The sequence below is a fragment of the Homalodisca vitripennis genome, chromosome 2 (genome assembly GCF_021130785.1).
Source record: "Homalodisca vitripennis isolate AUS2020 chromosome 2, UT_GWSS_2.1, whole genome shotgun sequence".
Classification (NCBI taxonomy): Eukaryota; Metazoa; Arthropoda; class Insecta; order Hemiptera; family Cicadellidae; genus Homalodisca; species Homalodisca vitripennis.
Window position 1 is genome coordinate 82,925,574 of NC_060208.1, and position 72,089 is coordinate 82,997,662.

Below are 72,089 nucleotides of genomic sequence, written 5' to 3' on the forward strand. Positions count from 1 at the left end.
AATAGAATCTTAAAACAAAATTCTTTAATTTTGTTTTGTTGACTGCGAAATCAGGATATTTCTTTCTTCGACCATTGAGCCTGCATGCACACTAATTATTCATGTCTCCAGGATATTTATACCAAGAGAGACAAACAAAAATTTACACGATTTAAAAAGACTTAAATGGGTTCCATATGCTACTATTTTTGTCTATTCTATATTAAATGTGACAAAATATACATGATACCATCTCTACAAGAGATGCACACAAAATTCAACATTCATTGAGTCACAAATTCTAGTTTTGAAAGTCGTAACAGTTTTAAGAGATTTAAACGTGCCTCTATGAGTTCAGTATAAGGATTATCTGGTGACAGCTACGGGACAATATCATGTTAGTAATCTTCAATCAACAGCAGATACAGCATTTCCGGTACCAAACACTTTTAATCCCCCATCACACATCCGTTCAAAGTACACCCACGTTTCAAGTTCAGATGGAATTAAAACTAATAAGACCATCCTCACTCATATTTAACAGTATCACTAATTCATAGGTCTACCAGTTTAAACTCATTAAACCTAAGTTGTAAAGTATTGCAGAATTTATAAAATATAAAATAAAATTTCATGTAAATATTAATAAAAAAATAAAATTGGACAATCAGTAATATTTTAAAAATTAATATTTTTAGTATCAAACCACACCTCATTGTTGTTAAGGTCGTGTCGTTATTTTATATCACAATGTATGAATCATATATGTTAGGATTTATAGTAAAATTAGAAGTATAATTTACTATTCTCGTCGAATTTATACTTTTCGATGTTTCTAATTTTACGTAATAACTGAAGTTGAAAGACATATCCCCCCCCCTTTTACATGAGGAAAGTTTTTTCTAATTTGTAAGAAAAACCGAAATCATTTAATTGGGAAAGATAATTAATTTTATAACTAAAAAATATAGTTCCTCATAGAAATTTGAATGATTTATCTTTGTTAAGGGTTCAAATAAATAAAGATATGTTTTTCTTTCAACAAAATGTCTTAACTAAATGTTTTTTAAGATAATTTTCTGAAACAATGTAAAAGATGCATTTACACACTGTATTGTCTTGTATTGAAGGTATAAAAGTCTGTCTTCTGTATTGCAAAGCGAGCTTATCATGGTTAGTTGTTACTTTTCAAAATAAAAATAATATAATATTTTTTGTGACTCTTGTGTCACATGCGTGATATTTTATTTATTTTTGTAATGTTAATATAAGAGATTTCTTTTAATTTAATGTTTTTATTGACGAAAATATAATTAGAAAAATAGTGGCTGCTATTGATATAACAAATAAACCAAGGAGACTGGGATGATTCTCGATTTACAAAGACGAACATTTGCGATGAAAAGATAGAAGTTGCAGAACGTTTGAGAGTTATAGGATGAACTGAAATAGCTATATCTCGCAATACAATTTCAATCAAGCTGCATCCTAAATGTACAGCCTATAACTCGCCCCTGAGATGTCCAGCTAAAATACATACAGACAGATAAACAATCGTCAGAAAACATATTTCATCTTCCGGTAGACAGAAGTGAAAACTGTGTCAAACAGGTTTTGGTGACGGACAGCCAAATCCTGCAAAATTTTGAAGCCCTACTGATGGATATTACTAGCCATCAACAGGATTATGTCCTAATGGGTGATTTCAACATCAATGCAATGGACACTAATCATCCTTCCACCAAACGATTTGTCGACTTGTTAAGGTCATTTGACCTAGAATTGTTAGTCAAAACGCCAACGCGTGTGACACATTCAACGCAGTCGACAATTGACAACATCATCTCCAATCTACCAAGTGTCCGTGGTCGATACAGCTATCTCGGTCCACTACGGCCAAGAGGCTATAATTAGTGGAGTAAAAATCGAGAGGGAGCTCAAAATCACAAAAACAATAAGAGACTTAAGGCCAGTAAACATCGCTCTTCTCAACACTTCCCTTTCTAAAGAAAATTGGAAATACCAAGAATCAATTCATTCAGTAGAAGAGAATTTTTAAAGGTTTAGTGATACACTCAACTTTCATCTCGACATGTACTGTCCTCTTAAAACCATACAAGTTTGTCCCAAAAGAGTAAACAACAAATGGATAACTAAAGGAATTTTAGTTTCTAGAGAAAAACTAAAGATTTTCTCAGAAATTCAGAAAACTTCATACAATGAAGAATTTAAGCGGTTTTTTTTCGAAATTAAAAACTAACTTACAGAAAAGTTATCCAAGCTGCAAAGGCTGGAATTGATGTTCCCAAATCAATTATATCTTCCAAAAATATTTCTAAAACTGCATGGGATATCATCAACAATAAAAAACAAATCCTACAACAAACAAATTAAATTAAAAAGTGGTGATAGACTTGTGGAGGACGCGGTATAGGTCGCAAATAGGTTTAACAGATTCTTCGGATCTGTTGCTTGTGAGAAAGGCTTTTGCCCATCGCCCCTACAAGGAATCCCAAGACGAAGGCAGTATCCAGTAGTCTCTCTGGCACTGGCACCTGTCGTTGAGAAAGATATTGAAAAATAATTCAGCAGCTCCCAGCCAAAAAAATTATTTAAATTGAATGTCGACGTGGGTCATCAAAAAATTTTCAAAGCATATTGTGTGACCATTTACCCAATTAGTCAATTTCTCTTTTGAACAAGGAGTTCCCTCACTCCTCAAAACCGGGAGAGTAACCCCTATTTTCAAGAAAGACGATACCCAATCCCCACAAAATTACCGTCCTGTCTCAATTTTGTCAGTTATGAGCAAAATATTCGATAAGCTTTTCTTGACACAAATGCTTCAATTTTTGAATAAGCACAACCAGCTATCTGAAGACCAGTTTGGCTTCAGGAATAGCTAACTCTCATGTAGTGACATGGACTGTCAAGAAACTCGATATTTCTTGTGTTGAAAACATTTATTAGAATATTGTCGCCAGTCAGACAAAAAGTGTTGATTTTTGATGTAAAATCACAGGAGATACAACTCAAGAACTGTGCAGTGCTTCATTAAATTTGTCATACTAAAAGATTCCTTGCATGAATCGGCGCTTAGCTCCTTAATGATGTGCAGGTTAACTTAACAGTATAACAGATTTAATGAAGTGACCCGGACATTCAATTTACAACGCTTTTAAGTTTTAACTCTTACAATATTCGCGGTTTTATAAGGTTTATTTTTACGGCTAAATTCAGCAGATACACCTACCACATGCGTACCCAACTAACATTGTTAGAGTTTATAAAATGTGTCCACTATTAAGTGGTCACACTTTATAATTAACAAGAAGTGTTCCACAATAGGTCTTATAACGTGCTGAGAATTTGTAAGGCTATCTTATGTTTTCATGTTTACTGCATTTTAAATAATTACACACGAAATTTAGTCTAGATTATTCCACCCTCTTGATTATTCAGACTGGTTGACAGCAGTGGAATGAAACTATTTCCGTTATCATTCTGACCAATCTGATCAATATGGCCTCTCCCAGTCTGTCAGGTTAACGAAAATCTAATGCTATCTAATTTGTTGAAGATTTTCCTTGTTTATTGTTTCTAAATTTACCCTTACTGTCCTTTAGTAAGCTACTACTTTTATTTGATCGTGTAATATGATTGCAAGTTTGTATTTGTAACTATTCGGTTACTATCCAATTTCTAGTCAAGGTTAAGACGGTCACTTAATTAATATAAGTTCTAAAAGTAAATGCAAATCAAAGAGCAGAATCTATACACGGTAAATTAATACATGGTTTCACACACAGTGCAATGCCGCTTACAGAAGACACCCTGACTTCCGGCTGTGTACCTGTTCAGCGAGGTGGGAAATTGTTTTAGTTTAGATTTGTTACAGGGTGATTTTGTTTCTTTCCGTTTTGTGAATCTGCAGTGAACATAACAATAAAATTTCTGACTAATATTTTCAGAAAATTTATCTAAATACATTGTTATATGTATTCATATATTGTTGTAAACACTACTAGTTATACGTGCTATAAAGTAATTATCTCAAATTACCTGTAATGAATATTTCATGAGGTTTTCCTACAGGCTTGTCATTAAAAGCAGTAGTAATCCTTGGATGACTTTAAGAACGCTGATAGTATTGTGACTTTACATTTATTATCTTGTTCTGTAATAAAATTACTCAACATTTACTAAATCAAAGGAAGATTTCTTTACTCTTCATGAAAAGATCATGAAGGCACTGTTTGATGTATTATATCTGTCTGTGGAACCTATAATGGTTACAGAAAAATATATATGTCCCTTAAGTCTGGGCAAATCAAAAGGATGTGAAGAAGTTACACATTATTAATTGAACTTATGGTCAGAAAGGGCTAGTCAATATGCCTCTGAATGTTGACTGTCGGAGTAGGTTGGGCTCCATTATTTTTAAAGGCTTGAACGTAGGGCAATTCTCTCAAGGCGAAGATATCCCTCATTATAGGGTCTCGACAGAAGGTTGGCCAACGAAAAGGTTTTTCTAGAACTAAGTGCAATGAGGGGTTTCTTTTTCTTTAGGTCATACAGTACCATACAAAACAAAAACACCCCCATACAAATATTAAAAAACACACTTAAGACGGAAAAAGTGTGTAGTACTCAAATATGTGATCCTATTCCAAGACCATGTAACACCTACCAACGGTCTCACATAAGACTATGGCTTTTTATTGGGAGACATATAGTATCAAATGGGAGCAATTTGGGACGAACAAAACGTAATTAATTTAGTCCTCTCTCTCTGTCTCTCCCCCTTCTCTCTCTCTCTCTCTCTCTCTCTCTCTCTCTCTCTCTCTCTCTCTCTCTCTCTCTCTCTCTCTCTCTCTCGCTGAACTATTTTGAAACGATTTTCAATTTATTACAAGTAACCAAGGCGCTAGAGGCACTCGCACTGGCTCGTCCATGTTGAGAGCTCTCCATTACAGAACTGCAATTTATTATATAATTTTTTAATTATATATAATAATATTTTACACATAATTTATTTTTACTTCCTGACGATTGTGGAATTCATTACCAATAACCGTTAAGTCACTGGAAAGTCGGGCGGGTTTCGTGTCAGCCGTGAGGGGAGAGTTCTAGGAGTGTATGTCCGTGGCCGCCGAGCCCGAGAGCAACTGACGTTTATCTGTGCGCGCGCGCTCGTGGTGCATGTATGATGTATGTGTGGGAAATTGTTAGGAGTGAATGTCAATTAGTATGTTTTTTTTCTTAATGGAAAATGTTGTATGGTATTTAATTTAGTTTCTCAAATAAAATATGTGAATAACCAAAATATAGGATTTATATAGTAGTTTTGGTTATAGTTTAACATTTTTGTTGCAATATCTTCAAAGTAAGAAAAGAATTCGCTTTGTAAATAGAATAAAATTTAAGTGTAAGAAAGGACAGTGAGGTCATAACTTCGCCTTTTTACTAATAAATTAGTTAATCAATCAACCAATCTCTCTCTCTTCCTCTCTTTCAGTCATTATGAACCTCATTATAACGATATTTAAAAATAGTACGTTTTTACATTTAAACTATCCATATCCTTAACCGTTTTTAAGTGATCAATAGTTATTACAAAATAGAAGACCGAAGGAAAGCAAGTTTTAGGAAATAAAATATATCCGCTATTACTAGTTTGCTCAATTTCTTGAAGTTACATGGCTCATGCAAACATTTACAATACTGGTCTAACCTTAAATAATAAATATTAGATCAAATTTGCTGTGGAATAAACGTAAAAATAACTGTTATCGATGTTTTGTAATTTATTTTTATTGTAAAAATATTAAAATATGGGATATTATTAAGTGCTGAAACTTGTTGAATTTTGGTCCGCTATTTTAAAAAGGTTAAATATTGATTGAAGAAAATTGCACGTAATGTTTTGTCTTACAAGAGTATTCAGTTTATGGAACATAGAGTTACATTACAAGAAAATTAACAATAATATTGTACATCAATAATACTGGATGTTTTAATTTTGACGTGACAACGTCTTAAATTAGGTTGCGGCTCGGAGTCACTCATGAAAAAGTGTAACGCCCGGTAACGTTACGATGCCCGTCCAGTGGGTCCGCCGGGATAAAGCAGATAACTGTGGGTCCGCCGCACGGGATAAAGCAGATAACTATGTTTATTCGTGAAAATGTGGAGTGCTTAGATTCGTCATTTACAACAACTACAACAATAAAGGTAAATAATTGTACACTGATATTTCATTATCGTAAACTATGATTGATTGATTAATTGTTAGATTGACACAAAAGTTGAGAAACTGAGTTTATAGGTTATGTCATACTATTGACAAATGTTGATAGTGTTAAGTAAATTATTAGTTTAAATCACTCTGCAATCAATCGTAATTCAGTCGATTGAGAAGAAACAGCGCGTATTGCTAGTCAAACATTTAAAATAACAAATTATAACCTCTAACCTGTCATAACAGTGCGACCAAACAAACGAACTAAACCGACCAATCACCACGCGCGGAGTTAGAATTTAACTGTGTTTAGCAAGAATTTCAAATTCCAATTTTAGTAAATGTTTTATTCAACTTTACCATTTACAATAACAAATTTTAATTAATTTCAAATTATGTACAATGTTTTAGTAAACAAAATATATTGCTATAGTAAAAATTTGTGCAATTCTTATTTTCATTCAATTCCTTGTTCCTATTGTGCAATTTAATAATATTCATATCAATAAATATTCTACCGAGAGAAAAAGACGTTGTCACGTAAAATCTTCGCCCGTAAAACCGACTTTACAGGCAACCATAATTTTTTAAATATAAAAACTGTTTTTTTAGTTTCACTAAAATACAAATAGTTACAGCTTTTAAATGTAAAAGATACTTATTTTCGAAAGGCCTCTAAAATTAAATACAACACAATTTACCCCTTCGTAAATTTTTAAAATCTCCTAATATTCACTTTTTAGAATATTTATTTGTTTTATGATGGGCAAATATCAGTAACTATTTTCATGTGACATAAGTTTCATCGGTATTTATTACTAGAAATTTTATGTTTAAATGTGATGTAAATACAGAATATTAAGTAAAACTAAAATTTTTTACGCTCCGGCCTGCCATTTTGATTGTATACCATATACATAAAAACGATTTAGCCATAAGTTAACTTTTGGAATTTTTGAAACGTTTTAGTGAAAATATTTTAAATAGATTCCCTGTATGCGGTTTAGAGGGTTATCATTTTGTTTCTTTGTTTTGCCCCTAATTGTGCTCTGAATATACGTTTAGTACAACTTATGTGACTCGCCCAATTTAAATGTATCTTTATATATTTGAGAATCTATTCTCAGAAAATAAAACTTTTGCAGGGCAAGTTCACAGACAGGAAGCTTTAAAAGTTCTTTATAACAAGACTAGACTAAAGCAATTTTCTACCTCGCTGAACAGGTAACATGGTCGTGAGCTTGGGTAACTTTTAAAGATTTTTATGCAAATTTTTGACGCATATTTATATACAAACATTAACATAAAATCCTTCTTTCATCGATATGTGCCCGTTTTCAGAAATTTATCTTATTTGCAGATAGAATTGAATAATATAAATTCCATGATTAATTTTAGCTCTGAAAGAACATTACAAAACAGTTAAGAAATCATTTGTGAAGGTATAAATATGTAATTATTATCTTGAAAAAATGAATGTATTAACTTGTATCTTATGACCAATGAATCGGTATTTGGAAGAGATTTTAATCGGTTAAATTTAAAAGCTGTATGAAATCTAAAGATACACTTAAGGGCAATATATACAAAGTGTTTGCCTATAACATCTATCAGAAGGGCAAATTGCAAACTTAAATTAAAATGTTCTCTTCTTTATTATCTTTAAATTAGTGAATAAAGAAAAATAGAAACTGTAAAAATTATGACTTCTGGCCCTTTTAGATTTAAATATAAATTCTAAATTCTAGTTACAATATAACTATATTATAATTTGAAATTAAGCTAAATTTGCCAGCCTTAATATAGTTTTCTCAGAAAAGTGAGTGAATTAGAAAAAGGCTTATCATTAAAAATTATCTGTTACTTTGACACATGATATTTTTCAATAATAGCTGTTCTAGAGCTTTAATTAAATTGCTACCACTGAAGAATCACAAAAACTATCAATAATAACAGTTCCAAAAGTTATTTAGTCTACGTAACATAAATATTCGACATCAAGCAATGTATTAAACTTTCTTATACCAAACTTCCAACAGAATTTAGCAGTTTGTAGTAAACATCTCACTAGTTCTTGAGAATTGTCCCTACTATATGAATACTTGGAGAACTCAGTAACTTAGTGGGTAATAGATAGTTATAAGTTATGTAAGGATCGTCACCGTTCCATCCCTTACATTGTGTATAACCTGATTTATTATTATGTTTAAAATTCTCTAAGAATCCACGAGCTTTCAAATGTCGTATGTCTATTATTTGTTGTTAATCCTTTCGTTATTATTTAATGCTAGAATTGTAAATATTAAATGAAACCTTCTATAGGATTTATAGTGTACGCATATTAATTTAAACCTGGTGTACATTCTAATTTAATAAAGTCTTAAAAAGTGTTGACACTTATAAAAACTGACATCATATGTCAAATATGAATACGCTATAAAGAAAATTGTAAAATTTCACTACACCGATTACTATATTGTACCTTTTTATTCATGTTACAGACGGCTTTAAGAATCTAATATATTTTTCGTCAATTTGTACTAGGAAACCGAACTTATGTGTAAGTACTTCACCGACTCAATTAAGGCCTTCTCATAGATATTGTAACATCAAAAGAACATTCATTAGAACCTACTTAGATGAAATAATCTTATACTAAGCTATAATACGGTCACGAAGGTTGTGAACATTTTCCTATAGAATTCTAAACTCTTTATGTAAAAAGACATAAATTATTAATTCAATCAATTATGTTGTTATTCTTGAAGCTTTGAGCACATAAGCATTATAAAACATTATGCATCATTGTAAAAGAAGGTCTGGAAATAATAAATGCCTGCTAGAGGTATTAATTTATACAACTACTAAAACTGTTGTTACAGTTGCTGTACAGTAATATCTTTAACTTTCGAGCTTTTCTACATTTCATCTTCAATAAAAGGAGAACATTTTTATTTATTTTTTGATAACTGACAACGATTCTTACATCAGCATTCTTATGACGCATGTTTACAAGATTCCTAAAATTGTATTAATTAAACAAATCTAACGGCATTATACATATCATAAAGGCAAATATTAAAAATTGGAAAAGTAGGATAACCCGAATAGAGGACTGATAACACAGAAAGTGTTTTTAAAAGGAATACAATCCATAGGTACAACGTCGAAAGATGTGTATTAAAAACAATTTAAAAGCACAAAAAAACAAATGTTATGCAGTGTTATAATGTCATCAGGGAAAATAATAATAAACAGCCTTGTATTAATTAACAGCTCGAACTGAGTTATAATTAGCATGTCATAAACTAAAGAGGCGAGAAATGAATAAATATTAAATTGTCAATTATTGATAATTATTAATTTGTCAGTTTTAACGGGGATTATAAAATGAGTTAATTTATAGTGCAACTATATTTCCATAATTTGTATGTTTCACTCACTATTGATGAAATGCACTAATTAGTTAAAACTCTTGAGTAGGTGTTGTATCGTTATTTAGTTCCATTATATATTTTCGCAACCATGTTAGCCTATATGAGATAAGTTTTGGAAGTGGTGTACACGCATTTTAAAACACAAGGAAAACTCACAGAATTTTTTTTCAAATTATACAACTGGTTTGATATAATTCCTATTATACATAATCAGAAAAATTTCATCCTTTAAGTAATATTATCTTGAAACAATGAAGTTTAAGTTTAATCATTAGAAAATATTAGGTATTGAGTAAATCTATATAATAATATGTAATGAGTAAATCTTACCTTGAGAAACAGAAAATTGAGAAAATTTGAGAAAAACCCTTAAATCTTTCAGAGACTCCATTCTAAAAGACTTACGGACTTTTGATTTAGTATATCTGACAAAATCACAATTTTAGTTAAATTTGTTACTGGTTATGATTGCTTTTCTTAAAATAGATTTTTTGATAGAAAATGGTATAAATGATTTATTTAAAACCAATTGTATGAATTCTTTGGTTCTCTTAGGTCTTATAAATTCCACTTATTCCTATAAGAACTTTAACGCTTCTTCCGACGAGACAGGATATTCAGGATAGTTTAGTTTAGGGAGGTAGGGGCTACCTCCTATCGAAATCCATGAGGAGGAATTTGGGCAATAATATCAAAGTCACGTCCCCCAGGAAGAAGGGGAGGCCAGATCTGAACCAGCCTCTCCAGCAGCAGGCAGGGGGTGGCACATTCTTGTGAGGCTAGCAAGAACCTCTGATATTTAGGGAACGAACCCCACCAACTCCAACAGTCTACTGGACCTATCGAATAATCCTAGCACTCCAGAATCTTGACATTTGCAGTTAGTGATGTACCGCTCCTGGACATCCATAAGGTTGCCCAGATTTAAGTGACACATCGGTTTTGCTGTGCCCAATGACAGGTTCAATTGGAAGGTATAAACCAAAAGTATCCCTGCTGGATGTTTGCATTGTTTAAAGTAAGGCTAGTTGCAACCTTTTTGATACCATGAATTAAAAATAAAGCACTACGTTTGGAGGACTAAAACGTTCCCTTTTTCTAAAATGTTAAGTTGTTCCTAATTGGATATGTTGTTGAATGTCATTTTTAATAATACTCTTAACTGTCTTACAAATAAATTAACAAACCTGTAATAAACGTTTATCGTTTTTACTAAAACTTATAAGTTAATTTGTAATTATTTAAATTCAAAACTTATACATTATAAACTTGTCACACAATTTTGTTACCAAGAGATATCAACCATATCGTAACATATGAATTTATAATTAAAAATGCAAAAAGTTTAAAATTTTATTAAAACATCAGGTACATTATATTTTCGTGATTACATGTATGAAAGTATCACAACTCAGTAGTAGATATACTTAGGATGAAAAAAGAAATAATAAACTACAATATTTGTGGAAACCAACACCAAAAAATAATATTTATGAAAGCTTCAGAACATGCCATTCCCAGAATCCAACATGAGATTATTCTGTTCTGCAAGAAAATTTTTTTTTTATTTTAATAATTGCTGAATTAAATAAAACAGCATAAATATCACTGGTCCAAAGATCGCGACTCATCGTTCTTTAATTCAAAAATTCCAAACAAGTTTGCTGTAAAAATATTTTCATTTATTTTTAATGCTAAGAAATAAAACTGCAGTTTTGAAACAACCTATGCATCATCTCGAAATAGTCCACAAGAAGGATCTGCCATTATGGAGGATGTACTACGACGTGCTGTAAGCCACTAACAGTAACAAGTGGATGGTCATTAAGCCGACTTTCCTTGTTATCTGTAATGATGTACTCTGCACATTGTGTTGTCCCGGTGTGTCCTTGCTTGGAAACGAAATTGTACAAATACAAATATATATAAATAAATAACTGTTATTTATAAATAACAATATATTAAATTAAAGTTGTTATCAATGTTCAATTATCAAATAAATCATTATTTTCATTTAATAACTTATCCTCACATAAAATATCCTCGTAATACTCTTTATATCTAGCTAAAACCCCTAAAGGTATGTATGTCGACATTTGCGTTAAAATTTAAAATTACTCTTATATACAAAATGCACAATTATAATACAAAAACTCTGTCGTTACATTTTATTGAGTTATGCGTCACTATGTTGAATTGAATTTTTATTATTATAGTTAGGACTCGTGGAGGAGCAATACAGCACAAGAAAAGTAATAAATATGTTGATAACGTTTGTAGAACTAAAGGGTTTTCCATTTTGGGCGGGTAGATGTTGACAGCCTGTGGTGGCCATGTTGTTTTGGTGTCAGGTGTTTCATGAGTGTATTGATGTTCAGTGAGTGCTGCCATTTCATGACCAGTTATTTCATCATGACAAGTTAAACGATTGAGCAGCACGTTCAGATGATTAAACTTCATTATCAAAATTTGTGGTCACTAGTTAAAACGTTAAGTGCGTTGCGACCATTTTAGGGTAGACGCTGAGGCCTTCAATGTCAACTCTTCAACGTTTGGTAGCTAAATTCAAGAAGACCGGTCTGGTAAACAACCAGCCTACACCCAAACGTCAAAGGAACAGCAGATATATCGAGAACGTCCCCACTGTCCGTGAAAGTGTGCAGAGGAACCCGATACAGACAATTCATCGCCGTGCACGAGAACTTGGCCTTTCGCAAACTTAAACTTGGCAAATTTTGTGTCTGGATTTAGGCCTGCATCCGTAAAACATCCAACTGACCCAGGAGCTCAAATGTTATGACCATAGGAGCGCCGTTTGTTCGCCGAGTGGGCTTTGGAGCGTTTAGAAGAGAACCCTAATTTCAGCTGAAAAATTATCTTCAGCGACGAAGCACATTTCTGGATAAATGGCTATGTTAACGAGCATAATTTCAGTATATGGAAAAACGCCAACCCACATGGGGTTCACCAGTTAGCGATGCATCCACAAAACGTTACTGTTTGGTGCGGATATGGGCTGGGAGTGTGATTGGTCCGTATTGTTTTGAAAACAACGTTGGTGAGGCCATCACTGTCAACGGCGAACGTTACAGAACGATGATAACGTTCTGTAACGTATTTCTTTGGCCCAAATTGAACGATATTAGACGTAAACGGCATGTGGTTTCAGCAGGAAGGCGCTACGTGCCACACTGTGAACGACACCATGAACATTTTGCGTTAACGATTAGAGGATAAGGTTATCTCTCACAGAGGTGACGTGAATTGGCCACCAAGATCGTGTGATTTGACGCCCCTAGACTTTTTATAGGGGTTTCTGAAGTCGAAGGTCTAATAAGGCTCAATCAACCGATGAACTTAAGATCAACATAACCCAGACCATCGCTTAAATTCAACCAGATTTATGCGGCAGAGTAATTGTAAATTGGATCACTGAAATCTGTACCCTTGTGAGAAGCCACGGTGAACATATGAACGACGTCATATTCCATACATAATGGCATGCATGGGCCTATCATATAAAAAATAAATTTCGTTAATCATACATATAATATAATATATAATATAATATCATACATAACTTGTTTTATTTCATCTCAACATCTACCCGCCCAAAATTAAAAACCCTATATTAGAACTTTTATTCAATTACATGACTGACTTACATAATTTCACTATCCGATACCACAAAGCATGAATACATTAATAGTTTGTTATTTACTACTCTAACCAATATTGAACGGGTTTCTTTGCATTAGAAAATAAACTGACACTCTATTTTTAGTCATAAAAACATGTTTGGTATATATCAGGACAGAGTCCTAACAAATTGTTATATATGTTGAGGTGTTATACATACGTATAATTCCTTCAATATTTTGTTTCACTATTTTATTTGAAACATTTAAGACGTACTATTTACCCCGCTCTTACGATTCACACCAGCCCCTAAATACGGTATTGAAAATACATTTGCCAAAAGAGCTGTAGCAATACAATACAGCCCGAAGGTCCGTGAACCTTATCTAGACAGCTTTAATGTAGCACAAAATGGGATTTACCAGTAACCTGATGTCGCCAACCTCAAAATATTTCTCAAGGCTTTGTCAACAGTTCTATCTTACTGACCCAAGGTTTATTGACTTTACCTACAACCCTATTCAAGCAGACTGAGATCACAACTTGAACACACTCGCTTTGCCGTCATACTATCTGATCATCTGCCAGATAGAACTTAATCTAATCGAAAGTGACTAGAGCTATAATAAATTTAATTATAAATCTAAGTTTGTAATAGTTAGCTTTGTTCCAACAAACTAGTATTTTTGAAATGTCATAAAACTTTAAAAGTAATAGTTGAGAATAAGGTTTTGATAAGGCAATTTAATTTTTAATTTTAAAGATAAATTAAGGTATATATGATATTTATAATTTAAACTGTGCCTTAAAAATTTAAAAGGTCATTGTAGGGAAAATTTCATAAAAACTCAAATAAACCCTTCAAATTTAAACAGTTATAAACGTCAAATTTATTAAAACACATGCGCACACATATACGGGGAATCACAAAAATCTTTTCTTATCTTTTTTAAATGAAGATTATTATTTCTAAAGGTAAATAGGTCAAATTAGAAATGAAAAGGACCTATTTTGAAATTTTTTACTTAAATATTATATACGTTTTTTTAGTTTAATTTAATGATTTTTTAAATTTGATATAAGTCAGGAACTAAAAGTCCAATATTTTTGATCTTGGTGGCAAATTGTTGATACTGATAAGCCCTAAAAACTCATGTCATTTCATAATGATTACTGAAGGTTTACTATTTGTTCAAAGGTAAATTAAAAAAACTTTTTTTATTTTCGTTAGTAAATTGTATACTAAAATTGTTTACACAAACAATAATGCACATGTATACACTAAATGACATGAAGTTTTAGATTATAGTGCTATCATCCCCCATAAAAAATTTCAGCTCTTTAGGTTTAGTCTTTCTCTTGGAATAACCCATTTTGTACCTGAAACAAGGAAAAATGAAATTTGCGGTAAATCGCTCGTAAAGTTGAGCTCAACATTATGTTGTAAGTATTATGTTATAACTAGATGATATCTGCTTCTTAAGTTTTTTATATGTTTGTAGGCCTTTACATAAACAAGTTTTACGTGTGTCCAAAATATATGTACATATCATACATATACACACATATATAATATATATATATATATATATATATGTACTTATACATATGATAAGTATATTATGTATATATACTTATCATGAGCCAAAAGACCGTTTCGTGATATTCTAAAATGTAGGCCTACCTTTTAAAATTCTCCAGCTCCATAAGATACACCTTCTTTTTCTAATACTCTTTCTTCAGCCTGCATCATTGCAATCATTTTCTTTCTCTTATAATCTTGATATGTTTTCTCATTTCTAATTTTTTGAAAGACTCAAACTCTTTGCATCAAAACTCTTCGAAATTTTTGCTGCGTTTACTTCCAGGGCTAGAATTAAGTCCATTATTTTATGGATTATATTACAAAGATTTTCAAATTATCCAGTGTTTTAGTTACAAATCCCTTCACTGATTTCTCATTTCTAGAGTACTTTTACTAACAAAGGTTGTATTAGGACATTTTGACCAGAGTAGGCCGTGCAACGCCTCATCTTGCCAATAATGTATCAGAAGCTAACCTGTTATATATACATTTTAATTGAGCAACCACATCTTGTCTTAGTGGTGTTGATTATAGCTTCAGCATGGAGTTCAGGGAGGACGTTCTTTGGCACAGATCTTTGATAAAAACACCAGGAATCTTCTCCCACAGGACATAAAATCATGATTTGGATTGGTATCTGTGGACTGGCAATGCTCAAGAGTTGCGTAAATTGCTCTCTTCATGTTTTCCACACTTCCAATATTATTGTGGATAGCATTTCGATAATAGCCAGTGAGTTTATTGATTGTGTGCTATATTTTAGGCTACCAAACTTCTTACCGCCTAGTGGATTGCCAGATTTTGTGCTATTTTTCACAGCATTTCTAAGGGCAGTCCCTAGCCTCTTAGCAACATGGTTGATACACTCTACCTTCTCAATTGCTTTATCTTCATACAGCTTCAAGGAATTGAGGTGAGTAAATGTTTTTGAATCACCATAAGAAACCAATGTTGTACAGCGAAAGCCCAAACTTTCAGATCGAGACCATATCCGCTCAGCTGCTTCAACCTCCATCATGGGAGATGAACCATCAAAGTTAAATTCACATTCAGCTTTGTGAGAATCACGCCAATCCCCAAGCGCTTCAGGATTATCTTTTAGCTTTTGCTTCATAGTCCTCACATGAACGGCAATACTTCGACACGACCTCATAGTCGATAACGAACCCCGTTGTAATCTATATACAGCATCCAATTCCATATTTAGAGGTAAAACCTCGTTTTGTGCCAGCTGCCATCGTAACTAACACTTATATCTAGGGGTTTTTTATCATCTAGATTATCACCGAGTTGTATGTAGGCCTTTTTTACTTGAACCCTAGCTTCCCTGAAAACCTTCTGTACATTTTTTGCCATCGAAGTACAAAGTGCTTTTCTGTGAGAGTTGTACGCCTTTGAATATAATTTACTCATGTTCATGTGCCTATAACCTTTGCCCATGGCAGAAAACGTATAAACCATTCTACGGTTTACATCAAAAGGTGGCCGCTAACTTCTGTCAGTATTTGGGAACCGTGACGACGTTTGAAATGATGTAGAAAAATCACATTTTGAACACATAAACATCAACGTATTTGCATACCCTAATGTAGTACAGTTGCTGAGTTTCATAGAACATTTAGATAAACATTCAGGGCATGGAAACAAAGTAACAAAGTTTGTAAGCTGGGTTTTATCAACCAACATATATGAGATGGTATTGTTATCAATTGGTATATATTAGTTGTAGCTTTTGTACAGAGCAAACCCTGTATTCCTTTGTGGTGTTTTATTAGTAGGAATATCATCTAAATCATCCACAAATTTTTCATAAGAGGAACTAGGCCTAGGTGAACCTATGCTTGTGCATACCTGTATTTGTTTTTCACTCTGAATTCCAATTGATTGGGCAGGCGCCTCAGGATTTTGGTTTTCTTATTACGCTTCGATAAAGACAACTTGGTTTTACTCAACCTTCCCATATTTTTCTAAAAACACAACCACAAATTCACAACAAACATTAATAATAAACCATATCAACTTTCACAGACATAACCTCTAACCAAACAACACAACACAAAGCTGACTGAGACAGGTGAGGGGCAAAAACATTGAAGCAAAGAGTAACACTTGTACAGTATGCAATATAAATTGTGTACACATTTTATGTCCTTTAGAAGAGTGTTTTATTCATTTTTATTATTTACTATCGTTACAATAACACAATATAAGCTGTAGCACAATAAAAATTACTAAAGAACAACAAAGTGTGAAAAATGGTTTTTTTTTGCAATATGTAAGCTTGTATAAAAAACGTGTTTATATGCATAAAACATCATCAGAACACACCCAAACACATTTTCTGGAGTCTAAAAGAAATATATATATAAAAAATTTAAAATAAAATTATTTTTGAAAAATTACAAACATTTCTCCATTTTTCAGTAGTGCATCCTCTTAAACATTTACAAGGTCATTGTAGGGAAATTTCATAAAACTCAAATAAACCCTTCACACTTAAACAGTATAAACGTCAAATTTATTAAAACACATGCGCACATACATATACAGAAAAGATTTTACAAGACTCTTTTCCCCAATTTTCCTTGTAAATTCAAACATTCTTATTTTTAAAAGTATTTTACCGCGCCATGATGATACGTTATCTACAGGATAACATTACGTATAACATTCAGACGCTAAGAAAATTATTACGAAAGGATATTGAAGGATTTGAGAGAATATAACGAAAGCCTTATCAATCAATGAAACGTAGTTACTTCATCACACGTGTTCCTAAGTTACGTGACAAAAATAATGTTTAATGAATGTACTCTGTTTTATACTCTGCAATTTTATCGCTGCCATTGTGATAACCATAAACCAATGTTAACATGTTAGAAATTTTAGTTCAAATTCCAAAGCAGTAGTTCTTCTTTGGACCAATTACTATGTATGAACTAAGTTTAATGTCCCTATGATATTTATACCAAGTGTGATAAAGAAGGAAAAACAAACGGATAGACTGATACGCTTTTTAAAAGACCCTATTGGGTTCTGATCAAACTTTCATATGCTTTCATTATAGCTGTACCCGATATTAAATGTAACAAAGCATATAGAATTCCGTCTATACAAGCAATACAAAAATTTATTTACAAAAGTTCCACGTTTTACTTTCAAAATTTATTGAGTCACAATTATAGTTTGAAATAATAACAGTTTTAAGAGATTTGATCGAGCTTCATCGAGTTCAATACAAAGATTATCAGGTGACAGCTACGGGACAATATCATGTTATTAATCTCCAATTCTCGCCAACAGCTTTTAGTTCTCCCTCCCGCCCCAGTTCAAAATACGCCTTTGAGGGATGAAATTCAAACTGCTAAAACCACATTTATCCATATTTGGCAGTATGACGTATTCATAGGTTTAACAATATAAACTCATTTATCTAAGGTTGAAAAAGTATTAGAATATTTACAAAATATATTTAATGTAAATGTTAATAAAGAGAGAGAACATGACAATCAGTAGTATTTCAACAAATAATACCTTCGGTATCAAACTACTCCTCATTGTTATTGCAGTAGTGTTGTATTTTACCTCAAATATTTTAAATCATATATGTTTGGATTTGGAATTAATATTAGAAGCATCATTTACTATTAATCGTACAATTTTAATTTTGTATGCACATATTTGTGGAAAAATACAATCAGCAGGATTTTTATAATTAATACCTTTAGTATCAAACCATTCCTCATCGTTGAGGGTGTCGTGTCGTTATTTTAACTCAAAGTGTATGAAACAAATATGTTTGAATTTATAATAAGTAGTAGAAAAATTATTCAATATTTATTGAAAATGTCAAACTTTTTTGCCGAGTTTCTTATTGTTAGATAATAAATCTTAATGTAGTAAGGTATTAGCAAAATTAAAATTCAGGCTCTTTTTTCTGAGCGTTTTTCGAAAAGAACGCATTCAAAATGCATTTACAATGGAACTGAAATTATATGCTTATATGAGCTTAAAATATTAACAAGTTAGTTTAAAGAAGTCAGCAAAGCGATTTAATTCTGTTTATTACACTATTCGGTATCTAATCAAGCATGAATTGCCACTTAGACTTGACCTTTAACCTCAGCCTCTTCTGAACGAGCTGATTATGTTCGTCACCTGTTTACCTGTCCGAACATTTCAAATTTATTTCCGATATAAGTGAGCGACCTACGAGAAGGGGATCCACCTTACTGTCAATTCCTGTCCATCGATCGAACTTCTTCAGTAAGTCGTTCACTGTTCAAGAAAGAGAGTCGCCTCTGGAACTCTCTTCCTGATGATATACGTATTATAGAAGGTCGAGCTCGTTTTGGGGCAAAGGTCAAGGACTTGTTGCTGGCCGGTCCGTAGGGGTGACGGGTGGCGGTGCTCGTGGCGTGCTTGTGGTCAGACTGTGTGTTTGAGAGAATGAATGTAGTAATAACGAGAAATTCTTTAAAATGTAATCTGTTAATTTAAGTTTTAATTTAACTTTGTTTGAATTTTTCTACATATTAAGCTGATAAATTTTATTTTTAATTATTAAATAGTATGTATATATTTTGATTTATTTTTAAGCATTTATTTTAATTTAAAATTTGTTATTAGTTAAGATCATTCACTGTACATATATCTGTATATTATGTGAGGTTGAGTGGTAGAGAGGGCTAAATAGCCCTACCTCCGCCTCTTAAATAAAAGCATATTTCATTTCATTATAAGAATCAAATCCCATTATTTGCTCGTGAGTTTCAAGCATAAGGCAAGAGTTATCTTAGTTGTATAGCCTGATTAATCTGGATTGCATAAAAAAATATATTTACTTTATTAACTAACCTCAAGGAAATAATTAATAAGTACACAGGAAAAAAATCTTTTCATAAATATAATTGTAATGCAGCTGAAATGACATTTAAAATACTTCCACACTGACGAACCTGCAAGTGGAAATAAATAAAGAAAACCAATAAGATATTGGTAACTTTGCTCTATAATATCTTGAATGCTGTTAGGTTCCAACACTTTTAATTTTAATAACTTATACAATGTCGATGTATGACGTACTTGCCGTGGTAGTGAACGTTGTTTGGGCCAATACCCAAAATCAGTCCCGTTCCTTAGGGTTTACTACGACATTGGCCTTCACAGGTGACTGCGTTATCGGTGGAACTGATAAAATGTTTGTGTCACTAACAATCGGAAGTGAGCTTCCCACACAGAAATTGCAAATTGGTAATTTATTTTTATAATGCTCACATTTGTTTTCTCATACATTTTATTGCTGGAAATTCTTGCTGATATTCTATTCAGATCTTCAATATGTCAAGTAATATTTGTCTTGCATTAATAATTTTTTTTTCAACTTGCTTTTTCTACAAATTTTGGAAAGAAAGCTGTTTAATTAGTTTCTAGTCTCAATCAGTTCCGGGGTTTCTTGTAAATATTACTCGTACGTTAATAATAAATGACAAAAAACCTATCTTCGTATTTTAATGGTATCTTATGCATTAATTATTTTATAAAAACTATATGGTTGACTGTTTCAATACACGTATAGACGTTAAGTATAATATAACTTGCAACTTTATTGTACAAGGTAGGAGTACTTAACACCTCGCGTCACATGTCAGGGTTCAGTGAAGTTTCATGCAAACTTTCAAGTACCTCCATCGCTTCTATAATAAACACGTTTTTAATTAATTTAAATTAATTTGTTCATATTTTACTAAACCATATGTTACAATGTAGGACTATTGTACTGGTTTCTTATAAATGTATTTATTTTGAGATTTTATCATTGCATTCATAGTTACGCTTAAGAATAATTTAATCTTTTAGCTAAAGTACCATGGACTATCAAGAAACTTGATATTTATTGTTAAAAATGAAGCTTAAAGCACAATTTTGAGTTTATAAATGAATGTAGCCTTGAGATATTGTACGGACAGAAATATAGATAGATGTTCAGATAGGTTAACAGAAGGAATTTTTCCATCGCCTTAAGTAATAAGATACATCGCTTCTCAGGACTTTCAAAAGCCTTGACATCGTCAAAAAAGTTTAAAACCAAGGCTATGTATACAATCTTTGTCTGATATTCTTGCTACATAATACATTCCAATTTTAGTACTTGAATTAGGTTTTATAGCTGTGTAGAAATGAAAAAAAGTTACGGTGACTTAGTAATGGTAATAAAACCAAAGAGAGCGCTGAAATAAAAATCTCGTCACAGATTTTATAATTAAAATTACATTTATTTTTCGTTTTACTCTATGGCTAAGAATGTATCATTTGAAAATCTCATATAATTTTACTAAGTTTGTTTAAACATTTTCTGAATCTGCTATTTTCTCGATGGCATTATAGCTACCAACGCAAAACATTCGCTAATGCTTAGCCAAAACACATCAAGTGACCTGCATCATCACCAAGAACCCAATATTCTTCATATTGTAGTGAAGCTTCAGGCAAAATTTCCAATCTACTGGCCATTTATTTTTCTAGATATATTGCTCACAGACAGACAGACAGAAATCAAATTTGTCCAGCGTCTCGAGTGATAACGTTTAGTCTATAAGGTAACATCTTTTAGTATAATAAAGAGCTATAAAAGATGAATTAATACATAATGAAGAGTTTTTAAATACATTTATTATCATATATATTTCGATTGATGCTTTATAGGGCGAATGGAACATCCGTTAGACATCTCGTTGCGGTGAGTTGCTGGAAGTAGAGCGCAGATAGTTTCTTAGTTCTGGGCCTTCGCGTGTCGTTAAAATTCACGTGCCATAATCCAAATTTGAACCTAAGTAATAAAGTGTATTAGTTTTCTGTGGCAGAAACTGATGGCTGGATTGAATGATTTAGTAGAGATGAATAAACATAGTGTTATAGATTATAATTTATCTCGGCTTACCTAGCAAGGACTGCAGTTTAAACATTGATATTGAAGCAAAATAGTAGAAGCAGATTTTAGTAGATTACGTAGTTGCAACATCTTCATGTAAAATTTTCCTCGTTTATGCAAAGATAACTTACAGCTATAGTGGAAGTTTCTTAGCGATTTTGAATAAAACTAGATCAAAATAAAAAATCTTCCTTCCTGCCTATAATAGATGAATTATTTATATAAATTATTTGAAAAAAAGTAGAAATTAGCTACACGTTTTGTAGGGATTTCCTGTAACTTTTAATGGGTTATAATGGGTAACTATAATACGTTTTAACCACTTCAATGAAATACGGCTTGAAATATTTGATAATTTCAAGTATCATATCTTTTAAAAAAAACCCTCACTCACTTATTCACTCTCTCATTACTGATACTCCAATATTCCAGAAACTTCAAATTTTACATAGGTATGCCACATGACTAAAATAAAGAAACTAAGATTCATAAAGACCAAGCATCTATAAGAGTTTTCTACACTTCTCGATAGTATAGGGAAATAAATTTGACGCACAAGCTTTTAAAAAATAATTAAAAATATCTTTTTAAGAAGATTAACCAATTATATGAATTGAAATGGTATTGAACCATCGACGTATTAAAGTTTTGTGCTTAAAACTTTCTAATGTCCTACAACGATAAAATTATGCTCTCAACAGACAACTGAAAGACTTTCCATGAAGATTAACCACCGACAGAACATGGAGTAGGGTTAAGAACCTTAGAAGAACTATATTTTTATTTTTTTAACTTCCCGTTGTCTAAGAAATATGAAACTTTATGCATACGTCCCTCAATCTCGCAACATAAAGAAACAGATTTCATGCTAAGTAACAAGCCATAGGGGCCAAAATAGACGCAACTCCTAGAATAACTATAATTAATGTTTTCAACTGTAACAGAGAGATGAAATTTAACACAAAACCTCTTCACTTAAATAGAATATTTCAAAAAATGTCATGGGAATAAACTACCCATAGGGGCTGAATTAGAATTGCTTATCGAGTTCTCAACGTCCTAGGAGGATGAGATTTCATACACAGGTCCATATCACCGAAATAAAAAAAATATAAAAAGTTTTAATAGTGATCTACCACTTATAGTTGTTAAAATAGAGTGGCAACCCCTAGATGAACTGTGTTTTTGCTCTGAAAACTACCTAATAATCTAGAATGTTGATATTTCACGAAAACAGTTATGCCTCGTGTATTTATTTTTAAGCGTACAATTCAAACGGGGGTGAAGTGAAATCCCTAGAAGAACTATTTTCGGTTTCTCTACTCCCCGATGTTCTAGACCTTTAAATTTTATATACACGTCTTGTGCTCTCAACAGACAAATGGAAAATATGTCATGAAGTGCAAATACTCATAGGGGTTTAAATGTAGTTGCAACTCATAGAACAATATTTTTCTTTTTATAACTTTCCAATGTACTGAAGACACACAAGTACCTCATGATTTCCATAAAAATTTAAAAGTGATTCCATGAAACCTAACATAAACTAGGGTTAAAAAGGAATTGCAATCCTTAGAGAACTATATATTGTTTCAAACTCCCTGATGTATTAAAACGATTACATTTCACAACGCACACACACACACACACACACACACACACACACACACACCACACCACACACACACACGCGCGCGCGCGCGCGTTTCTAATCCTTTCAACTTACAAATGGAACACAATAGTGGTTGAATAGCGTTACAACCCCAAGAAGAAATATATTTTTTGTAACTTTCACGTTTCTTATCATCACCTACATCATCATTTTCATGAAAAACAAGAGAATTGTTACGAAAATAACAATTAATTTCACGATAATTAACCAAACACCAATGGGTTGAAACCCATAGACAAAATTTTAATGGATGTTTTAAAACATCCAGGTGTGGTAGAAATGTGGAATGTAACCCACATGTTTATTCTACCCTCGGCAGACTATCGGTCTTTTTGAACTATGTATTTAAATATCTTCTTGGTCGTAACCACGTCACTAACGCTACTACGCACGAGAAAAACTTAAGCCAGAGTTACATTACAATGACCACAATAGTCATATTTGTACTAGAGTAGAATTTTAAACAAACGTATAACATCTTATATGAATCGGAGCTACAAAACAATTGCTGCTATGGGACCGAAAATAGATTACAATTACCGAATGTATAAGCTTTTAAACTAAAGAAACTTTTTACACCTAAGAATGTGTGTATTTTATAGGTTGGGGCAATAATGCAAACGCTATTACGGCACAAAAAATTTTTTAGACTAGAATTAAATTACAATGGTTGGAAGTAAACACTTTTTGGCTGAAGTAAACTTTTTGCACCAACGTAATGTATATATTTTCTTTATCAATAGTGCAATGCACACAATGCATACGTTACTAGAGTACTGGAAATATCTTAGACCAGAAGAAACATACAAGAGCCGGAAGTAAACACTTTTTTACTAAGGTAGGCTTCACATACAGTTAATTTGTTTGATGATGGAAACCTATTCTATTGTGTGTGTGTGTGTGTGTGTGTGTGTGTGTGTGTGTGTGTGTGCGTGTGTGTGTGTGTGTGTGTGTGTGTGTGTGTGTGTGTGTGTGTGTGTGTGTGTGTGTGTGTGTGTGTGTGTGTGTGTGTGTGTGTGTGTGTGTGTGTGTTGTGTGTAATATAGTTGGTCCGAACCAGAAACGCATTTAAATACGCTAAACCCGATACAAAAGTAAATGAAAACATGTTTTTTAACTTTTGTTAACCAATCTTAGTAGTGGAGGCTGAAATAATACGTACTAAGAATTTGCCTGCTACTAAATATAAATTATTATTGGGCTACATCATAATTATGTGCTTCCTCTAAGATTACTAATTATTTAGCAATCCTTCATTTTGGCCCTAAATATTGTAATTGTTTGTATAATAAAATATTGCGGATTAATTTATATATTTCATTGATGCTTATAAAAACTTTTTCACTCTACAACCTAATTATATTTCTCAGTTCGAAGTAGAGTTGCTTGTTGTTAAGATCACTAAAATGACTCGAAATGAAAGCGTAATTTTGTCAAAAAGTATCTACTGTTGGGCCACGTAATCTTCTCCCGGTATAGGTTATTTCTTCCTGGACTTCTAATAGCGTTACCGTTGTTGCCTTAAACAAGAAAATATAAGTCGGTCTGAAATATATACTACAGTAAAGAAGCGCCTACCCCTAGCAATTTTATTCTACTTGCGGGGTAGGTTAATTCAAGTGCCGGTTGCCTTTTGAAGACAAAAACGCATATATGTGTCAAATTTCAATTTTTTAGTAAGGGATGTTCAAAAACAAAATAATATTCATCTTGAGGCTGGAAAACCTATTTCAATCCTTATGGTGTGTTGAAATTCTAAAAAATAATTACTTTCAAAGTTGAGATGAAACGGCTCGTGTATATCAAATTTCATCATTCTAGACAGTTGGAAACTAAAAAAAAACATTACTTTTTTGTATGGGTACCATTTGAAAGAGATTATTCATATTCGTAGAAATGCTTTTGTTTTTCGTTTTGAGTAGTGATACACGTGTTGTAAAATAGATAGATGAAAGTTTGAAGAAAATAAATAAATTCTTCAGGGGTTGCAACCATACTTTATGCACGATGGGCAGTTGATCTATATGAAAAATATTATATTTTTCTAGTGAGAGCATGAGCAAAACTGTATTGCTGTAGGATATCGGGAAGATTAAAAACATAAATGTAGTATTTGTAATAGTTGCAATTCTTTTTCAGCCCCTACAGGTTGTTCATTCCGTTTTAAATGTTTTTTTTTTATTTACATTAAGTGGTATGTGTGTGTCAAATTCCATCTTTCTACAACAGCGAGAATTTAAGAAACAAAATGATAGTTCTTCTTGAGGTTGCAACCCAATTTCAGCAACTGTGGCTTTTGCACAGCATTCTTCGTATTGTACAGTAAGACTGATGCACGTATTGGTTAAATTGCATACTTATAAGACGACAGAAAGATGGGAAAACAGTATTATAGTTTTTCTGGGAAATGCGACCATTTCAACCATTATGGGTGACTGATAAATTGTTGTACTCTTAGGGCTTGCAACTAAATTTCAACTCCTATAGATGATTGACATTTACGAAAATGCTTTAGTTGTTCTTTTTAAGTCGTGCGGCATACGTGTGCCAGATTTAAAACTTCTGAGATATCGGGAAATTGGATAATTAGCGGTGAGTGTGTGAGTTCTTAGGCTTTTAAATATAGAGATCATAAATAAAAATTCCGAAAATCAATCTAAGCAGTCTATACACAAAACGATTTCTCAATGAGCACCGTTTTACAAAATGTAGACACTACAAATGTAGTGTTTTACAATATATTGTTAGAACTAATCTATCTTAGATCCAAATCATACAAACTAAATATAGATCCTGGCATATTGTATTATTGGACACAATGTAATATAACGTTAGTTAGTTTATATTTACGTACATTGTTATTATACCAAATTTGTGAAGAATATAGAACAGTTATCTTAATAGCCTAAATGAGCTATTATACGTCATTATATTGCGTTAATCTAAAATGGGAACCCCAATAAATTATTACTAATATTATATTAAGAGCTATAGCATTTATAATTTTATATATCGTAATAGTAATTCAGGTTTGTTTGCCTTCGTGGGAATGGTAAAGATCAATAAATTTAACAAAGAATTGACAATCTGCAACTTTCTAAGATTTTCATAGTTTTAAGTTTCTAAATAAATTATTAAAGCATGTTGTTAGAATATATATGGTGTTGATAAATGTAAACGAATTCATAATTATTGATGCTTATTTATTAAGTCCAATATTTTAACTTACCAAGAGTGTAATGGCCGAAAGAAAAACGGATATTCACGAAGAAAGCAACTAGGGTTTATAATGGTGACAGTTTAGACACGTAACGTAATTTTGATGGGAAAGGTGGATTTAATGCTACTTCAGCTCCTTCTCGCCTTCCGCTTAATACAGAGTCTGAAATATGACGCTGTCACAGGCTCGACTCCTGTGATCTTGAGTCCGCATCCCTCCTAAGAGTTCCAAAACAAGACGAAGAAGATCAAAACGAACTTTTTGCATCGTTTAGACGTCAGAGATAGATAATAATACAAAATTACTTGAGCTATTCATATTTGCTGACGTTATGTGTAGCAGATTCGGTAGCACCGTCATGCTTTGGGATCGTGTCTGAAACATCGTAATAGACTGGACTGTGTACTTGATGAGAACACCTCTTCATGCACAATGCACTGACTGGCTGAAGACACCTTTTTAGTCTGGGTGTCTATAATGTCAAAACGATGCAAAACGTTCGTATAGAGCTTCTGCATCGAAAATTTGTTTTTTATCCCTTGAGGATACGGACTCCAGTCGTTGACAGTTGTATATATAGATAACTCCAAAAAGTAATCATTATTGCAGTTCTCACCTCAAATACAGTAAAGAAATTTCGACCACTGACGTATCAAATGCTGTTTTTCAGATCCAATCGGTTCCACTTTTGGTATATTTTATCCACATTTAATGTTTTAGGCATTAGACCATGAAGTCCCGGGATGATTTTACTGTGATACAAATCATGTGCTATCAAACTAACGTTGTGGAGAGGGTATATAGGGTGCCTGCAACCAAGTGAATCTTTAATTTATCCTAGCGCCATACTCACGTGTAACCTCTGTTCCATTCAAAGTTGTCCATGAGCGACCATGCAGTGTATCCTATGACGTTGCAGCCATCTTTGTAGATAGCTTTCAGCATATAGTTGATAAAATCCTATAGTGACCAATTATAAAAATGTACAATGTTATTAATCAAAGAAACCCTATAAATATTTTCCAAATAAGTCTCTTCGTCATAATTCTTAAATGGGGGTTTCTTTATTATCAGGCCATATTGTTAAATGTCACCTGGCATATAAACCGTCTCTAAGTTTAAATTTACAAAACAAATTTTAAACCTAAGACTTCTTGGAATCTTGGAATTTGCCATCGTAATGTACAGTACAGAAATACGTTTAAAAGAAATAGATACCTATTTGATTTTCTTAACCATTAATATATTTTCAAAAACAACAGCAACCAATTAATAAGTTAAGAAAGTAGTTTTTTGCTTCTTAAACAACATGCCAATAGGTCTCAAACCTCGAGAGGTTATTTCCTATTATTATAACATCTTCTAGAAGCCGTTACTATGGAATGATCATATTCCTTGGAATCCAGTAATAATTTTTGTTTTAACATTGTAACAATATATTAAAAACTTTTAAATTTAAATACGTATTTTATTAATTTCTTTTTCTATTTCAATGCCTTAATGGTTTTTTAGTAATACTTAAATTATTTAAATACGCAATGAATATTTAGGTTGGATCAATTGAAAGTAGTATATATATTATTTAAATAAGCAATAAATATTTTGGTTACATCATTTGCTAAAGTGATAAATGTAGTAAGTAGTAAAGTTAATTATTAATTTAGTTGGAATGATCTCCTTTTTAACAACGAGAATTCTGATAAAAATTTCCATATGTAAAAACTTACATGGTAGAAATTAACTCTTGGTGTGTCATAGAAGACATTTAGGTCATTAAGACCATTCTCGGTAACGAAGACAGGAGGGTTGTCGTACTCAGTTTTTATCCAGTTCAGCAAACCTCTAAAGCCCCAAGGTGAAGACTGAAAAAAATCATACAAATAATATTTTATCAGAGGATGATATAAATTCTCAAGAGTTCAATAAAAAGGGGTTTACCTCCATTTCTTGAATGATTGAAAAAGAGTCTCTACTTCTGGAGGGTCCACCGTCTTCTATACCAGCAGTAACGAAATATGTAAAGTAATGATTCAATCCAAAGAAATCGTAGCTACCTGTAACGGACCATAACAATATTGCATGAATATTATAAACAGAATGTGACGTAAAAAATGAACGCTGAATCGAAAATGGTCTTTGCAAAAGTGCAAAACCTACCTTCATCTTATTCATTACACATCGTTGGACTTTAAATATTTAATTGCCGATAGCAGTAAAAATGCATTACATCATCTTTGTTGAACTGACCTTTATAACATTAAACTTTTCTCTACATTTTGCAAGTTTTCTTTACAATCCTTTCATCATCTGAAATAAACTTCAATAAAATATTCTGGTACTAAAATAAATCTATCGCTATGTTTATTATTGGTATTGGTGATTTTAAAGTATAACGAGATATTATATATTTGCTATCGTGAACCCTGAAATAGTTCGTAATCTGTCATGTGTGTTTTCTATAGATTCCAAGAACTTTGTGGCGATAGTTTAACGAGGTACTCAAACTAAAATTCAACACCATATGCATCGTTTCGATATATTAAGTAGCAAATGGTGAGCACACCTACAAAATGGTGCTACAACATGTAATTGTAAACGGCAAAAACTTATTCCAGGTTATCAGACATATGCTTAAATTGAAAAAGAACAAATCTATTGTTAGGTTTGATTTTGGCGTGCTTATCACTTTATATTTAGGAATGTTTATGTAAATGTTAACTTTACCTCTTAGGTATTTAGACAATATTGGGCTATGTATATTTGTGGTATTAAATGATGTTATGCTTTCATTGAGTTTTTAATAGGCTATGTTCAACGATATTTTTGAAAAGCTCTTCATTCAATTCCCATGCAAGTGAACTATTGCGGTCCTATGTTATGGCTCTTTGGAATGATATAACAATAAATATACAAATTTCATTTGTTTTAAAACGCAAGTAAACAATTTGGCAGCACAAAAATAATTAAATACTTTTGCGTGATAGTTTACAAGCTATTTTACAATCTATTATTTTAGATGTCTTCACTTTTACGCAGTGATAGTCGTTCAAACTATTAGTATTTATATTTTGGTTATAATTATCAAATAGTTTCGTTGATAGCCATAAAAATCTTATATTAAAGCAAAATGATAAAAATATAAGGTTTCAAAATATATACATTTTTATGTTGCTTAACACCGGTTAACACATATTTATGTTTTACCTCTTATATACTGAATCTCATGCGGGGTGAAGTAAGGTAACTTTGAGACGTTCCTTCCTTCCAGCCAGCTGTTACGATCAACAAGTTCCCGTACGATCAAGGGGAAGTTCCCCTCCTTAGAGAACACTGGATGCGTGAACAACCCAATCTGGAAAAAAACAGGGTTGAAGTTTTGGTTTCTGTGTTTTTAAAACCATTCTAGTCGCAAATGGTGTGAAGCTTTATGGGAGTAAGACTGAATTAAAATGTAAACTGTGATTCTAAATTTAATATTATATATTAGGTAGTTGTGCAACTCTCTAAAATCTGTTATGATCTTTATTTTGGTGAGTTTTCAAGAAAACCCCTGAAGTGCAAGAATTCTAAAATGATGAAGTAGTATTTATAACGTGGCACACATTGATAACATTATTTTATTCTTTCTATGGTTTAACATTTTTATTTTTTTGATAATCGTGTTATAATTAATTTTTAACAGTTATTTTTTCAGGTTGTGTGAAATGTTTTTTTCTATAAATATTTGTCTGGCATTGAAGTAGATTTTGGGCCAAAAAATGTATAAACCTAAAGTAGCATTACTATTATTATTAGTAGGCCTATTATCTTGATTTTGATGAATTCAACACATAGATGAATGAATGGTGTAATACCAGAGCCAGTCACACCTAGTTGAGGTTTTTATTTCAATGACCGTAGGTGGGGGAGAAAGAGCCTACGGAAGTGCCTATTGTTTGTACAGTGATAGGCAAACAAACGCAAACACAGAGTGATAAAATAGTAGCTGTACCCTATCCTAATGTCCAGCATATGAAATGCGTACACGATAAAAATAATATATCGAGAACAATTGTTTTGCTGTGGCATCTTATTAAACATAACAACATCTGTGTAGCACCGAGAGAAACATGGAATATTGGTACTTGGTAGCTGGAAACTAGATAAATCTCCATTTCAAAATTTTAATAGTGATATTGAATGAATTTAAAATTCCTAACCTGCTATCCACATTTTAATAGCATTTATTTTAAATCCATTTATAGCATATAAATGCCAACTGTGACACATAAACGGACCTGGAACTGAGTTTGCCTATCTGCGGCAGCACAATCCTCAGGACAGTTCGGGTTAAGAGGCACACTGTACTGTGCGGCAACAGCCATCCCCACTCTACCTGTAACAAGACACAATCCTCAGGACATTTCGGGTTAAGAGGCACACTGTACTCTGCGGCAACAGCCATTCCCACTCTCCCTGTAACAAGGCACAATCCTCAGGACAGTTCGGGTTAAGGGGCACACTGTACTGTGCGGCAACAGCCATTCCCACTCTCCCTGTAACAAGGCACAATCCTCAGGACTTTTCGGGTTAAGAGGCACACTGTACTGTGCGGCAATAGCCATCCCACTATCCTTTAACAAAGCACAATCCTCAGGACAGTTCGGGTTAAGGGTCACACTGTACTCTGCGGCAACAGCCATTCCCACTATCCCTGTAACAAGGCACAATCCTCTGGACTATTCGGGATAAGGGGCACACTGTATTGTGCGGCAACAGCCATTCCCACTCTCCCTGTAACAAGGCACAATCCTCAGAACAGTTCGAATTAAGGGACATACTGTACTGTGCGGCAACAGCCATTCCCACTCTCCCTGTAACAAGGCAAAATCCTCAGGACAGTTCGGGTTAAGGGGCACACTGTACTGTGCGGCAACAGTCATTCCAACTCTCCCTGTAACAAGGCACAATCCTCAGGACAGTTCGGGTTAAGAGGCACACTGTACTGTGCGGTAACAGCCATCCCACTATCCCTCTAACAAAGCACAATCCTCAGGACAGTATGGGTTAAGAGGCACAACTGTACTGTGCGGCAACAGTCATTCCAACTCTCACTGTAACAAGGCACAATCCTCAGGACAGTTCGGGTTATGGGGCACCTGTGCGGCAACGCCCATCCCCACTCTCCCTTTAATACGGCAATAAATTATACTTCTCTGAACCCTTTTCTTGATATTTCAAGAAATTTTATTAATGAAACATGATGACCATTATTTTAGGTATAACGCCTTCTGAAATACACGTTTGTAAATTCATTTTAAAATAAGATTTGCTAGGTAGGTATGTTCGATCCTTCTTAACATTTACCTCTAACGTACATATAATTATCTTAAAGGTTTTTTTAACTAAAATACTATTAAGAAATATGAAATGATCATATACCTTTTTGGAATGGTTTGTAGACTGATTCGTAAATACGATAAGCTTTTCCGTGGGCTCGTAGCAAGTTGTATGCAGCCAAATACTCTGTAACCCCATTGACCGGTAATCCCGGTGCAAAGTCATAGCCCTCTCCATAACCTCTGATTATTATGTCCATCTCGTTTATTGTAATCCACCATCGTACCTGTTTTAAATGAAATAAAATAGTACCTTAATAATTGAAATGATGTGACGCAGTCAGTTTTGGCTAGAATATGGAATATATAGATTTAAGCAGTTCCTTACAATATTTAGTCCTCGGCTTCTGTGATTGTCACGTTCCACAAGTTGGGAGTTTGCCTGACGTTAACAACAATGAAGCTTACAGTTCTCTAGTCAGCAATCCGGTTCATTAAATACATACGTTCTACAAATTCAATAATATAGAAATTACAAGGATTTAGTAGCACTAACATTTCTATCTATATTTTCTTTGTACAGAGTAAACTAGTGATATTGTCAAACCATTGTAAATATAAAAACCTAATTAAACATTATACTTCCTGTTGAACTTAGCAATTCTTTTTCAGTGTCAAATTTGTTATAACTAAATATTATATTTTAACAACGAGGAACAAATCCCATTTTCAGCCTTATTTTGTCAAATTTCTCAAAGCACTAGCCAGTGCAAAGATTTAATAAAACAGGTAAATAGAAGACTTAGTACAGTAGTAGCAATAAATTGTGCTGCAGTCCGAGGAAATATTTGAACCTGCGCTATGACTAATTATTATCCATTATCCAACACAGTAGACCGCTCGCCCACAGATTTCCCCAAGAAGCTTAACAGTTTAATACGGCTTGTTAAAGACTAAATTGCATATTATAATTAGAGCACCCGAGTATGGTGTATTAATTGTCCTTAATAATTGTGGTAGCAACACTCTTTAAGCAGATATGAGCTATATCTTGGCAATCGAAGCTTGAAAAGGTGAATTCAAATTACATTTCCAGTGGGCCTCGCAAGTTTTGTAGAAATCCAAAGACAAAGTTCTTCACCGTCGCTGGTGAGCTACGTACGTGTTATTTTACGGATGTGCTACTTTGCGCTTGTCCTCTATAGTGCCATGGATGGTAATTGCTCGAATCATCTCAGGAGCAGTTATGCAGTTATTGCAACAATTATTCTCATTTATTGTTCAATAACTCAATAAGTTTTTTGTATGGTGGCCATTTATGATTATAGAAGTATGCAGTTTAACCGTGATAAGTAAATTTGCTTATAACAATAATTTCGGAATAGTTGTAAATTAACAAGTGCAAGTTTCGAGAAAGAAATTTAGATGATTGTAACAATGTTGGATTTGTAAGGTTTCAAGACTAGTGGTCAATAATGCGTTTTCTAAACTTTGGAAAGTGAAACAAATTTTATTGCATTAAGAATATTGTTCCATCAGTGTTGTGCAAATTAAAATTCTAAACTAATAACTTATCTTCATCTTAAAATTTAGAGACAACGCCCAAATTTGAAATCTACATTTCATCCGTCTAAGCTGGAAGGGACATTTTACTCCTGCTGAAAAGATAAGATTAAAATTTTTAAAAGTTATGTTCTATTTTCGTAACCCTAATGATGGTGTATATCCAAAATCCTGTTATCCTGTATTATAGATATTCTAGCATTACCCAGATACAACATATTCTTATATGAGCCGTTTCATACAGGATAACATGCCGACATGGAATGAGAGATTAGTCCGTCTTGGTCGACTAGTCATAGCACACGAGCCTGATACGGTCTAATAAACAATTAGCTGATTCTCTCAGCCATTCGTCCCAAACGTTCGACTCTTCCATCCAGAAACTTTTGGTCCGTCACTGCATCTTTTTCTAAGAAAAATAATTAATGTAACAACGAATAGGTGTTCATTTTTTTAACGGGATTGTACTACCTATTCAGCGTAGGTATGTATGTATTATGTATACATTAAATATGAGAAAGAAAAGATTGAAAATAATGATTTAATACAACTACAATAATAATGAAGTAATTCACGTCAATTAACTTCGAAAAGTCAAAATTGTAATTCGTTCACTATTTTATTACAAATTAAACCCAATAATAGTGTGTTCTACCTTTCTCCAGGGATAACAAAACTAAGATGGCACTATATACAGTTTCACTGTACAAAATAATAAAACATATATTATACAAACTGATGAGCTTTATGTGACAACTAATATATTTCTTAGGATACAACAAGCCACAATCGTACTAGGTGGGGTCAGCCAGGTACCCCAATTGTATTATTATCTTCGTCAGATACGCCAATATATTTAGTAATCTTAATTTGTCCACTTAAATTGTTATAGTGGGATTATATTTAATGTTACTAAATATACAATATCATAAAAAATATTAGATACCAAATTTTATGCACGAGTTTATTGTATTATTCTGGCTTATTCTGGTTTATTATTCTGGTTTATATGTACTACTGGCATAAAAAATAAATTGATTTTTAAATACAATCCTGTGTTATTATGTACATTGGATTAATATGACCATGACATAATGGTTTTCAACTTAGTCTCACCTTCCCTCCATACTCCCTGAAAATGAAGTTGGCATAAGCGGCAAAATAATCCGCAAGCGCAGGATTCGTCCAGCCTCCTATATCCTCTAGTGCCTGGGGCAGGTCCCAGTGGAACAGAGTCACCTGGTGACGAATTATAACATATGTAACACGATATATGAAACTTGAATTGAAAGTTTTAAATTATTATATTTTGCATTCTTTATGTGTATCCCCTGATTTGGGCAATATCAAAAAAATATTATTGCCTTTTAATTACAATTTCATAACATTAAAGTATGCAATTATTTGTATTTTTAATTAACTTACATACCATGTAAATTTGTGTTTGTCACTATCATAAATTACAACGTGGTTAATTCTATAGTAAAATGTTTTATACCAAAATGGTTCTGTTGTTTCAGACTAAACAAGAAGAAGACAAAATGACATTAAAATTTAGCTTTTGCTGAGACAGAAAAATCACATGTCAGTTTGCATAATTACGTAAAAAAGTTAATAATGCTTGGCAAAATAATGTTCTCGTACTATTCCCATTACGATGCCTCTACGGATAATGTGGATTCCCCAATGAACCAGTTCCTCAGTACTGTTAATACAACAAACAGACAGATGATCCATTGTCGTGTAAAGCTTTCCACTCTTTTTACAAACTGGTTTCACGCTACAAATAGCACAGTGAAAGATATATTAAGGTTTTAAACAGTGAGTTTTGCAAAGTATAAACTCTGAGCCGAATATTTAATTAGAAACTTACCATTGGTATAATGTTGTTGGCCAACAGTTCATCAATCAGACGGTGATAGTATTCCACTCCACATCTGCTTATTGTGTGCGTGTAGCCCATGGGGAATACACGACTCCATGATATTGAGAATCTGTACATGTCAAACTAAACATATTTTAAAAATTTTAGAAAAAATACCTATATCTATTAACTATTTAAGTTTAATTACTAAATTAAAAATAGTATAGTCTTTTAAATTTAAACGTGTATATATATATATATATATATATATATATATATATATATATATATATATATACCCGTATATATATATAAAATATACAATATGTTATAAAAATTAGTAAATGTTAGTTAAGTCTACCCGTACATAAAAGTCAAATATAATAATAGTAAATCCATTTGTTGTTGTTAAATGTTTGAAAGGAAAAGCCACTTGCTTTATCGAATAATACCGTGCAAGATATAGAGTGGTAGCCAATCCAGCTCAACACCTACAAGAACCAATGTCACAATGTGGGCAACAATATGGATGTCCTGCACAACACTTAATGTCTGGATGTTGGTGTGGAAAGTAGGTAAATAAGTCTAGTCTACTGCAGAAGATGACTGTAGTAGTGGGTGGAGCTCAGATAATGTTAAAGACTCCCCTTCTTCTAAAAGGACATGCCTGAGATAATGCCAGCTATGCCTCCTTATGGAATCTCGACAGTAGGCGATTCCTATCTCCGACCTTACTCAATCCGAATGTCCTGTTACTGTGGAAGCTACTGCAAAGGTCTCAGGAGACATATCTGATTGTTCTATGTCTCAGGTTCTTGTTCTAAGTAAAAAACATTCTCTGAGTAACTACTAACACTGAATGCTTTAGTATCAAGAGTCAAGGCTGCAACAAACCACACATACATTTGTTTACCCCAACAAATCAATACATGATTTTATAAAGTCATGTATAGATGGTGTTATATCAAAGGGTGTTTCTTTGGCGAGCTATTTGTAAACCCGTATATCGAAGGCTAGTTTATTCTATTACTTATTTGTTGATCAGTAGTTTAGTCTCTAACTCATAGTTGTTTTCTGCTGTAGTTCACATTAGTATTAACTAACTAAAAGTTAAACTGGTAAAATTTGCAATATAATTAGAATAATGTGAATCGCATAGATTGTAATGTTGCGCAATTTAAGAATAATAAATAATTATAAATAAGAATAATAATAATTTTACTTTAAATAAATTAAGTTGTGTTCATGGCGATGTAAAAATTTAAACATTACACGTTACTGAAATAAAATAGTAATACATTAAGTATTTATTAAATGTATATTTATTCAATGAATCCTCACTAAGTGTCGGGTAACAGGATTCACTAAGGTTACATGCAACATTTCTAATCTATGTATAACTCTGGCACGTCATAGGCAGACTAAGTTTAGATAAATTCTGCTCAACTCAAAATTCGCATTAAAACATTTTTTAAGTTTTGTATAGTTGTTAGTTTTAATAGAAATGTCTAATAATACAGTTTCCTGTGGGCAAGGGAGCATACTATACATAAAGATTGCTTTGAGATGAAATATTGACAGTCACCGACTTTGATCATTGACTTGCAAATTTATTATTTTCTCGTTTTACTCTACGAATAAAACTTCCACATGTTGAACTCGTATATTTTATAATTGTAAGCGATTTGTTTACATATTTATTTATTACCACTTTGCCATCATGGTTTCTCATAAGACTAATGTAAGTAACGCTTATCAAAATCCCATAGAGTGAGACGCACCAACTCAGTGTTGAATATACGAGTAGAAATAAAGCTTACACAATATTTAAAATGTGTAGGTGGTTTAGTGCGGAAATACAAACATTTAAGCAGGCAGACTTGAAATTTATCCTTACTCTTGAGTTAATCTTTGCCTTCACTTACTCTCAATCATTAATAATAATAAAATTAATATAGAATCGATAGTAAAATAATTGATTGAGTCAATAATATTTGAAATATTTCTATATTTCTAACTTTGTATTGACATTACGGTTCATAATATAGTTTTTCTTATTTACATTACCGTTAAAAATGTGAACATCCCTTCTAGTTAACTTTATAAATCAATAGATAAATTTATTAGAATTTTATGAAGAAATTATATATAAGAACTAATAATGGTAGTAATAGCCATATTATAAATATAAATCAATTATTAAATGTGTTCCTAAGTGCTACTCTCTAAACGGCGCTAAACAGCTGGACCATATTGGCTCATTCTTTTTTTCAAGTATTTGTGGAAATCCGAGGAAGGTTTATTTATGGAGAGATGGATATATATAGTTACCTGGTGTATTTTAGAATTTGGAAGAATTATAATATTTAAGTTTAATTATCCGAATTTTAATTGACAATAAATAGCTGTTGGTACTTTCAGTTAAGTTCGTTTAAACACATAGTTTTCAACTCGTGAGATATTATTATTATGAAACGACATATAAAAAACATTATTAAATAATTAAAACTGTAGTACCTTACTGTTGAGTTTTTATTTTACAGAAGAAGTTATAAAAAGTGGTGGGAGGGGGTTGAAAAGTGGCAATTAGTGCAGATTGACTGGCTCAGAAGTGTAACCGCTGACGTAGTTTCTACTTCATTAAGGTAGGTATTATGGCCTAGCGCCGATTGGTTACGCGATTCCATTCCACCTAGCTCTTATAAAGATTTTTTAGTTTTATAGAAATCCAATACTTAAAATAGAGTTTCCTATTAACTTATAGTCTAATGAATCAGACTCACCAACTTACTTAGGTTCGATGGCGTATAACTAAAATTATAATAAATTTAAATTAATCTTTATATATTACACTGTATAGTAAGTATTGAATTGGGACAAAAATACTTACAATATCAGAAAATCTAAATTTTATTTGCTATATTAAAATTTAAAACATTTTTTTAAATTCTTAGTTTATATTATTTATGTTCCTATCTCATAAAAAACAAAACACACATGTGTCACCAAAACACAGTTTACAACAGGATTCTACAATCTACAGCCAGACCTAGAAACAACCAAACGAATAATACTGGATACAGCAACACAATAGTGGGTATTGTTCTAGCCCCAATACTGTGTTAATCTCAGTTTGTGGTTGTGTGAGATTATGGACTGAGCCTATGGTTTTGGGTTATCTTTGGTCCTAATATTAAAACTGAGATATATATAAAATACTGACAGATATTTTACTAAAAATACGAATTTGCGAAAGAAAAACTTTAATATTTTTAAAAGTAGTAAAATAATTATGAAATTAAATTTTTACTATTTTCATGCACGGCGACTTTTTCAACTTAGCATACTTTAAACCATAACTGTAGGGCAGAGCAAGGTTATGAACAATTTTCATCGTTATTAATTAAAATGACAACGTGACGTTTCCATAATTGTGTCTGTCATTATTTCCAATTATCTAATCCTGGATTACAAAATTTAGCATAAATTAAAACACATAAAACAAATATTATGCTGATAACATATAATGGCATTGTCTCTATAGAATATTATTGTTTTTTGCATTATTTGCCTATGTCGTTTGCTAGAAGCGGCGTACAGGTGTTTTTCTTAGTGTTATCTTGTTTCTATTGAATAGATATTTAATATGACATGTAAAAAGATAGGGGTTGAAATTTGAAATGTAAAAGTTACTCCCCTTTTCCATTCTTTGAAAAAGGAGGGGGTGAATATTTTTATCCTTTATAAAGTCTATAGAAATATTTTAATAACTACGGTGAAGATTTTACATAAGAATCTTAATCTGTTTTGAATATATCCAAACTTTGAAAAGAGAGGTGATATTTTTGTTAATCTAAACAAAAATCTAAAAAAGTAATTTAAAAAGTTTGGTGAAGGTTGTATATTGATGTCTCAATCAGTTTAGAATATATCCAGGCGTATCATGACTTAATTTACATGCTTAGATGTAAGGGGTTTGTTTTGCTACAATCGTTGGAGAGATGTTTTGTTCTTGTCATTGTGTTTCTTTTTAATTTACCTTTCAAATGACATGTCACAAGATAGGAATTCCAATTTGAAAATTTAAAGTGACTTCCCCTCTACCCTCCTTTGAAAAGAGGGGGGATATTTGTACCCTTCCAAAAGTTCAAAAAAGTATTTTAATAACAAATAGGTGAAGTTTTTACATCTATACCACAATCCGTTTGGAAAATGTCCAGGCGTATCAGGAATTAATTTACACTCTGTTTATATTTATTTCTCTAAATCCAACATCTAAGTCAGGAGGAGCTTGTACTAAACACAGTTTTTGTTAAATAAAAATAGAACATGACGTTTAATAGGCTAGTATATAGGTGGTACTCACTCCAGTCTCCTTGATCATCCTCACATCTTCCTTATATTTGTGATAAGAGTCGCACGCCACGTCACCGTTAGATCCATCGTCTATATTTTGCGGCCGTGTATGAGTGAAGCGGTCCCATATGTTTTCACCTTTGCCTGTTGAAATCGCAGTAAATGCTTTTGTTTATTTGTAAAGAAAATAAAGTTGTGGTGTTTGCTTGAACTATTTACTTTTATATTTTAGCGTCAACAGTTATACTTTTCCTGATGACATAACACAGAGTTTTTATCGTTTATTTTTCTTTTGGAAAGATGGGAGAAAAGAATGATTTTTCTTTACTCAGAATAAGGTACCAAGAAATAAAAAAAAATATATTTGTGTTACTATGTTACATATTAGAATGTCATATTATTTTGAACAATTTGCTTCCATGTTTATTTATTTTGATATTTTTTACGTTACCACTATGGTTACCCATAACACCAACGGAAAAAAACAAGTCGTGGAGATTTCATTAACCCAAATACCTTGGAGTGTCATACACCATCATCAAACTTAATGTTGCAGATATAGAAATGAATCATGCAACACTTAAAGTATATAGGCTACTTTGTCTACATAGCGTGTGGACTTGCAGACAGAAATGAAATGAGTACCGCCCCTCCAGTGAAAAACTTCGCCAATGCTTAGGTAATAGCCTAATTTGCTTAAGTATAAAATAATTTAATGAAACAAAATGAATGTTTCTTAACATTAATGAAAAGTATAGCATTCGCCAAATTAATAATTAATAAACAGCAAACATTCTATTAAATTTTACGTTTTTGGTATACGAAGTTAACCAGTAAAACCAGTTAACTAGTAACTGAAATTCCTATTTAAAATGTATTGATTTCATATAAAGTAAAAATGTCTTATTTATGTATGTTTAGGGACAGTTGTAAGGTTTTGAGCTCCATAAGAGAACTTTTTGCAGAGAACTCAGTATTTAAATTACACATTCTGCATATATGGTCGTCATAATTATCTGTATAACATGTCGATCAGTGTCTAAGTATACAGGTATTCAGAAAATAATTAATTATAAAGCACACTAAAATTACATTTGTGTTATAATGCATTTTTGTTATAAATAATAGAGTCGTGTTTTAAATTTAAATCGTGATATTTACTCAAATGTAGGCCTAATACATTCATTGGTGATACTGAATGACTGGCACAATGAGCGTTGCTTAGCAGCATTCTGTACCAGTCAGCTGGGAGTGACAGCTAAATACGCTGTTTATTGTCGAGTGAGGTTTTCGCTTTCCTTGAGTTAATTACTTGCGATAAGTTTTGAAACTAGATTTAAATAACTTCACCAAATATTTGCATTTATGTTTCATATATTGCTTCTAGTTTTGCTATTGATTTGGACTTTAAACGAGTCAGCATGTGATTCCAAATAATTCTTATTTCATCTAATATGTCACATAATATTAATATTTTATTTCTTTTTAAATACACAACTGTTGTAAGTGATAGCTTAAACTTAAATACTCCTCTTTTATACAAAGGGCAAATATAGTTACGAATGAGGCAAATATAGTTTTAATGGAATAATATACACTTAGCTCTTGTAAGTTTATATAATTTAAAGTTTATCATTTCATGTAATTGTTTAATTGACTATTACTATTTTTCCTGGATGAGTAATAAAACCAAAATTATTATAAACATTAAATGATAAAGTAAAAAGTATAAGATCATTTTGTACGACCTGGCTTAGTTTACGGCTATATTGTTTGTTACTGTTATAACGTTCAATGTTTATATCATATTGATAAATGATATACTTATCATATTATACTTATTAATCTTCTTAGATTATTGTACTAGATTTTATTACTGATCCTCGAATATTAATAACAGTTTACTTATCATTATCGCGATTAGCTTTTTTATTACGTTTAAAAGTAATAACATAAAATTTTTATTTAACAACTTGAAACACGTTAAGAAATAGTAGATTGTAATTCATAAACGAATATTTTCAAAGCAAATCTTAACGGAATAAAAATTTGTTACAATGATGTTGAAAAGCAAAATTTTCAAGGAAATGTAGGATATTTTATTTCAGGTATTAATATTGGTCACCATGTTAGAACAATTTACGAAATCGCCCATTAAAACTTTAATGTGATTTTATTCGTTTATCAGATACAAAACGGTGAAATAGTTCAAATAGACATCCTGTATAACTGAACTAAAATATAACAATATCATGAACAAAACCAGTTATTATACCAGATTACGTAATGTCTTTTCTTACGTTAGTAATACGTAATTTGATGAAATAATTAACCAAACATGAACATTTGAAGTAAAGTGTATTTATGAAGTAAATTTCAGGCACTGAGTATAGACTACGAATGTTTCATACCATCAACGTCCCAGGCTCCCTCAATCTGGTAAGCTGATGTGGCAGTACTAAGGTAGAAATTCGGAGGAAATGGCACACAATATAAGGAAATCGACGGTTCTCCGTTGATTTCATAAGTAAATAACTGTACCTAAAATTAGGACTTCATTAGTCAAAATTAAATTCAAACTACCAAAAATTCTAAAATGTACTTGAGTACTTATGATATATCAATATAGAGAACGTAATTCGTATAAGTCAATATTGGAATAATTTAGGCATCTAAAACTAACCATCAAAGTATGATGAATCGTGTTGTACTAGTTTCATTTATAAAAATTCTAACCCTTTATGTATCAACTACTAATTGTGGCTAAGAAGGCAGTTTAGCTAATTTTAATTCCCTTCCAAACTATAATATTCCAAAAGAAACATTGTTCTTTATCCCTTTTGATAAACAATTTTAAGGAATTTGAGCAAATATTAATGAAGCTATTGTTTCCAGATGACAAAATCCATGTGATGTTTTGAAAGAAAGAGGGAAAGTGAAAGGATTTTTAATTGAACATACATATTGTTATAATATAATGGTGTTTATAGTTACTGATGTAATTTACTATTTAGTGTTACATATGTATAGATTATGTAGTTTTATACTAAGATTTGAATAGCTTATTGTAAATTAATTACTAAATATTTGTTATTCTAAATTCACTATACAGTGTTTTAGTAACAACATTTTACTGAAAAGTGACTATGTTTCTTTTTGATTACGAACTTTTTTATATTACACTCAATACATTACGCTAGTATATTTAGCAACCACATTTTAGAAATACAAGTTTATTAATATGGTTTAGCATTTAGTTATATTTTTCTGTTAGAAAATTTAACAGCTGCTTTACTTTGAGGAATATAAATGTTCACAGCACACGGAAACTGCGTTATACAATACATTTTTTATTCATTTCGGCCTCTCATTTTGAGATGTTTCGGCAGAGGTATTTCCATCACCAGATGTTAAATAGAAGATTTCAATGAAACACGTCTGCTTAAAAGATGTGAGGGGAACGTGGCCGAGCTGTAACGTGATTGTATGTATAAACTGGAAGGAAGATTTATTGGGCGTGATGGCATCTATCACATAAGCCTTACAACTAAAATACATTTTCATATATTTATTTTCTTTACAACTTCTATGAATATAAAACAAGTAATTGTTGCAGTTTTTAAAATATGAATGCTTAAATTATATTGCCTGGAATACGTTTTAGCTAATTTAAAAACCAACATATAACAATATTAAATTGAAGTAATAAGTAGTTTTTAACTTCAGGAAGTATTTTCCAAAGTGATTAAAATTATAAAAAATTGTCTATATTTACAAAAATCGAAAGTGAATCCGACTACTTATATGGCACGATGTCTATGTTACCTCAGCCAATTAGTTCATATATTTTAATTTCAGGAACCACACCTTAGGACAAAATATTCATTTTCATATTACTAGAAAAAAACCATCTAATAATTCATCATTTTTAAAGCTTAATAAATCAAAATCTATAATCAGAAATTAAGTCGGTGTCTTTTTTTATTAAATCTCTTAACGTCCAATAAGCGCAATATAATGAGATGAAACAGCTTTAAAAGAGTATTGGTCGACTAGATAGCTTAACACCCTTTTTATAATATGAAACCGTACCTGTTGTGTAAATACACTGATAGGTATCAAACTTTTAATTTTTGTTTAAATATATTATTAGCTTGATAATTAAATCTTTATCGTTTGATATATCGTTATTTTTAAGATTATTAGCTGAATATTAACTAAGATTTTTAAATATTATTAATCATTGCCATTATATCAACTTACAAATCAATGTTATTTTTGCTGTTGTTTTGGACACACAAAAGGTGTTTAAACTTCGTTCACCTTTATCGTTCCTAACCTGTACCTGTATTGTACCTGACACTGTTGATTGCCATGGCCTAAAATTAGGTCTGGTTGCTGACAAATTACCAACAACAAAAAAAGGCTCTGTGAGGAAAGGTAGACACGAAATAAACCTAAGTTGAATGATAAAAGTATATATTAATCAAACAGATAGTGACTAATATACAGACTTATTTTCTTGCTGTTCTAATTAAAAAATGTACGAAACGTTCTCTAACTTTAATGTTTACGTTAATTACCCTTAAAAGACTCATTCCAGTAACTTGTATTTTGAGTAGAATTGTCTTATTCCTCTTAGGTGTCTTTATTCATATTACACACTGTATTTTACTTTACATTCAAAACAATTAAAAATAAAGTAGCAGAACAGGATATGAAAACCTTCTTCCTACTTACAGTGGTCAAGAAGATTGTACACGCTTTTAAGTCAGTCACAAGCATATTCCAGGACATCGTCTTACCTTAATAGGTATTGCTGCCTCTCTATGAAAAAAACAATGTCATTATAACCATACTATATTTTACATATAATGGTGATCAGGTATTTTTAAATTATTTTTTTAGATTATGTAACACCTCGAATAATATTATTACTACATTGTATCGTTCTGTAAATTTTCAGCTAATGAATCTGATGTCAATAGAAAATCAATTGACTTCCTTATTACGCCTAAGTACTCTTGAGTGATCGCTTTAATACTTACATGGCAAGTGTTTGTAAAAATAATGCCTGTATTTCAAGTTTACTAGCAAAATAAAAGGTACAACAATATCTCGACAGTATATGGAATTTAATTGTATGAATGGTAATCCGCAATAGGAAACTGGAAATCATCTTACGCAGCTATTGAAGAACAAGAGTAAATTACTTTTTTATGATGGTTGGTACGTTAGAACTGAAACTATTTAATATCTTCAAATTTTCTACTTCATACTAGTTTTAAGATACAGTCGATTTTACTGTAATGAATTGACATACAAAAGTATTTTATACTCTCAAGAGAAACTCCATTGGATCATAAAACATGTAGCGCTAAGCTCTTCTAAAAATAAACCAACAGGAAGAATCACGATATGCCGTATTTCCAGGACTAGATGTAAAACTTACCCTTACTATATTAGGTAAATAGCAATTTCAAAAAAGAAACTTTCTATCACTGTTATTGTCTATAAAGCAACGTTAAATGTTTTATTATTTTTAAAAGAAATGTCCCTGAAGATGTGTCGTTGTCAAATCCCTAGAAGCACAAGTTTGATTGTGTTATATGTTACTCAAATGGTTTTAACTTGTTTTCAATTAATTGCTGACGTTTAAGTGCGTATTATAATAGCACAAATACTAACTGATTTTTAAAATTTGTTTTATAAAACATGTAATAAGGAAAGAGTAATATGATTAATAATTATTACTTTTCACGAGCTTTCATTTAGTTCTGAAAGTCAAATAAAATTTATGAATATTTGCCAATGAAACGGATACAAGTACCTTTTAATATAACACACTGTTTTAAATTAACACTATCTACGCTGCATTATTTCTTATGATCATTTCTTGTTACAAGCACTTGTTTTACCAGACTGAACACATGACTCTAGAGTTAACAAGTTCACTACACGTGTACTACAACACAGTATTCCCTTTTATCATAGAGAAAACAATAGATATGTTTGCCTAGAATATTTGCTCTCAATAATGTGGGAGGTACTGCGCGTGTGGGTTGAATATGGCATTACACTGTATTGAGATTTCAGTTGGTGCTTAGATTTGTTAAGAATTACGAAATTTATATTACGAGAGAGAAAGAGAGAGAGAGAGAAATGTTGCATTTTTCTTATATTTACTACTTTGTTGTTATATGTTTTGTTTATGGTTCAGGTGGTATATTGAAAAAAGAAAACATTTAAATGATAAATTATCTGTGTTTATGATTATAAAAATAAGGTATGAAATATTTATTGACTAAAGACTGCTGTTAAAAGACAATTAGCATAAAATAAAATTAAAATGGCCAACTGTATTCCCGCACGCGCCGTACGTGGTGCATTGGGAATGATTTATTTAAACTGTGTTCTGTATTGTATTACAATGAATAAAGGATTTTTGAACTTGAACTTGAAAAAAAACTTGAAAAGAGAGAGAGAGAGAGAGAATTAGTTACATGTTGGTTTTAATCATAGTTTTGAAAATAAATCTTATACAAGCATTTTGAGCTCTCTGTAACTTACTTAAAAGAGTATTATTTACATCACAAAAATCAACACTAGCGTAATAAAAAGTGGAAATACTAATGACAAAACTAACATCTGTCTAACTTTCTATGTTGGATTAAAACGTAAACATTTAAACTGATATGAACATTAGATTACTTTTCTATGTATGTCATCTACTTGATCTGACCATGACAAATTTGTACAATGTACAAGTCCCGGTGGAGCAAGTAATTTTTGCGATTTAATGTTTACTGAAATTAAATAAGGCTCTTGCCATTTATACAAATTTAATGTAAATAAAAGTCATTTGACAGGTACTTGGTCTTCCCATCATAGGTTAGTTTAGTAATTTAAACGCATATGTGACAGATACGGCCAAATACGAAATAATTGAATAGTAAAAAGTGAGGGCTCTGTGGTGTAATGTAGCACATTCACCCGGCAAGTGAGAGATCCGGGTTCGAGTCCCGGCGGAGCAAGTACTTTTTGCGATTCAATTTTTATTGAAATTAAATAAGTCTCTTGCCATTTATACAAATTTAATGTAAATAAAAGTCATTTGACAGGTATTTGGTCTTCCGATCATATGTTAGTTTGGTTATTTAAACGCATACGTGACAGATACGGCCAAATACAAAATAGTTGAATCGTAAAAAGTGAGGGCTCTGTGTTTTATATATATATATATATATATATATATATATATATATATATATATATATACATGTTTATCTGTTTTTATTTAAATGCTATCTAACTTGTCATCTACGAGTACCTTCCCTTGCCACTCAACGGGTTTATTGTGTAAACCTGACCTGGTTGTTGCCTAACTAGCTCACTATCTCTTTGTCCGTGTAACGAGACACCCAGGCGTCGTAATTAATTAACTGCAGTGAGAGCGCATTGCTTGTATGATAACGAATGTCATATTCTTAAATTACTAGTTTTTACTATGCATACGGGGAGCGGGAATGCCCTATCCCGACAATGTTAAATTACCAATTTTCAGGTACATTTTTCTCAAGAACTAATTGGACTACGTACATGAAATTTTTACACCGTATTATATACACTATATTGAGTAAACACATGCTGTTTTAACATTTCTTAACAAAGTTTACTATAGTTTTTGAATTTTTGAAAAATATGATTTTAAAAGTTTTAATTTTCACATTACTTAATTTTTTTTATAAAGGGTTAATGTAATTTTAAGACCTTGATTTAGCATGTATTTGTTGAATATAGCCATCTTCAAAAGCACAAAAAAATTCAACTCTCTACCTCCAATAGTTTTTGAGAAAAATGTACCTAAGTATTAAAATATTAAAGTTACGGAGAATGAGCATCAAAGTCAAAAACTCACCTTAAGCTCAAAACATCCCTCCACCATAGGCTGGATCATCTGCTTTCTCTTCTTCCTCTTCCAACTCAATTTTTCTTTTTCTTCTGTTAATTCTAGCTTCCTTTGTCATATTTTCAGCCGCTTTGTCCGCTTTTTTCATATACCATATGAATGTAAGCTTAGTTCATAAGCGCCCGCCCACGCGCAAAGGGTAAAAAATCTGACGTGACATGGCTTACAAAAATATTTATAGTAAGCTAAATAATCATCCCACGACATTGAACCTTATATTTTCTTAAAGAAGACATTCCAAGGAACAATAAAAAAAATTAAAGTGAAATTGTAAAAATAAAAAAAAAATGGCCTTCCCGCTCCCCTTAACAAAAGTATGCGAAGTTTCTCCACTCTTGCGAGTTAACATGGGTTTATTTACTCTTAGATAGAATACATCGTTTATTACTTGAACGTTATTTAAGCAAGGCTATCAAATTTTTAATGATGCTTTATCATTGTTAGTAGCGTTTCTAAATTTTATTCGTGGTCATTCTCAGTTAAGTATCTTTCAATCGTAATGAATTATTTTTCGGTATATGGATGTGATGTTGTTCTGTTTTGAACATTGTTAATTCGATATGCCGTACTAGTGCTGTAAAGAATTACCAATAAACCTTTTACATTGAAATTACTTTATCAAAAATTACTACTACAAAATTAAAAATTTTGCCTAAAATAACATTTTACTCCTTTACTAACATACAAGAAGTTGGATATTGAGAGGGTTGAAATGCTAATATAAAACTGTGCGATCAGTGCAAACAGATGATAAAATATGATGCTAGCAAAACAGCGACTTTTTAAGAATCTAATTTATTAATGGTAAAAATAGAGAGGAAGACAGTCATTGGAATTAAGTTAGAATTAGTTTTAGGTAATGATTTTGGTTAAACGTGTTTAAAGAATTTTGTTTTTTTCCTTAAATAGTATGGAATGGTATAAGGTATTTTGAAAATGTGACATAATCTATTTCATAAAATATTCTCGTTTCTTTCAATATGTTTTTGCATTTTGAAAAATTAGAATCAGGAGGAAACCATCTGGGAGTGAAGGACCAAAAAGTAAAACAGGCAGGAAGGATTGGATAATGCACAAGTAACTTATATATGTAATAAGTCCATATGAAATGTGATTGCAAGTTGACTTTAATAGATTGCAACACCTCAGTTCTCTCTATTGACTGTAATGTTTGTTAAAACTGGAATAAAATATGTCTGTTATTTACAAGATATTTTATACACAATTACAATCTCTTCGTGAGATTTTCATAATTATATTTTAAAAAGGAGATTTAATCGTATGATTATATTGATATAGATTCAAACATTATTAATTCATTCCTTTGATAAAATAAAGCTAATTACGTTTAGCTGTATATTAGATTTTTGTTAAATAACTTGATCAAAACAGTTGTGCTATTCACTGTCCAGTCTGCACTGCTCCACCTCTTGATTCATATTTGATGAAATAATCTAAATTGCGAGAAAATCTAACGAGTTTTTTATTGATTATTAGAACAAAAAAACCACAACACATGTGACAGTTTTAGTGCTTCAGCTATCAACTATTGAAGTAATTAGGCCATTTTTTATTTTTCATTTTTGAAGGAATGCAAACATATTTTATATCTTAAATGTACAAATTTGTACTCTAAAATTTACGTATTATACTATCCTATACAAGGATAGATTAACATTTTAATTTACAAAAAATCAATTTAACTTTTAAAGCTTTTTAGATATATTGTAACAGATATATTGGTGTGCCCTTCAATACTTTATTAATTTGTTTAAATAATATCTTAATATATTACTAACTTATTAGGACACACCATTACAAAACAACACGTTAGTTTGAAATAAAACACAGTGATAACACAATTTCCATCTAATAAGATGACAGATACACACGTTAAACTGTATATAAAATCTTACTTTGGATTAATTTGGAAAGGATGATTTTCACGATAAGACGTTTAAGTTTCACAACCAATACTTTCAGATGTTTAATTTAAGCAAACTACCATGTTAATAATAATTACGATCAAAGTATATACAATTTAAACGCTAATGTGAAAAGACAAAAAACGTACAAATTAAAAACTAAAAATCTAGTATTAAAATCATCACAGCTTTAGTTAATAATGAAAACTGTACTAACTAGTAGGCTATATTTCAATCTAATATACAGTTTTAACTGCATTATTATTCTCCATATTTATCTCCGTAAAATGTCATATGGAAAGTTTGAAACGCCTGTATACCTTAAAACCTTTTAAAACATTGAAAAAGGTTGGTAAGTATCAACTAAGGTAGATATACTGCATAGAGACAGACTCCGCGCACGATTAGCACCATCTCGCTAATGACACATTAGGAAGTTTGGTTTGTTGCAGGAAGTTAGTAAGTTAGGGGATCAAATGGATAAACAGTAATAGTATTCCAATAATTCAATTCCATGTTTCCTTTTTTAAGCAACAACTATATCATTCCCGGTTATCGTTCTTAGTTAAAAAACCGAAGATTATGCGATTCGGTAGCTGTTCTGGTCTGATAATTGTAATATATTGAAATGCCTTTGATTATACAGGACTAAAAGGAATAAAAACCATTTTTATAAAAAGATTTTTAACTATAAAACTATGGAAGTGGAATTTATAAATCAATAAATTAAGTATTGCCTCTAATGCCTTAATCTACAATAGAGGAATTTTGTAAAGAAAACAACAAAACGGTTACGAGATATAGTCCTGAAGGATAGCATCGCAGGCCGTATCTCACTGATAATGTCCTGATCACACAGTATATTGTCTTCGCTAAAACCTGGGATAGCAAGATCACTTCCTAGGGGCGTGACTTACAGCGTTCACTCAAGTTTAATAGACCCAGACTTACAAGTTTGTAGTGTTCACTACTGTTTAGTACAATCCTTTGCTCTATTGTTTAGGATGAAAGAAAGATAGTCAGTTTGATTATTGATTCCTATTACTTCCATTGTTTTAGTCTGCACAAAAATGTGGCTGGTGAGATATGTTTGTAATTTTAAAAGTTGGGATTCGATAAATTTTTGAATAGAGTATACTTAGTTATTTCCACACATCTCTCCATAATAACAAAAGAATACACATATGTCCCTAGTTTATCATGCTACCATTTTTTCATTAATATAGACTTACAATTTCCATAAAAATCAATGATTACAGTACATCAGCTGGTAGAAATTACTAAAGCCTAACATTCAATATGGATGGAAAACGTAAAACATAAAGTATTTTCCCCGGCGTTTTCATTTTAAATACAAAATGTAAGATCAGTTTTCACATCACAATTCCAGTAAACATAATTTTCAATAAATATATCTTGGAAAAGTTGCTATTGAAATTATTCTTGAATCGATTCAAAGATAAAGCCATGATTACAAAACGAATACTGGTATGGTATCAATGGAATGCCGAGGATGTTTAAATTTTATTTCTTATAGTTGTTTACCTTTTTATATATCAATAATGAAATGGGCTATAGACTTGCAATTTTGCATTAAAGCTTTCCTTACTCGACACGTTGTGTGGCCGACTGATATCTTATTGATTACCCAGATTGTGCATTTCTACTCCATAGATTATGACTTCAAACAGGATTGAAGCTGATCACGTTAGTAGTGAAGAGTGGTGGAAAAAGTTCATTACTATGTCTGCCCTCATGAAATATAAAAAAAAAACTAACCTAAGGACACAATTTTTCATTGTAAAATATGGAATAACTATAATATTTGGTAGTACGATAAAGAATTATTATCATGTACCCTATATTTACCTGGCTAAGTTAAGTACCCACTTCTGGTAAAAGTGTGGTAATATACATTAGGCTAATTGGTCTGTCTCAATATCGAAACCAAATTCCTGTGAGTTGTGTCCTTAATCAATAATTATTGCGTATAATAATAGTTACTAAACTGAGAGTGTTATATAAATATTAATGTTACCGAATTAAAAAGTAATTGGTAATACAGTCATTCAGTTCGTACCTTTAATTTTACTTTATTTATTACAGCCAGTATTGTAGGTGGACCTGCTTAAACTATCTGGTAGAGCAGTTTGAATTTTATTAAGTAACAGATTTTAATTTGGATTTTGAGAGGGGTTCGTAATAATATTTCAGGGTCAAAATTTCTTGATAATATTGTAGCATCATCATTCCGTGGCCAAAAAATTACGAGTTTTGCCTGCTTGCATGAAGGAATGCAGAGTTTAGTTAAATAAATGTAATTTATTGTACTTGGAATTCATTTGGGAGTTTGCGTTTGTATAATGGAAGTGTTCATGACTATGCGACTATATTTTGTTTACAAAGGCTGTGTAATGATTACGTCAGTTAGCAATTAGTCCCAGAGAAGTGTTTTAATTTTACACATATCCCTTAATATTCTTAAACCCTAATGTAACATATTTCCTAAAATCCAATTTTTCCGGTGTGAAAAATTTGATTGTTATCAACAAAGGCTGACATTCTACTCTTCCAATCAAAAGTTAATGGGTAATTAATATTTTAAAGTTAGTAATAAATGGAATAAAAATTAAAAACATATTTGCAGAGAGCACCGATCCATGAGGGACACCAGCTTTAACTTCTTTATTCGAACCATAATAGTTGGTGTTTCCTGCAACTTAAAAACTACGGAACCATTCCAATGCCAAGCCCCTTAATCCCATCACTTCAAGATTGAAAATAAGAATAATGATCAGCGAGGTCAAATGTTTTGTAGAATCAAGAGATATATTTATGGTTTTATCATTGGGCTAATATTATTGTAAAGTGTTTTGTAATATTAAACTAAAACATCTCAGACTGATCCACCTATAGTAAAACCAAGTTGTTATTCACAGATACATTGAATCTCTTCAAATTTACAGTTATTTCTCTAATATTACAACAGGGTAATGGGCTTAAGACTAAGGTTTCAGTATGGGATTATTTTTATATCTAGGTACAAGAGTGATGATATGTCCATCAATTATAAAAGTATGATTTCAGTCAAGTTGCGGACATATAGTGTAAATGTAACTTTTTTCCGTCAATATTAAATATTTTCTGTTTTATAATAGCTTTGCTTACAGTAATATAATACAGTATATTTATTGCTACATATTAAATTGGATATAAACATAGTATATTGACTATCAACTGACCAATATTATATGTACACACATCTCTCTCTACACTGTATCTAAGCTAATATTTAGATCCAGCTATTAACTTTGATGTTGCATTATTGACTGATTAGGTGGCATGTTTGGTTACAGATACAAACAAAATTATAAATATTACTTCATCGTATAACATAAATTCAGAGTAATAACATAATGCCACGCAATGTTGATCAAACTTTAGTATTTTCTATATCAATAATATTATTACATCAATAAAATATTATAGTTTACTAAAAACTTTCTACAATGCTATTAATTTATAAATTTTTTGGAGCATAATAGCAGACCTTGCACGTTACTTACTAAGGAATTGTTTTCTTTATCTATTTAAAATTATCTGTTTGTATGGCACTAACATGACATTTATACTTTTAATAACTTAACCTTGTAATATAATGTAGTATTTTAGAAAATTTAGTTTACTAGAGGAAATTTCAGAAAAAAAGTGGATAGAATCCGATGTTTAATAAGGTTTGAACAAAACTATTCATTAGAACACATTAAATCCTTAATAAAATTGCACCGCTATTTGACAAATCCATCGATCTCGCTATAGAAAAATATACTTTTTCCGTTAGCTGCAGATGTTTGAACCTTAGTTTATCAACGTCCGTATGTGTTAAAAAGTGGAATTTTTATTTTATTCTATACTTCAAATCAGTATACTTTGTGTGTCCATAAATACTGTCAAACTAGAAGGATTTACATTTAATATGTGTGCTTTAACCAGTCACCATTGAGTGCTAGAATTCTAAATGTATTCCATCTATTCTTTATTCTTAGGATAATATAATAAGTATACAAGTATTATATATCACTACAAAATTGCGTCTTAATTGCCTTGTCTTATATGTATTATATTAATATACATATTTTAAAATTAATCATGTTTCACTGATTTAATTTTTCTCAGTAATAAGGTATGATTGTAACCAATGTGATGCGTTATCTTTGCAAAATGTAAAAAAATACTATTATTACGACTTTTTAGTGTCATTGAAACTTAAAAACTTCATGACAATCAAAATATTTCATTCTTTTGAGGTAAACCATTTCCAGGCAACTTTAACGAATTACACTTTCATTTCGAACAGCGCAAATCAGTGCAAGTTGGTAGAAAATTCATCTCAAAACAAAATAAAACTAGAATTTTAAAATTAATGGATATTAGATTGGATAGACTTGGATAGACAAAACAACACAGTGGCTGGGCAAAGGTAGTCTGAGACACTAGCCTATGTATGAGGTGAGAAGGGCTCTTGACATTAAATATTCCATTAGAGAGCCCTTCCTTTACACTCAGGTTACGGTAGCTTTTGTGACTTGGTAAATGTTAAACTTGTTAACAAATGAAGTAAGATTTCCGACCTCTAACCTTTTACACTGTAATCTACAGACTAGGTTTTATCTGCCGCCAACTTAATGTAGTTACGTTAAACTCGATAGATCTTGTATTTTGTACATATTAATCTGCTACATCGAAGCTGAAAATGGTTCAAGAGGTTCTAGACAAACTTTCAATTAAATTCTTTTATGTATTTTGTACGTTAGAACTACTAAAGTGAGCTAGGAGTAATGACCAGGGTGACCCCACGCATGAGTATTTTACATGATGTCTCTCTAATATAGCTGAAACTAGTCTTAAACAGTATCATGCTTGAAAAATATATTTACGAATAAGTGTTCAAGCCTATTTTGTGCAAAATTATAGGATTTTAAGAACATTAGTAGTTGTTCAGAATTTGTTGGACTTTTGTTTTCATTGTATATTGGCGGCAGTACGATTTAATTCGTCCTTAGGATTGTAGAAATGTCTATGGGAGATGTGTAATGAAAAAATGTCTTTTAAATTGTGATCCGCTTCAGCCTTGTTACATCAGATCAGTACCCTTCATTAGATTAGAGGTAAAGGCTTAAAAACGAAGAATACGCTCTCTGTGAGGTATGCTGGACACGAACCTGAAAAAGACAGTGAAATCAAACCATCACTAGAAATCAAGCATAATTGCATAACTATAATAAATAATAGATAATGAATTGGAGTCCCTCTGCAGATTTTTTTGTGATAATGAAAACTCAAAGTTACATAAATAACAGCTGCCATCTTGTTTCGAATCACTGAAATAATTTTAAAATAAATTGTAATTAATTTTATTAATTTAGATATTTAAACAGTTCCATATTCCAAAATGCTATTCCAAATGATCTGGCCTTATTTGTGATGTATAAAATATACGAAAGGATTTTGCGTTAAAATTATTAATCATTATTATTATTTACATACAGACGACATTTAACGGTTTATTAACATTTTAATAAAATGCGAGTATATTATGGTAACAAAACGTGTAAATAATTGTAAGTATATTAAACCATTAGCGTAATGGTGGTCACAAATTCTCAGTTTTACTCAATAACTCAATGAGATAAACACTTCTAAGATATTTCAAACGTTTGAAGGATATAAAAAAATGTACGAACAATAATAAAAATATGTAGACTCCTATTTCGCATGCCAGTTATTCAATCAGGATCCCCTTCTAATACAACAGTGAAATCAAGTATGGCGCTAGCCACTATTGTTGCTATCCGCCGTGCGATAGACCAGCCATTGCATAAGTTTTGCAGGGGGTATAAAAGTAAAACCAAGAATGCGTCATCTAGCAAAGGTCGTACGTGTCTCGTAACAAGGCAAGGGTCATGTACAGTCGCCTGTACTGTGGTAAAATAGTCAATCCTGCGCAGGGGATTCCTGGCCGGGCCATATCAGCTACTTCATGTACAATTTCCCGGAATTAATTATACTATATTACTTTGATCTTCCGTGAAGTACTAAATATTGTAAATGTGTATTAAATGAACCATGTTATTTTCGGGCATTAGGGAGTATTAGCATTTTCTTTCATTAGATTTCTTTAACGAAGTCGGGGTTAGACCTGAAATAACAGATTTTTTTCGTATTATCATTATATCCGTAAAATAGAAGATATAATATTACTTAGCACTCATATACTGTATTTATATGTTCATAAAAGCTGACGAAGGAACTCAAACAAAATCCACCTTTTGCGTACAATACCGTTATGAATGAGGTCTAACACGCCTCATGACAGGCAATATCATCTTGTATAAAATAGCAATTTTCACTCTTTCGACTTAGATACCGCTTCACAACTATCTATTGTCGTCAAGAATTTTAATTGAATATCTCAAAACAGGCGGCTGATATAAAACGTCATCCTTCTTTATTCTACGCGCTTAATAAAATTGTCAAAGCTAGACTATGTTTTAACTTATGAACTAAATGTGCATTACAGTATATTTAACTGTAAAAGTGATATTTGGAATTGGAATTAACATAATATTTTCAAATAAATTATTAAGCATTTCGTGTTAGTCACAGAACTCTTCATCCTTGTATAACAAAAAGTTCTTTGATATTTTGATTCTAGTTATTTTAAATGCATAGAGACATTTTTTAAGTCAATAATGTAACGAAACAGTTTTTCTCATGGAAAATTCTGATTCTCTGAACTCTGATAGGTTTTAATTAATGTATGAAAAAAGTTTTAGGACAAAAAAATTCAGAAAGATATAATTCTTTAATATTTGATTGCTTAGAGAAATTAAATTTTAATGAAACGCCTTCCAGTAATTTTTAATATACATACTACAAAAATTTATGTCTTTTCTTCGACCATTTATTTAGGCCAAAGCATGATTGAAATCCCTATCACTTCCTATAAAATATTTTAAACAACTTAACTTCACTTTTCTTCGGATATGGTATATTAAAAGGCTACGAACAAAATGTAAATTAAAAATCAAAAATTGATTTTAACTGATAACCGATTTCATCACCGTAAGTAAAAATATACCGTAAAACTTTGAACACAAATGATAAATGTGTTGTAGATTTTTTTATAATCACTAGGCTAGTTCAATTGGAACTTAAACGATTGACGATAAAGGATCAATAGTTTAGTTCTACCGCTCGCCGGCCCAACGAGTAGGCACTCTGTGTTCTAAATGTTGTGCACAGCAAAGGGATCTTGAAAACTATGAGGGATACAGCTAAAATTTAATGGACAAAGTTGTGCGTAATAACAAGAACTACAAATAAAGGTAGCCAAGTTGATTTCTTGTTTCATTCACTCGCTGAACTCAAAAACTGTTTTAGGTTAAAATGTTCAAACTGTCACAGATCTCTTATAATGTTTTTAAATGAAATATGCATGCAATTATTTGAGGTTTTAAAATATTATACAGCAAACAGAACTTGTAGGGTTCGAGTATTTTTTAACGCAATGATCCAATTTTGAATTAATCAAAAGAAAGGAGGTACTTTACTGATTTCAAAAATACCATTTATGTTAGACTTTTCTCGTGGTTCTTATTAATTAATTCACTAAACCCTTTCTGTATGATTGTATGAAGGGAGTTTTTATGCCACTATTATTAAGGATAGTTGGTAAACCTGACTGATATTTCACTATACAATATTTGACAATATTTTATTGATTAGCGAAATAGCATGTTATTTTAAAATTGCAATGTCATAATTTATAATTATATAAAACATACAAATTGTCATATACGATAATTGAACAACCTAATTAAATTTGAACACAGCTTATTTTACTATAACAAAAAGTCCTCTTGCCTGCATGTTCACAAGCCTTGGACCATTGGACACTTTAAATGTCCATTGGATCCTTTTAAATCCACCATTTTTATTTGTAAATAAAGCAACAACAAAGGTAATATGTGCAGCGTAACACGCAGTGCTGAAACTGTTGTAGCATGTAACTGATGCAGATGCGTCACTGATCTCATTTTGCAAATTAAATGCTACTTCCAAAATTGAATCTTTACATTTATATTTCCATTACATGAATAAATTGAGTTATTTATCATATTATTTTTAGTTGTGTAAAAATGTAACTATGTTGTTTTATTATTACATGTAATGATATTTGGCTTTTATAAAATATGATTAAATTTCGAAATAACAAGCAAAATTGTGTTAATCAGTCACAAGACTTTCAGTAAGTCATTTTTAGACTAACCTTGTCGTATAATTTATGTGTATTACTAAACACCTTATTGGTGCAGTGAAATATCATTCAGGTTCATTAACTATCCGAAGAGTAGAATAACAAATTTCCTCCACACAAACATAAAAGACGGGGTTTTACGACATATTTCATGAATACAATGTAAATGGTATTTATTTAGTGAATAAAGATTCAATTTATTTTGATCAATTGAAAAATGGGCCATTGTATGTAAAACTAGACTCAAACCATACACCTCCTACTTATTTGTTTTGAAATAATTTTAATTATAATATTTCAAAAACTAAAAGGAATTAAATGCAGATTTAATGACAAAATCGATTTTAAATAGGTAATAATAAGAGAATTTTGACGGTTTGAATATTTTGACCAAAACAGTTGTTGGGAACAAGGAGTGAGCGACACCACCAATAATCAACTTGACCACATTAATTTGGGCTTGTTATTTCGCACAAAGTTCTCTATTTCATTTGGGCTTTATTCCATTTGAACTACACTGCATATTTTCGTTTAATATTCAGGAATAGAAAATATGTTGATGCTAAAGATGTGTAATAAAAGATTATGTAAATATGCAAGTATACACATGCAAAAGTTCTAAACAAAAATAGAACCAAACGATATAAGAAATCCTTATCACAAACATATGATGGATATGATAATAAAACCAAAGGGTTGCAAGGTCCACAGCCGGCCATGGGAAGTCACATATAAAACGTAAATACCTTCCACAGTGTGGTAGACCGTGTTTTATTCAGGAATGCCACAGGATCGTTCCGCTGTTTCGGATGAAAATACTCGTCCCAATATACGCATCATAACTGAAAATATTTCCCTTTTAAATTCACTTCTTATAACTATGGCCTACTACAAGTATGATTGAAGTTAATTTAACGTTGATATTAGCTACTTTTTATCGTACTTAGTGGATATATATTTTTATGTATTAATATTAATGTAAACAAAAGTCGTTTGACAGGTATTTGGTCTTCCGATCATCTGTTAGTTTAGTTATTTAAACGCATATGTGACATATACGGCCAAATAAAATATAATTGGATCGTATAAAGTAAGGGCTCTGTGGTGTAATGATAGCACATTCACCCGGCAAGTGAGAGATGCGGGTTCGAGTCCCGGCGGAGCAAGTACAGTACTTTTTGTGATTCAATGTTTATTGAAACATTAAATAAGGCTATTGACATTGATACAAATTTTATTCATGTATATTCATATATATATATATATATATATACGGAGGCTCTGCTGCATACCGTGCCTGGCTACAGACTTCTCTCTTGCTACTCACGCTCAGAACAAAAGGCAGGAGGGACCGCAATACTAGCCAAATTGAGAGAGAGAGAGAGAGAGAGAGAGAGAGAGAGAGAGAGAGAGAGAGAGAGAGAGAGAGAGAGAGAGAGAGAGAGAGAGAGGAGAGAGAGAGAGAGAGAGAGAGAGAGAGAGAGAGAGAGAGAGAGAGAGAGAGAGAGAGAGAGAGAGAGAGAGAGAGAGAGAGAGAAGAGAGAGAGAGAGAGAGAGAGAGAGAGAGAGAGAGAGAGAGAGAGAGAGAGAGAGAGAGAGAGGAGAGAGAGAGAGAGAGAGAGAGAGAGAGAGTTAAGTCACACGCCTTTTAATAGCTAGGCTACATTCAGATTATGTCAGTCTCGGAAAACTAGGGCATGCTTTCCAATTCATGTCTAATCAAGAATCAGGTCTAATTTTGTTGAGTATTAATGTGACCAACATAACAAAACTCAAGATCCCCGAGGTTCCTAAACATTCATTCCAACCATTCATATAATGTACTTTCTCTCCGTATCATTTGTCTCGACGACGAATTATCAAGACAAGTCATTGCTATTACGACTGAAAGTAACTGCCACATGTTAAGTCATTTTTTAATTTTCATGGTTGTGTGTTGTTAAATATTTACAAAATAAATCTAACTTGGATCCATAATAGATAGATTTAACGGCACATTATTAAGTAAATATAGTTTAAATCGGTATTGTCCAACAATCGACGTAATATTGGAAAATATTTACATTATTACATGGGCTACCTCACCAGTTACATAACCGTAGAGATCTACTGTTGTATAATATCATAAGCCTTTGCTACAAAAGTTACTGAAGTAACTGATAATAGCAATTATATACATTAGCGGAAGTATATTTAGGTAGATATAGCAAAGGAGTAAAAAGTTTCTCGTATCCAGTTACAATCTGCAGTGACTTTCGATTGATAAGCTGCAGTTAATTCAATACAACCATCTTCCAGGTAACACCTACATATTACAGAGATCAATATTTCCATCCTCATTGTAATTGTACCATTTTCAAACGAAAATACTAAAATGCTTATTTTTTAGAGTAATATGAATATGCCGTTTATAATAATTGATAGGCAGTTATCTAGTAACAGTCATGACACCGCTAAAATATTTTGGAGATACACAGAATTTAAATGTCAAATTCAGTAATTGTTTGTCTTATAAAATTGTATGCAATACAGAAAATAAATAAAGTTTATAACTCTCTTAACAATAATTTAAACCAATACTTTTAAATTAAATGTGTTAAAATATGCAATATCGGTTCTAAATATGTGATAAATTAAATTTGAATGGATTCCAGTAAAACGAAAGATTAGGAATTACTTCTAGTGTTTTTCTTATACTTAACTGTCATATTTAGGAATCTGTCTCATTTATATTTATAATAATTTACATAATATTAAACATAAATAATTTAATTTATATTTTCATTACAAGATTGATATATACACTTTAAAATCATAACGGGATATTCATTACTAATAAATTACATTAAAATCTTAGGGACGAGAACGAAGTTAAAGTATTATAAGAGTATGCTAAATAGGAAGTACAAAGTTCAAAGACATGTTGTAGATTTTTAAAAGTACTCTCTTCAGAGAATTTGTTTTTTTCTAAAGTATTAAGTTTTGTCAAAGTAGTATTATAATTTTATTTTAATAATTAAATAAATTTTACAGTAATTGACATAAAATTTATTGTTCAAACATTGAAAAACATCACATAAATCTATCGCGATTCACCCTGCAGATACAAGCGCGAGTGATTTACATTTGTGACACCGCTTTTCAACTGACAGAAATTTATTACTGTAATAACATTCTGATGGCTGAACACCATTTCAACATTTATAGCTGTTTGCAGCAGCTATCGGTTGAGGTAACAATCGATTTATTATTTTAGGGTGTGAGGAATAATAGATAGAAATTGAGATATTACTTTTGTATACACTTCTAGAAGATTATAAATATGTTATGTTATTTTAAAGTTACAAGAATATGGTTTTTTGTTTAGTTTAGTAAAATTTTGTGCAATTTTATGAAATTTTGTATTCAAAATCAGCTTATTTGACATGTATTAATGGTAGTACCAAACGAAAATTTAGTGCCTAACTTCACCGAACATGGCCTCCGGAGCACAAAACTACCTCCCGTTCAAAAGTTTATATGCAACTATCCCAAAACCCCCAAATGAGTTGAATCTGAGTAAAAACATTTATGTTATAAATATTTCGGCTAAGTTCTTTGGAAAACGTGGCTACACCATTTCCTACCACTAAGGCGGCCGTTCAAACTTTAAAAATGTGTGTATACAGGTAAGTGTCCCTGTTTTTAGGCAGAAGTTATTGCTGTCAACGAATGTTGTCGTGATACTCTCGAAGTCATTAACATTGGAAAATCAATTTGCTTTTAATGCGCAGTCAATTCTTGATTTGAAGATCTTGAATTCTTATAAGATTCATTAAAGCTGCTTTATTGAGATCTTTGGAATGGAAAGATAGAATATCACCTCACTTTACCGTGCACATAGACATATAGGTATCAACGTTAATGTAGTTAATAAGATCTTCTGTCACTCCACAGGAGATACTTAAAGGCAGGTTACATCACTAGGACAGCCCTTTGAGAATATCCCTAGATAAATAAATTTAAATAAGAACTCATGTACCTTTCGACATATAATATTCATTAGGATTGGATATGGATATTGGATAGTAGAAATTTAAGTGAGAACGTTCAAGTTAATTTAATACTATGTGATAGATATGATGAAAACTGATAGCCATAAACATTATATTTTCCTGTGAAAGTTGCTGTAGAGTATGTACCAGAGTATAACTGATATTGCCTGTAAAAAATGTAAATGCAGTTGAAATACATTCAATTTAAATACAAATTACCAAGCTTCTACTCTACATTATTTTAAATATTTACCTATGGGGAATAACTTGTATTGTTTTCAAATGCCTTGACATTCGTTCACTTCCATGTACCTGAAATTTGTTGCTTCCCTATTAGAAAGCTGCAAGGACACTATGGAAAATCTTCAGTCAGTTATCTATTAAGTCCATCCTCCAACGTATACTCTCCTGTGTTTATGTTAAGAGGCCTTGTACCTTTGTAGTACAGACACCAATGGGCAATCAAGTAACTAATAGTATGGAGGCCTGAACATATATTTATATTAAATCGACTAAATTACAAATATCAATACAAACGAAAAATAACAGAAACACATGAGCAAATTAATACAGTTATAAAGTTTTACAAGATGTAATTTAATTAGTTTACTTACTACTTTGTTTTAGTTTCTACTGCTCTTCACTTCCATGTACCTGAAATTTGTTGCTTCCCTATTAGAAAGCTGCAAGGACACTATGAAAAATCTTAAAAATGTTCAGTCAGTTATCTATATTAAGTCCATCCTCCAACGTATACTCTCCTGTGTTTATGTTAAGAGGCCTTGTACCTCTTTAGTACAGACACCAATGGGCAATCAAGTAACTAATAGTATGGAGGCCTGAACATATATTTATATTAAATCGACTAAATTTCACATATCAATACAAACGAAAAATAACAGAAACACATTAGCAAATTAATACTGTTATGAAGTTTTACAAGATGTAATTTTATTAGTTTACTTACTACTTTGTTTTAGTTTCTACTGCTCTTAGATTCCGTATTATAATTTTTATACTAATTAAATATTTAGTTTGACGATATTGTATATTTTTTATCAAAGTGTGTAACTAGTAATAATTTAAATTTAGCATTTTTAAATAAGCCAGTTAAAATTATGAATAACGTAGACATAATTTATTATGATATTGAAAGCGGTGATGCATATGAAATAATAATAAAATATATTAGTAAAGTATTAAACAGATACAATAAAATTATAATATCCTTCTCCTTTATTAAACTCCCCACTTTACCCATTTTTATAAGCATGTTGCTCTTCTAAATTTGGCTGAGCGTTTGCGTATTTTAACTATGCCTAAGGTACATCTAGAATTATTTCAGTAGTAGATTTTAAATTTTAAATGAAACTTTATTTCTTCATAGACAATCTCGATTTCAATGAAAGGTGATGCATATCCAAGAGGGTTTGGCTAACCATCATTGAAACATATCACTCAATAGAAGGGGAATAATTGTTCTCCTGTCTATTTGGAGGTTTAGACAATTTATTTTGTGCCTTATTTGTTTGCCTGTGCATTCATAAATAACAGAAAATGGACAGAATATTTTTATTCACTGCTTTAAAAAGAAATAATAGCTAGAGTAAGCGTACAAAACCGAGCACGACAACCTTACCTTAACGATCCTTTCGTGTTATTACAAAAATCGTATTCTTTTATGTTTTAATACAAAATTAGAAGATAATATTAAATTAGATTGTTCTAAAAGCTATCATATTATTCTACTTTTTATCAGGAGTTCTTGAAAATACCGTTGAAAATATTCTTTATTAGGGAATACATTGCAACTTCAATGTTATATTATTCATTTTAAAGTATTAGATGTTTCTTTACCCATCTTTTCTTCAAAATCGCATAAGTCTATATGGTAAAAGTAGTTTTGTAAAACATAAAAGTATGTAAAAACATAAATAATTGTTTAGCAACAGTAGTAAGTGATTAGTGAAGCCTAATGTTGTTTAGATAATCTTCTATATCCTGCAATCTGTTTACAAATAAATGAAGAAAATGTCAATACTGACTGAGTAGATTAATGTGTAACTTTTCCAATTTCCACTGAGTAACCAAAGGAGAAGATCTAACTTAGTAGGAACCCCGATGTAAAGGGTATAATTCTAAAAATTTAGTTAATTAACATGCTTTGTACTGTTCAATATTGGGAAATTGATGTAGAGATATCACGATTGGATTTTTCTATAAAAGATTAAACTTAGTCTTCACTATATTACAGATAGGAGAGAATAATTGGCGCGTCACCAACAAAAAAGGTGGCGAAATTGTCTTTACGCAACAATACTGACGGAAGTTTGATCGAAATGTGAAGTAGTTTAAATGGTTTTAAAAATTCTTTTCCTTACAATTTAAAATAATTATTGCTGCCAACATGCGTTGACATCTAATCATCATTGTTTTTATGCAATTGTAGTATATAAACCAATTTTTAAAAAGTTTTCAACGATATTTAGAATTAAACAAGGATCCTAATTTTCTTTGATTCGTTTTTTAAAGTTTTTGCCCTCCGGCATGTTTAAGTAATTCCAACTCACTTTTCATGTCTTTCGAAACAACTTAAAGCAATAACATGCCACTTTGAAAAGCACAACGAGCTATATTAAAAAACAATATTGTAATATATATATATAATATATATATATAAATAAAATTAGTAATAATAATAATTATAAATAATAATAAAATAATAACTATATATCGTTGGTGGGGTGAAGACGAATTCCAGGAACATTATTAAAGGAAAATCAATGTTTTAAAAAACAAGACATGGATTCCTAAAATTCTTCCTGAAAATGAATAATACTCATACATTACCACTGGATAGTTACACTTATTTAAGAATTCACAATACAGCTGAAAAAAATTTTTTTTTAAACAAATTCATGATATGATGATAACACTTCACTGAAGAGTGTTTAATTAATGTATGCGGCATGCAAACCAGCTTTGGTCACATGAAAATCCTAAAGCCCTTGTGGAAAAGTGCTTAAGAGAATATTTATTGAGTTTTAATATATTTCAACATGTCTTATTATAGGTACATATATTATTCATGGAAGTAAATGATTTTATAGTGTCATATAAAAATTTATTGGATTCCAAATTATCAAATGGTTTTACCATTTCTATTGCAGAAATTATATAATTACACGGAAAATATATTTGTCAAACATTTTTTAATACTGATCCCAAGAAAATTAAATTCACTAATTTCTTTAAAAAATAATGTTTATGTACACTTTACACTTATTGAAGTTTTGCTCATAGTTATCCCTTAATCTTAATTAATGCAATGATATTATTATGAGTTTTGTTAAAGTTCTTGAAAGTTCGGTGGAAGTAATTACATAATATTAGAGGGTAAATATTAGAGAAAAGAGATGAAATTTTCAAAGCAAACGTATTAGAAATAATGAGGGTATCTATGAGCCTTAAATAGCTTACAAGCCTTAAATGAGGCCATTTAAGGCCATTTTGGTATTTCCTGTACTTTATAAAATTCCACTTGTCTTATAGTTGAAAAAGTTTATCAACTGCACGTATTTATAATTTATTGTTTCACTACACATTACTTAAAAAATTCTCAAGGCATGACTGAATTTGTAAAGTATAAAATAAACAAAGAAAAAGCCTTTGGAGGCCATTTAGTAATTGTTTGGTTGCTTACTATTTACTTGATATTAAGTTAAAGTAGTTAACAAGGTGTACAAACATAACACATAATTTAGATGCTAACCCAATAAATAGAAGTGACGAATTTTTAAAACTACGTTAATCAGGTAATAAATGGAACCAATTTTTACACGGATTACATGCCTTTAAAATACAAATTTTAGAACTTCATTAATCTTTGCAATGTGTCAGAATGTTATAAAATATTACTGTGATTACAAAAAACCCTCCCTTCCTGTTCTTTCGGTAGAAGGTAGATATCACATGAGGCCACCACCTCGAAATGTCAAACTGAAAATAAATTATTAGTTCATGTCTGATTCACACAACTCTGAGAAAACAATAACCCTCAATGATAATACAAGTTTTCAAATATTTAGAAAGTTTATAATCTTGAAACCTGGACAAATATTGTTACAACCATATACATTTCATTGAAAAAAACGTGAACTTAATTTAGATGTAATTAATCCGAAGATATGCTTATAAACATATTCATTTATAAAGGTTCAATAATTGTAAAGGACCACCCTCTTGAAACCTTAAAAGTTATCGAAAAATAAGTTAGATTAAATTTCACTTGAAATTACCTTTAAATTTTGAATAAATATTGTTTAATGAAACTTTTTTTATTTATCTTATGAAATACTCGAGATAAGAAATTTGCTCAAATCTGGATAATTGCCGCCATGACATGTTAAGGATGTCTTACCTACTAATCCAAACTCAAAATCAAATCGTTAAATTACAATTAACAATATACATAGCATAGTAAACATAAATTTTAAACTTAAAATGTGTTTATTCATGCCAAATCAAGGCTACATTCAAACTTAAAACACTCAAACATTCATATCCCATTCATCGCATGCCAATTACACCCACTTCCAGCGCTGGAGTCAATTTCCTCATCGCGTGGTCTCCCAGTTAAATGCCAGAAACTCATCAACACTGTAAAAAGCGTTTGACATCAGGCATATTTTGATATGTGTTTTTAACCTTTTGGGCGTTGAAGCATTTTTTATTGAGTTTGGAAATCTATTTATAAAATGACAACTGCCAATGAAGGTAAATGTTCATAAATGTTCGTTCTGCGCATTCCCAAGCACTATATATATCTGCCTCTTGTCTTGTATTCATTTATTTATCGTCCTCTGGTTAAGGCACATTTATACACACAACGTAAAGGATTTTCAAGGATGCAGTGACATGGCAAAGGGCAAAACACTGCTCTCACTGCATCACCCCACACGACTCTCTACAGTTACATAGTTTAAACTGCTAGTTTGTAACTTGAAAATTGTTTTTTTCATTTGTTTGCACCTGCAATACGATTCTATACAAAAGTTGGGGATAAATTAAGCCCTAGTACGCTGTAATCAGGACCTGACTTTGGCAATATTTTTCCAAGATCTTAAGACATAAACACCTGAGAATAATTTGGCGTATACATAATGAATGTGATGTTTCCATATCAACCCTCGATCAATGTGTATTCCAAGGAAATTTGAATGACTAACTTCCTTAAAAATGTATCTGCAATCTTAACAGCAGGACCATTTTCAATGTCTATAGAGCACATTAAAAAGTTCAGGTTATTTATGAGTTTATTTGAACATTGAGGCTATTGAAATGTTGGTCAGAGATTTTAAGACCAACAAACGACTCTAATTCCAACTTTTTTGTGCTTCCTCTAAAACAGAGAGAAGTGTCATCTGCTTTCTGAACAAGCTTTCCATGCAAATTAGTAGTCATGACTCCATACCAATAACATAAATCAGGAAAAGAATTGGACTGAATATTTATCCCCAGGGGACTCCATTGCATAGTGCTGTAGGTTTTAAAATTAGTTTTATCGTTTAGAAATGAAGTGATCCATAAGGCGGCATGCCTTAAATGCCGCGGGATTATAATTTTTCAAGCAGTGTTTTGTGGCCAACACAGTTAAATGCTTTAGAAATATCAAGAAACACACTTAATGTGTGGATATGGCTTTCAATTCCCTCTACAACCATATCAGCAAGATTTACTATGGCGTAAATTGTCAATTTTCTCTTTCTGTGACCAATTTTGTTTTCTGAAAGCTAGTTGTGTTGATTTACAAAATGTAGCATTCTTGAAGAAAGGTTTTTTGTACATTTGCTCAGTAAAAAAATAAACAGGAAGTACGATATTAGTTTATTTAATTGGAGTTTTCTTTCTTATAAATTGGATGCACTTTTGTAATTTTAAGGAGAGAGGGGAAGACTCATATTTAGAAAAGATGTATTAACTATGTTAGTCAGTGGCTTCACTATATGCTTTGAGTATTTTTATGAGCCACATTGACAATTAATTAATGTCATTACACTTTTGGTTCGGAAGTTGTTGAATTATTTGATTAACCTCATCCTCAAATACAAGAGCCAGCGCCAATGACGTTGCTGGTATCTGTCTACTAATGGAGTTCCTTGTGGAAGTGATGAACTAGGACCTCGCCCACCAGCACCAGATGCAAAAGATTTATTAACTCACTAGCGATCTCTGATGCATAACTGACAATTACATCCACTAACTGAACTTTTATTTGGTTATTATCGCGGCTTTTGTCGATTGTAATGTCCCAAACAGTTTTAGAAATATTTTTGGGAGAAAGAATTGATTTCGAAACGTCACATGGTTTTGGAGCAATAATAACTTACCTATAACCTTTTTTGTAAACTCGAAGAAAGGGTTTAGACTGTTCATTGGCCGTTTCATTATTTCCAAGATGTTTATTGTAATAAAGTATTTTGTATCTATTTTGCACCAGTTTTAACTATTTTAGTATGACAGCAGGTATTGAAATGAAAATGTAAATAGTCATTAAAAGTTTTAAAATGCTCTTCTTACGGTTTTATGAAATTTAGAAAATTATATTTTTCTTTGGAAAGGTAGGCGTTAAAGAGAGCAATACTTCTTGGCCTCATGTCTCTTACTGATTTTTAAATGTTAGGTCCTTTTTTCATTGGTTTATCTCTGATAATATATTCTTGACCATAGTGATCACAGATTACGGTATTGATTAGTGGTGTTACTAATAATACTGTCAATAGCTGATTATGTTTTAGTAGTTACTTTTGTTGAAAATTTCACATTTCAAGATCAAATGACCTTAGCAAATCATCTAAACGCTCTGTGGATGGGTCATTGTTGTATAGTGCATTAACATTATTAATTCATTATTATTTGTTTAATTTTAATTTGAATACGTAAAAATATGATATTAATTTCACTACATTGTAAAAATGTAATTTATTATTGATTTAATTTTTGTTATTATTTAAGTAGTGAAATTTAAAATTTTACGTTCTCGCAGGTTAATCCCCCATCAGTCTTAGTTATATTCAGTAAATTTTAACCTCTTATCTATAAATTAAATAAAAAGACAGCACTTTCCATTGTACCAGTGTTTACGGGGTATATATATATATACATATATATATATATATATACACCATATATCACCGTATTTATACTACCAAAAACTGTATGTAATAATTTTATACAACATGAATTTATCTGACTAAGCGATAAATCACGATATCCACATATACAACGCATTGCAGATACAACACAAACATAACCATGTTTATAGGGTATAAAGGATGCAATCGATTACTGAGAATGCATAAATATTGCTCGTACATTGTTTAAATACAGGATTTGTTGTCTCTCTTTGTTAATCTGGCATCAAGTTGTAATAACATAACTGGAAGTAATATCAATGGATTACTTTTTTTTACTAAATATCATACTATTTCATTGATATTTTTACAAGATAAAAAGGAAACGGAACATATATTATTATGATTATAAACGATATAAATATCAAAATACCTTACTGATTTAACTTAAAACAACCAGAAACATAATCTGCAAGTGTTGTATTAACTCCAGGCATACTCTATTGATAGAATAGACTAAAAAGTGTACTGAGTGTATTACATCAAAAGAAAAAGAAGTAGAATATTGTTCTCATCTAAAATATAAATATCAAGACATAATTATTATTAGCTATGATTAGAATCTGCTATTATTTATGCTAGTATCTGCTAATATTGTGTTATTTCCGGGAATATTCCATTGATAAGTGCCAAAATTTGCAAAGTGTAATATCTGTTATTTCAGTTTATGGTCTATGGCCTAACGATCGATAATTAAACATAACCATAATCCACTTAGTTCATTTTTCTTTGCAGGGACAAATTTAGCATAGTAGGTGGGTGGGAACTAAGACTATCTATCTTACTGAGTGTTATAGTTTTGCGAGTCATGTCTGCTCAATGAATACTTAAATGTGAATGGTATAAAAAAATGGGTCATCCTACTTTAACTTGATGGTGGCCTAGTTCTTCTCATCTCAATATTTGAGTACATGATAGGATATCTTCTTCCCATCCTGACATATTCTGTTGGTACAATCACATTCAAAACTAAGCTTCCTTAGCTTTTTGAAGTGCTTCAATACGATGTATGGAAGCCTATCAAAAATATTGGCTTGATGCAGTATCTGACAAGCCAATCTACTCTCCTTTGTCGTATATCTCGAGTGGTAGCCTAGAAATCTCAGCTTTAGATATTTGTCCTGCAGTTTTAGTTTGATTTCGGTGCATTTATCCCACATTCTGGTTCAAATCCTAGTAAACATGTGCATGTAAGACCATTCCATATATTTTTCCTAGTTTCCTTTTGCCTTATGAAACTTGTGTATCCTCACAAGCAAGGAAGGGTTTGTGAAGGAATGCCTTTTTTTCTATAGTATTTGAGCAGATTTAATTTTTATATTGAATTAAACCGTTATAACTATTCAAATGATGAGTTGAGAACAAGTGCCTGAATGACACACATGTTTTATACATTGGCTATTATACTGACAAAGTAACGTCATAAGGTTATATTGCAACTTTAGAATAACGTGAAGCAGAGAGCTATAGTCAAAGTATTTAAGATCTACAAAAATAAAATCTACCAGTTTAACCTACATGGATACCATCAAAACATATGTGTCACCTGGGAAATAATATCGATGCCCGGGAGTGGCACATCGGTTTATAACACACTGGGAAAATTTCTTATATTGCGGTAAAAATTGATCAATAGGTCAGTTTGCAGCAGAAGATGACTGTTAGAGTGATGGATCAACCCTGGGGGAACTCTTTTAGTGTTGAAAGCTTAAATATGAGGGCGTACTATCACCTGTCTAATTTGACTGGAAGAGGCTAGAATAGAGCTAGCCCTCCTCTCCTCCTTCTTTCAAGGTGACATAACTGAATTATATCGCTCTCTTTCCCTTCTCATGGGATATCGATAGAAGTGATTCCTACCACCAGACTTATTCATCCTGAATATCCTGTCACTCCCGATGCAAGCACAAAGTTCCTATATGTATAAGTGAAATCTTTTACTGTCCTAAGTGAACAAAAAATTAACTAAGCATAGAAGAATTTAAAGTTCCTGAACTGTATAAGGAAAATAGAACCATTTTTTATTAGGTTAATCAGTTGATATTTAGAGTTTTCTATAATTAACATGGTATTACAATTATGGAACCTCATCTTAAAGACTAAATTAATTTAATTTTAATGACAAAAATGTTGATGATAAAGGATTCACTATACCATATTACTTGTTAACTGTACATAGGCCAAATTATATAGTCATTGAATATTCTACCAATACATCTGTGTTTCCATTCTTATAACTTTATTCAGTAAGATTCGCCGATAAATAATTATGCGTTAAATTACAATTTCATTTAACACCAGCTATAGATTTACCCATACAATACGAAACCACCTATATAAAAACACCTTACAAACCACGCTAGTTGCCATTCAAAATTCAACAGGGTTGACGTTTATGATCGACAATTTTCCAGTGGTGCATGTTAGTCACATTGAAAATGTACCGGATTTCCCTTTTTATCTTTTCCAGATTTATGACTAACCATTCTTAGCCGTTTTTATTGTTTATATGTACCCAGTAATAAGTTTAAGTAATCCTGACAAATAAGAATATAGAGCGTTAAATTTTGTTGTATGTGGTTTTGCATATAATTTATACTTAAAAGCAAAATTCTTGTAAATTTGGTGTATGAAATTGTAAGGCAACTTTAAAACAATATAAATTACAAAGCGATCAAATACTATGGGTATCAAGGGAGGTTCATACTGATTACTCTCTACTTGAGTCGTTATTGCAGGTAATGAAGTTGAAACAAGCAGTAAGATCAAATACGAATGTATAACTCACTTAGATGAGTTCAGTGAACTACAGACTGATTGAAGCATCAAAGCGTTACATTCAA

The 72,089-nt window shown here is 31.4% G+C and overlaps 1 protein-coding gene across 1 annotated transcript; it reads right to left on the reverse strand.

Moving 5' to 3' along the window:
- Positions 1–21,557: 21,557 nt before the first annotated feature.
- LOC124354284 (myrosinase 1-like) lies at positions 21,558–45,775 on the reverse strand. Its single transcript, XM_046804623.1, has 13 exons — positions 45,636–45,775; positions 44,546–44,632; positions 42,217–42,346; positions 39,816–39,949; positions 35,459–35,593; positions 34,702–34,824; positions 32,126–32,309; positions 30,982–31,079; positions 29,909–30,056; positions 28,643–28,758; positions 28,432–28,566; positions 27,558–27,664; positions 21,558–21,710 (listed from the first exon to the last, which is right to left on the reverse strand). The coding sequence occupies exons 2-13, from the start codon at positions 44,600–44,602 to the stop codon at positions 21,581–21,583; spliced, it is 1,497 nt and encodes a 498-aa protein (XP_046660579.1). The 5' UTR covers positions 44,603–44,632; positions 45,636–45,775; the 3' UTR covers positions 21,558–21,580.
- Between the last annotated feature and the right edge of the window lie 26,314 nt (positions 45,776–72,089).

What these genes read in the sequence shown, in the direction of transcription:
- LOC124354284 (XM_046804623.1), bottom strand. Translation starts at nt 44,602, where the DNA reads ATGTCCTGGAATATGCTTGTGACTGACTTAAAAGCGTGTACAATCTTC. An exon ending in GTACAATCTTCTTGACCACT is followed by an intron (nt 42,347 to 44,545) that starts GTAAGTAGGAAG and finishes TCCTAATTTTAG; the next exon opens with GTACAGTTATTTACTTATGA. An exon ending in CAATCATTCAAGAAATGGAG is followed by an intron (nt 28,567 to 28,642) that starts GTAAACCCCTTT and finishes GATTTTTTTCAG; the next exon opens with TCTTCACCTTGGGGCTTTAG.